The 72,089-nt window shown below is 45.2% G+C and overlaps 1 protein-coding gene across 1 annotated transcript; it reads right to left on the reverse strand.

The window, feature by feature from the left end:
* Positions 1-20,260: 20,260 nt before the first annotated feature.
* Positions 20,261-37,989, reverse strand: GYPC (glycophorin C (Gerbich blood group)). The gene is made up of 3 exons (XM_072122030.1): positions 37,841-37,989; positions 24,354-24,392; positions 20,261-21,639 (listed from the first exon to the last, which is right to left on the reverse strand). The coding sequence occupies exons 1-3, from the start codon at positions 37,872-37,874 to the stop codon at positions 21,443-21,445; spliced, it is 270 nt and encodes an 89-aa protein (XP_071978131.1). The 5' UTR covers positions 37,875-37,989; the 3' UTR covers positions 20,261-21,442.
* Positions 37,990-72,089: the final 34,100 nt, after the last annotated feature.

Raw genomic sequence — 72,089 nt, forward strand, 5'->3', positions numbered from 1 at the left:
TACACTGCCGCAACCCGACCTGTATACACTGCCCCGACCTGTATACACTGCCACTCCCCGACCTGTATACACTGCCACTTCCCGACCTATATACACTGCCGCTCCCCGACCTGTATACACTGCCGCTCCCCGACCTGTATACACTGCCGCTCCCCGACCTGTATACACTGCCGCTCCCTGACCTGTATACACTGCCGCTCCCTGACCTGTATACACTGCCGCACCCCGACCTGTATACACTGCCGCTCCCTGACCTGTATACACTGCCGCTCCCTGACCTGTATACACTGCCAGGTCCTCGGGAAGGTCTGCAGGCAGCCAGGTAAGTAGCTTCAGGCCGGGCTGATTGTGTAGGAGCTTGTGCTGGAGCTGGTGTCAGGGCCACCTACCTCTGACACCGCTGCTTCCTGGGCTGAATTCAGAAGAACCTCCTCTCTCTGGAACTCTGGGGCTTTATAACCTCCCCTTGTGAGCGGGCAGCAACCTTGTCCAACCAGCTCAATCCTACCATCTCAGTTATTACAAAGCATTTAATTGGATAATACATTTAACTCATGACCAGCCAGGCAAAATCTTACAGTTGCAATTACCAAGTTTCTCACACTAGAGACGTCTAATTGAATTTGGACCATATTTTTTTTCTGAAAGGTGTTAGACAACCCCTTTTCATGAAGATTATAGTAGTTATATTCCTGTACATAGGGGGCAGTATTATAGTAGTTATATTCCTGTACATAGGGGGCAGTATTATAGTAGTTATATTCCTGTACATAGGGGGCAGTATTATAGTAGTTATAGTCTTGTATATAGGGGGCAGTATTATAGTAGTTATATTCCTGTACATAGGGGGCAGTATTATAGTAGTTATATTCCTGTACATAGGGGGCAGTATTATAGTAGTTATATTCCTGTACATAGGGGGCAGTATTATAGTAGTTATAGTCTTGTATATAGGGGGCAGTATTATAGTAGTTATATTCCTGTACATAGGGGGCAGTATTATAGTAGTTATATTCCTGTACATAGGGGGCAGTATTATAGTAGTTATATTCCTGTACATAGGGGGCAGTATTATAGTAGTTATATTCCTGTACATAGGGGGCAGTATTATAGTAGTTATATTCCTGTACATAGGGGGCAGTATTATAGTAGTTATAGTCTTGTATATAGTGGGCAGTATTATAGTAGTTATATTCCTGTACATAGGGGGCAGTATTATAGTAGTTATAGTCTTGTATATAGGGGGCAGTATTATAGTAGTTATAGTCTTGTATATAGGTGGCAGTATTATAGTAGTTATATTCCTGTACATAGGGGGCAGTATTATAGTAGTTATATTCTTGTACATAGAGGGCAGTATTATAGTAGTTATATTCCTGTACATAGGGGCAGTATTATAGTAGTTATATTCTTGTACATAGGGAGCAGTATTATAGTAGTTATATTCTTGTACATAGGGGGCAGTATTATAGTAGTTATATTCTTGTACATAGAGGGCAGTATTATAGTAGTTATATTCCTGTACATAGGGGCAGTATTATAGTACTTATATTCTTTTACATAGGGGGCTGTATTGTAGTAGTTATATTCTTGTACATAGGGGCAGTATTATAGTAGATATATTCTTGTACATAGGGAGCAGTATTATAGTAGTTATATTCTTGTACATAGGGGGGAGTATTATAGTAATTATATTCTTGTACATAGGGGGCAGTATTATTGTAGTTATATTCTTGTACATAGAGGGCAGTGTTATAGTAGTTATATTCCTGTACATAGGGACAGTATTATAGTAGATATATTCTTGTACACAGGGGGCAGTATTATAGTAGTTATATTCCTGTACATAGGGGGCAGTATTATAGTAGTTATATTCTTGTACATAGGGGGCAGTATTATAGTAGTTATATTCTTGTACATAGGGGGCAGTATTATAGTAGTTATATTCTTGTACATAGAGGGCAGTATTATAGTAGTTATATTCTTGTACATAGGGGGCAGTATTATAGTAGTTATATTCTTGTACATAGAGGGCAGTATTATAGTAGTTATATTCTTGTACATAGGGGGCAGTATTATAGTAGTTATATTCTTGTACATAGGGTGCAGTATTATAGTAGTTATATTCCTGTACATAGGGGCAGTATTATAGTAGTTATATTCCTGTACATAGGGGCAGTATTATAGTAGTTATATTCCTGTACGTAGGGGGCAGTATTATAGTAGTTATATTCCTGTACATAGGGGGCAGTATTATAGTAGTTATATTCCTGTACATAGGAGGCAGTATTATAGTAGTTATATTCTTGTACATAGGGGGCAGTATTATAGTAGTTATATTCTTGTACATAGGGGGCAGTATTATAGTAGTTATATTCCTGTATATAGGAGGCAGTATTATAGTAGTTATATTCTTGTACATAGGGGGCAGTATTATAATAGTTATATTCTTGTACATAGGGGGCAGTATTATAGTAGTTATATTCTTGTACATAAGGGGCAGTATTATAGTAGTTATATTCTTGTACATAAGGGGCAGTATTATAGTAGTTATATTCTTGTACATAGGGGGCAGTATTATAGTAGTTATATTCTTGTACATAAGGGGCAGTATTATAGTAGTTATATTCTTGTACATAAGGGGCAGTATTATAGCAGTTATATTCTTGTACATAGGGGCAGTATTATAGTAGTTGTATTCTTGTACATAGGGGGCAGTTTTATAGTAGTTATATTCTTGTACATAGGGGGCAGTATTATAGTAGTTATATTCTTGTACATAGGGGGCAGTATTATAGTAGTTATATTCTTGTACATAAGGGGCAGTATTGTCCTGGAAACAACTATATTTAGAGACTTGGATTCATTGCTGATGTGATTTCTGTTGTCACGTCCCTTTCTCACTTTCCATATTAATGAATATTATGTTTCTTTTTAAACCTTTTGACTTTTTGTCTTTGTATACATGTTGTAATGGGTTTCTCTTAGATTTTCTTCACCATTTCCAGCTGATATTTTTGTGCTCATGTCATCAGCAATGAACAGTGTTTCTATAGTAACAAGAACATGGACCACAAATAAATGGGGAGAAAATTTGGGTGTATTTCAGAACAATACCTGCAATTCTACACGGATCCTTTACTTGTGCTTTTCAGTAACATTTTCTCAATGAGAAGTTTGATAAATAGACATAAATTCTCTTTTACCCCTTATGGGTAAGATGTCGAAATCCAATCTTTCCTATATGTATAGAGTCTTTCTGACGGTTTCCTCCTATAACTATCCAGACCTGACCTGCTAAGTACCAGCACAACCACTGACCTGCACTTACTCCTGGATTTACCCGTCCCCCTCCCCCCTCCAAGAGATTTACTGCTGATCGTGCAAAATATAACTCACTTTCCATCTCATCCAGAGTGCAGGAGACCTTCTCTAAATTCACTAATTCTGGCTCATAGAGCCTCAAGCTGTGCCCCCAATGTGGGGTCACTAGAGTTCATGGACTCCTCCCGAAAGACTCCCTGCATCCTGGCTGGTTTACTTGCAGTAAAGATCTCAAATAAATTTAGAATTGAAAGTATTTTGTTGCCTCCGTCATACAATCGCTTTATATTTGAACCAGTTACATTCAGATGACATTGTAATCGATGGTTGTTTCTTGCAAAACCGGTCAAAAAGACGGTTTGATCATGACTTTTGTAGTGGATCCATCTTTCTCCATACCAGAACTTTGCATCAAGCAACTCGTAAGCCGTCCAGTTATACACAGAGACGTAATGAGAGCTTTTGCTGCTGACAAGTTCCCTTTAGGAAACAAAAGTTAAAGACGAGTCATCTGGAAGAAGCCATCTTGGAGGAAACAAACATGACCCCCCCCTCTCCCCCCCTTGGACTGATCCATCATTGCCTAAAACTTTAGAACATTTTGGAAAATAGTCAACCAAACCGGAGGCCTATTCCCCCGTGTAGGGGTGTTACCCTAAGGAAAAGTTTCTTATATGTACTCAGGAAAACAAAATAACACATTCTCTAATTCACTATTATTAATAAAAATGAGGCATTTCACAGATGTCTTACCTGTCTCTATCAGTCCTGGTGCACACAATTTCAGTTGCCTCTGGTTTCCGATCCTGTATCATCTCTTCCCTGATGCTGTGGCACTGAGCTCTTCTCTGCTCCTGTCAGCAGCCCCTCCCCCATGAATTCCAGGAGGAGGTCACACTGATACACGGACACTTCCTGTCAGCAAACAACAGCAGCAGCGAGAGAAGAACTACATGCTACAGGAAGATAGGTTCCTTATCCAGGAAGGGGGAGGGAGGCACAGCAGATCTGATAGTGAGACAGAGATGTAGCAGAACTGACTGTGTCATTGTGTGTTATATGAATCTCATCATCTCACGTCTGGTCTGTCTCATCTCTCTTTGTATGTGTCAGATACTAGTTCTATGTTCAGAAGGAAAATAAAAGTGTATATAAACCCTGTACCCTGATAACCTAAGCACATTGTCAGCACATAGCATCTCACAGCACAGAGGAATCATGAAGTGTCTGCTCAGAGAGTTCCCGCTCATACTCTGGATAAAACAACAATCACACTGAGTAACATTGTAAAGTAAAATGTTAAAAATGATCTTTATTGTGTAAACATCACTAGGGGGTTTGTGATTTGAGAACTTTCTTTTGTGGGCAAAATCACTTAAAGACAGAATGAGGTTACATTGTAGCAGCCGATAGTTGGAGAAGGGGCAGGGTGATGGAGGGGGCAGGAGTGGGCGCTGGTAATAAGTGGCCGCAGTGACTCCCTGCTCGGCATTATCTCCATTATTTAGATTTAGGAGACATTTGTGCGCATGATCTGCTGGAGAGCCGGACGCAAGCTGCTTACGAATGATGAATGATTGTGATGCAGCCGGAGAAACCGAGAAGTCTGATGATGTATGAATTGTACTTCGCCTGTAATGGATGAAATGGAGGGTTTTGTAGTGTGTAATTTAGGAATTAGAGCCGAGGCTTTCAACAACGCACCCTTTCACCTCCAGCAAATCCTGAACTTACATAAGGATTGATAGACAATTCCTGGAGCCCATGAGCTCAGGCATCGGTGTAACTGGAGTCCTCTTGGGCCCGGAACAATATTAATAATGGGGCCCCTGCAAAGGGAAACCTTCAGTGTAGTGTAAATAATGGTGGATGGAAGGGCTTCCTTTTATCAGATGGATTGCATTTCCATTATTCTCCTCCATAGAGGAAGAAACGAACAAAACCAAAATAACCTGCTCTATCACTGCGATATTACAAATTGCTATGGAGATACCTCACCAAAGGACTCTGTCCCCCATCCGAAGAGGAGACCCTTTGCTGTTGCTGCATATTTTCCCAAATCAAGGGCTGTGCCCAGAGAATGGACTTTCCCTGCAGGAGCCCTCTGAGAGACTTTGTAGCCAGATACTCAAAGCAAAAGGTTGCTATTTACTACGTTGTACTTAATGCCTTTCATTTTCAGAAACTGACACTTTGTTTGTACTTTATGGACATTAGTAATTTGCTACCCAAGGTAGCCATGCTCCTATAACGTTATGTAATGTTTAAGCTATTTACCCACAAGGCTGTTCCTGCCAATGTGAGTTATCTGATTGCACAACTATGGTATTTATTCCATAAGTAAGTTTGCATGTAACCTTTGTTTTCCAGGCTTTGCAGGTATGTAACCAAGACTGTGTCAGACCATCTTTATCTGTGTAAAATCCTGACCGCAGGCTTATACCTCAAATCGGAGCTCCATAATTGTGTGGCCTCTGTAAACTGCGAGTCCTTAGGAGACCGGGATATATATTAGTCACACCTAGATGTCGTACACAAGGGAAAGACCATTAGACGGCAGGGATATCATGTGTACTGCATACCATTCATGTGTATCATATTTTCACCTAGGTGAAGAGTTTTCGAACAAATTTTCAGGCCTTGGTGCAAGGAGTGGATTACAGGACATTACACCAGACCTTTCCCTAACAAACAGTTGGTTTAAGGGCATTAGCTACCAACTGTACAGTTCTCATTTTGTGTACCCAGTCTGTTACCAACCCCAGTTCCTGTCTCCTGGACCATGGGCGGGGCATTTTCACCATTTGCACCCCTACATGCTGTCGTGTGCATGATCCATCTGGAGGCCATATGCTGCTGGCCAGATTTGGTTGTATTTTCCCATCCAGTCCATAGCCAAGCCGTGGGCGGCACTTTTATTTACCTAGGGGGTATGCAACACCCCTCCCAATGTATAGGCAGGGAGGTAGTTGCGAAAAGGGCCCTCTATCTGTCTCTCCCCAGAAGGTGAGCCTGCGTAACTTGCCTAAGGGGTAGTGCTGTAAGTCTGAGGTAATTAGCAGCTGTAGATCCTGCCTGAAAAGGCAAGGGTTAATTGGAGGTGATCTTGTCACCCAATGCTACATTGTGCACTGAAGTGTGATTGGAGAGTTAGCCACCACTTGACCAGGATAATAAAACCCCTGGACAGGGAGGGGCTAGGAGGTCTTTGAGCACAAGCTCTTACCAGTGGGGTCTTTATCACCAGCTCTCCCTAGAGAGCAGATCCTCTTGCCAGCATACAGAGCAAGAGAGAGAGACAGTGTCAGTCCACCAATAATCCCAGGACCAGAGTCAGGACACTCAGAGCTACAGCTACCAAAGTTTGGACACAGCTCCATCCTATCCTGCATCTACTACCAGGCTGGTGCCATATTTCTGAGGACCCTCTCCATGACCACTCCAGTAGCCTGCATCTGTTATGAGATCGTTTGGCCTGTTGCCTGCAGTTCTTCAATAAAGAACCGTGAGTTATTTTGCACAACTTGCCTTCGTCAGATCCCTGGATACGGCTGTTACCACCACGGGCTCCCCATCCGTTACCCAGTGACCTATCTTACAGACATTCAGGGGTTGCCCCAGGGAGATCAAGTACATCAGCCTCTACCTCCATATTTCTTGCACACACCACCTGCTGGAGACCTGCCAGGCTGTAGAACAGCCCTCCGGTCCCCATTCTAAGCACCGTGACATCAGCGCCCCCTAGGCCACACTAGCCAGAAACTCCGGTATTCTGGCCCCGGCTGCCTCTAGGCCCCAAGAAAAGGCCCCAGTGGGGGATGTTGCACCTACAAGCTCAGAGCAGAGTAGAGTGCGGGGTAGTGGTTCAGCTTAAAGGAAACCTACCAGTTAGAATGGCAGGGGTAAACAGTAAGTACCGAGCACCAGCTCAGGGTGAGCTGGTGCCGGTACTTACTTTTGTTAGTGTTATTAACCGCTGTATCGCGGTTTTAACACTTTTTAAACTTTAGAGCAGAAGAGGCTTCAGCGCTGCTGCGCCACCGTGCACGTAACGTCTCCGGCATTCTCCATGTAGGTGCACGCGGCGCCGAAGCTTCTTCTGCTCTAAAGTTTAGAAAGTGTTAAAACTGCGATACAGCGGTTAATAACACTAACAAAAGAGCTGGTGCTCGGTACTTACTGCTTACCCCTGCCATTCTAACTGGTAGATTTCCTTAAATGTAGAGAGCAGAGCACAGCAGTGTGAGAAAACACCCCCAGTGCCCTTGGAGACGTTCCAGTCCTGGTATATAAATCCATATTTCACAGTCCATTTATGATGTATACACACAGAAAAGTTAGCAACATGTCCAATATTCAGGAGAACCAAACCGAAAAGGGCAGAGGTCCTATTCATTTAACACCCACATATTACAGTCACATAAAACAGAACAACTATGCAGCTGAAGGACGTCAGTATAATGCAAAACAATGTATACTGAGTAAGTACACGACCAATGAATTTTGGCACAAACTACATCCAGGGAGAAGGATGAAACTCCAAGTTCTGATTGATCCAGAGAGAAAATCTCATGTGGCAGATGGACCTAATGCTGTAAAGAAGAGATAATGATGAAGAGACTGAAGAGATGCCGGGGGATGTCTCCCAGAAGAAGCTGATTACAACATTATGTCCCTCCATTATCACATGAAGGACGGACTCAAAACTACAGTTACAACTTCAATGTAGAATATAACTACTATAATACTGCCCCCTATGTACAAGAATATAACTACTATAATAATGCTCCCTATGTACAAGACTATAACTACTATAATACTGCCACCAAGTACAAGAATATAACTACTATAATACTGCCCCCTATGTACAAGAATATAACTACTATAATACTGCCCCCTATGTACAAGAATATAACTACTATAATACTGCCCCCTATGTACAGGAATATAACTACTATAATACTGCCCCCTATGTACAAGAATATAACTACTATAATACTGCCCCGATGTACAGGAATATAACTACTATAATACTGCCCCCTATGTACAAGAATATAACTACTATAATACTGCCCCGATGTACAGGAATATAACTACTATAATACTGCCCCCTATGTACAGGAATATAACTACTATAATACTACCCCTATGTACAAGAATATAACTACTATAATACTGCCCCTATGTACAAGAATATAACTACTATAATACTGCCCCTATGTACAGGAATATAACTACTATAATACTGTCCCTATGTACAAGAATATAACTACTATAATACTGCCTCCTATGTACAAGAATATAACTACTATAATACTGCCCCTATGTACAGGAATATAACTACTATAATACTGTCCCTATGTACAAGAATATAACTACTATAATACTGCTCCCTATGTACAAGAATATAACTACTATAATACTGCCTCCTATGTACAAGAATATAACTACTATAATACTGCCCCCTATGTACAAGAATATAACTACTATAATACTGCCCCATATGTACAAGACTATAACTACTATAATACTGCTCCCTATGTACAAGACTATAACTACTATAATACTGCCCCCTATGTACAAGAATATAACTACTATAATACTGCCCCCTATGTACAAGAATATAACTACTATAATACTGCCCCTATGTACAAGACTATAACTACTATAATACTGCTACTATGTACAAGAATATAACTACTATAATACTGCCCCTATGTACAAGACTATAACTACTATAATACTGCTACTATGTACAAGAACATAACTACTATAATACTGCTCCCTATGTACAAGAATATAACTACTATAATACTGCTCCCTATGTACAAGAATATAACTACTATAATACTGCCCCTATGTACAAGACTATAACTACTATAATACTGCTACTATGTACAAGAATATAACTACTATAATACTGCCCCCTATGTACAAGAATATAACTACTATAATACTGCACCCTATGTACAAGAATATAACTACTATAATACTACCCCCTATGTACAAGAATATAACAACTATAATACTGCCCCCTATGTACAAAAATATAACTACTATAATACTACCCCCTATGTACAAGAATATAACTACTATAATACTGCCCCCTTTGTACAAGAATATAACTACTATAATACTGCCCCCTGTGTACAAGAATATAACTACTATAATACTGCCCCCTGTGTACAAGAATATAACTACTATAATACTGCCCCTTGTGTACAGGAATATAACTTCTATAATACTGCCCCCTGTGTACAGGAATATAACTACTATAATACTACCCCTATGTACAAGAATATAACTACTATAATAATGCTCCCTATGTACAAGACTATAACTACTATAATACTGCCCCCTATGTACAGGAATATAACTACTATAATACTGCCCCCTATGTACAGGAATATAACTACTATAATACTGCCCCCTATGTACAAGAATATAACTACTATAATACTGCCCCTATGTACAAGAATATAACTACTATAATATTGCCCCCTATGTACAAGAATATAACTACTATAATACTGCCCCTATGTACAAGACTATAACTACTATAATACTGCCCCCTATGTACAAGAAAATAACTACTATAATACTGTCCCCTATGTACAAGAAAATAACTACTATAATACTGCCCCCTATGTACAAGACAATAACTACTATAATACTGCCCCCTATGTACAAGAATATAACTACTATAATACTGCCCCCTATGTACAAGAATATATCTACTATAATACTGCCCCTATTTACAAGAATATAACTACTATAATACTGCCCCCTATGTACAAGAATATAACTACTATAATACTGCCCCTATGTACAGGAATATAACTACTATAATACTGCCCACTATGTACAAGAATATAACTACTATAGTACTGCCCCCTATGTACAAGAAAATAACTACTATAATACTGCCCCCTATGTACAAGAATATAACTACTATAATACTGCCCCCTATGTACAAGAATATAACTACTATAATACTGCCCCCTATGTAGAAGAATATAACTACTATAATACTGCCCCCCTATGTATAAGAATATAACTACTATAATACTGCCCCCTATGTACAAGAATATAACTACTATAATACTGCCCCCTATGTACAAGAATATAACTACTATAATAGTACCCCCTATGTACAAGAATATAACTACTATAATGCTGCTCCCTATGTACAAGAATATAACTACTATAATACTGCCCCCTATGTACAAGAATATAACTACTATAATACTGCGCCCTATGTACAAGACTATAACTACTATAATACTGCCCCCTATGTACAAGAATATAACTACTATAATACTGCTCCCTATGTACAAGAACATAACTACTATAATACTTCCCCCTATGTACAAAAATATAACTACTATAATACTGCCCCCTATGTACAAGAATATAACTACTATAATACTGCCCCCTATGTACAAGACTATAACTACTATAATACTGCCCCCCCATGTACAAGAATATAACTACTATAATACTGCCCCCTATGTACAAGAATATAACTACTATAATAGTACCCCCTATGTACAAGAATATAACTACTATAATGCTGCTCCCTATGTACAAGAATATAACTACTATAATACTGCCCCTATGTACAAGAATATAACTACTATAATACTGCGCCCTATGTACAAGAATATAACTACTATAATACTGCCCCCTATGTACAGGAGTATAACTACTATAATACTGCCCCCTATGTACAGGAGTATAACTACTATAATACTGCCCCCTATGTACAGGAATATAACTACTATAATACTGCCCCCTATGTACAGGAATATAACTACTATAGTATTGCCCCCTATGTACAAGAATATAACTACTATAATACTGCCCGCTATGTACAAGAATATAACTACTATAATACTGCCCCCTATGTACAATAATATAACTACTATAATACTACTCCCTATGTACAGGAGTATAACTACTATAATACTGCCCCCTATGTACATGAATATATCTACTATAATACTGTCTTCTATGTACAGGAATATAACTACTATTGTATTGCCCCCTATGTACAAGAATATAACTACTATAATACTGCCCCCTATGTACAAGAATATAACTACTATAATACTGCCCCCTATGTACAGGGATATAACTACTATAATACTGCCTCCTATGTACAAGAATATAACTACTATAATACTGCCCCCTATGTACAATAATATAACTACTATAATACTACTCCCTATGTACAGGAGTATAACTACTATAATACTACCCCCTATGTACAGGAATATTTCTACTATAATACTACCCCCTATGTACAAGAATATAACTACTATAATACTGCCCCCTATGTACAGGAATATAACTACTATAATACTGCCCCCTATGTACAAGAATATAACTACTATAATACTACTCCCTATGTACAGGAGTATAACTACTATAATACTGCCCTCTATGTACAAGAATATAACTACTATAATACTGCCCCCTATGTACATGAATATATCTACTATAATACTGTCCTCTATGTACAAGTATATAACTACTATAATACTGCCCCCTATGTACAAGAATATAACTACTATAATACTGCCCCCTATGTACAAGAATATAACTACTATAATACTGCCCCTATGCACAGGAATATAACTACTATAATACTGCCCCTATGCACAGGAATATAACTACTATAATACTGCCCCCTATGTACATGAATATAACTACTATAATACTGCCCCCTATGTACATGAATATATCTACTATAATACTGCCCCCTATGTACATGAATATATCTACTATAATACTGTCCTTTATGTACAAGTATATAACTACTATAATACTGCCCCCTATGTACAAGAATATAACTACTATAATACTGCCCCCTATGTACATGAATATATCTACTATAATACTGCCCCCTATGTACATGAATATATCTACTATAATACTGTCCTCTATGTACAAGTATATAACTACTATAATACTGCCCCCTATGTACAAGAATATAACTACTATAATACTGCCCCCTATGTACAAGAATATAACTACTATAATACTGCCCCCTATGTACAGGGATATAACTACTATAATATAATACTGCCTCCTATGTACTAGAATATAACTACTATAATACTGCCCCCTATGTACAAGAATATAACTACTATAATACTGCCCCCTATGTACAATAATATAACTACTATAATACTACTCCCTATGTAAAGGAGTATAACTACTATAATACTGCCCCCTATGTACATGAATATATCTACTATAATACTGTCTTCTATGTACAGGAATATAACTACTATAGTATTGCCCCCTATGTACAAGAATATAACTACTATAATACTGCCCCCTATGTACAAGAATATAACTACTATAATACTGCCCCCTATGTACAGGGATATAACTACTATAATACTGCCTCCTATGTACAAGAATATAACTACTATAATACTGCCCCCTATGTACAATAATATAACTACTATAATACTACTCCCTATGTACAGGAGTATAACTACTATAATACTACCCCCTATGTACAGGAATATTTCTACTATAATACTGCCCCCTATGTACAAGGATATAACTACTATAATACTGCCCCCTATGTACAAGAATACAACTACTATAATACTGCCCCCTATGTACAAGAATATAACTACTATAATACTGCCCCCTATGTACAGGAATATAACTACTATAATACTGCCCCCTATGTACAAGAATATAACTACTATAATACTACTCCCTATGTACAGGAGTATAACTACTATAATACTGCCCTCTATGTACAAGAATATAACTACTATAATACTGCCCCCTATGTACATGAATATATCTACTATAATACTGTCCTCTATGTACAAGTATATAACTACTATAATACTGCCCCCTATGTACAAGAATATAACTACTATAATACTGCCCCTATGCACAGGAATATAACTACTATAATACTGCCCCCTATGTACATGAATATATCTACTATAATACTGCCCCCTATGTACATGAATATATCTACTATAATACTGTCCTCTATGTACAAGTATATAACTACTATGTCCACTATTATCTTGTATATAAATAGCAGCAGTAGTCGGAGCAGGTATATATATTACTGTAGGGACGGGGTCTTCTTGTTCTAGCAGAATTTGGCAATAAGTTTCACCTTCTCGTGTCTGGCAGTCTTCCCAGAGTTCCCTCTTACCTACAGTAGACACAGCGGAAGAATCTTAATATTACCTTATTATGCATCACTATATATTGTGGAGGAGGCGGAGACTGCTGCTGTATCGGGAGATGCACCAGATGCCTGGTTATTACAGCACCGATGTAGAAATATGACACCTATATCTCCCTAACACCCTCCAGGCCCCCGGGTGCCGTATCTCTGCCCCTTAGAGCTTTGCCCCATCACGACTTGAAGTTTTTTTTATTATTATTTATTTGTATTAATTTCTTGGAGAAATCATTTAAATTATCTTGTGATTGGCGTTTCTTGTGCATCTTGTCTGGATAGAAAAGTGTTCCCTCCGCCTGAGTCTGGGTGATAGTGGTTGAGGGGCCACTTATCCGTCTGAGTATATGGGTGATACATAAGGTGCCCCTCACCTTCTGCCTGAGTATGGGTGATACATAAGGTGCCCCTCACCCTCTGCCTGAGTATGGATGATATGTAAGTGGTCACTCACCTTCTGCCTGAGTATGGATGATACATAAGGTGCCCCTCACCCTCTGCCTGAGTATGGATGATATGTAAGTGGTCACTCACCATCTGCCTGAGTTTGGGTGATACGTAATTAGAGTAAAACACATAGGGGCACACTTACTAGGGGTCCGTCAGCCGCATTTCCATCGGGTTTCACGATTTTTTCCGATTTGCCCTAAACTGCACTGGGGTTTTTGGCACAGACGATTGGATTGTGGCGCATCGGCGCCGGCTTGCATGCGACACAAGTTGGGGGGCGTGGCCGTCGGACAACCCGACGGATTCGGACAAACCGCGGAATTTAAAAACCAAATTGTGTCGCAAGATTAGCGCTCACATGCACCTGGAAGAAGAAGGAGAACTCTGCGGGTCCTCAGCGGGGGAAGCGACGGATGCAGGAAATCAGGCACACGCTGTAAGTGAATCAAAGCAGCTCCGAATCCTCGTCGGACATTCCGGATCGGCGCCGTCAACGGGACAGGTAAGTAAATGTGCCCCATTGGGTACAATGTATAAATACAGACACTTTTTGTGCCAGTCTTAATAATCAACGTAACCGGCGTGTGACACCCAGGAATTATTAGAGGGTCCATCTACTGGCCTGGAATTGAAATCTGCACCTAATTCAACCTGGAGTAGTTTTCAGCCATAACATGTGCCAGTATTTTGCTAAAGGTCACAGTAAATACGCCCAGGCCCCTCCGCCTGCCCCACCTTGTGACCAGATTTGTGATTTTCTCGTGCCAGAAAACTAGGTACAAGACAACATATATAAGGGCCAAGGATCCAGTTTTCTAGGTTCATTCCTGATGGTGCAGTGTTAGTTGGATCCCTACATCCAGTGTCACTATCCAGTGTTGCCGTAAGCAAAGGGTTAACCCTGCTCTGCTGATTACAGAATCATAAAAGCCAAAACTGGGACATAATTTGGGTGGAAAATCGTCCTGACCTTTACTAGAAGTGCAAACATTACGTCAAAGTTATAAACCTTAATAACCACGAAATCAACTTGTAACAAGAGGACAAACTTAACCCCTATAGTCAGGGCTGGATTAAGGTAGGTAGAGGCCCCCGGATGCAAAATCTGGTGGGGGCCACCTTTAAATGTAGCCCAGACAGGGGTGCACATTAGTATTCTGAATTATTATTATTCTAAACTTTCTCCTCCTTACATGTTAGCCGAGCTGGCACTGAAGTTCTGACTACTAGTCCCAGTCACTACTCCGGTCACACACACACCTCTGCCTCTCTGTGAGTTCTCTCTCCTCCTCTCACAGATCACTCCCAGAGTCTGTCAGCTGTGAGCTGACTGTCGGACATTACCGGTGGAGCCACCTTATGAGTAAAGTGGTGGTGGCCCTGGGGTGTGCACCCCAGCATCCCTTCACATAATTTGGCCCTGCCTACATTATTGAGCATAGAAAAGAGCAATCATGTTATCATCTGCTCACATGACAAGATGTAACAGGACTGATGGACCAGACATCAGGTATTTTCATTGTAAGTGTTGATTTTCTACATGACTGTTTATGGAGGACAGAGCTGCATGTAGTGACTGTACACAAGGATACATATATCTGTACTAGAGATGAGCGAGCACTAAAATGCTCGGGTACTCGTTATTCGAGACGAACTTTTCCCGATGCTCGAGTGCTCGTCTCGAATAACGAGCCCCATTGAAGTCAATGGGAGACTCGAGCATTTTTCAAGGGGACCAAGGCTCTGCACAGGGAAGCTTGGCCAAACACCTGGGAACCTCAGAAAAGGATGGAAACACCACGGAAATGGACAGGAAACAGCAGGGGCAGCATGCATGGATGCCTCTGAGGCTGCTTAATCGCACCATTATGCCAAAAGTATGGGCAACAGCATGGCCATGACAGAGTGACCGAATAAGGCAAGATAGCATCTAAAACATCCAATAATTGACCCTGACACTATAGGGGACGATGCAGAGGCAGCGGCAGCAGCGGCAGGCTAGAGAGTGGCATGGCGACATACCCTAAATGGACTCAGGCTTCAAACCAATGGGTGGCAGAGAGGAACCAAAGGAGGTGAGCAAGAAGCGCTCAAATAATAAAAGAAGGAGCAGTGGTGTGCCCGGCCGGAGGTGAACGGGCTTGGTGCCATTGAGTGGGGTGTTTAGCATTCAGATGCCTGCGCATACTGGTGGTAGTTAAGCTAGTAGTGGTGGAACCCCTGCTGAGCCTGGTTTGGCAAAGGTTGCACACCACAGTCCGTCGGTCATCCGGTGTTTCTTTAAAAAACCTCCAGACTTCTGAAAATCTAGCCCTCGCCGCGGGAGCCCTCGCCACGGGAGCTTGACTACGGGCAACATTTGGCGCTGATGCACCAGCTCTGGCCCTGCCTCTCCGTCTGGCCCCACCACTGCCTCTTCCAACCTGTTCTGCTATAGGACTCTCCTCCGTCTCAGAAGCACTGTGTTCACCCGGCCTATCAACCCAGCTTGGGTCTGTCACCTCATCATCCTCCGATCCCTCAGTCTGCTCCCCCCTCGGACTTCCTGCCCTGACAACAACTTCACCACTGTCTGACAACCGTGTCTCCTCATCGTCCGACACCTCTTTACACACTTCTTCCACTATGTGAATAATGTCATCATCACCCACAGACTGCGACTGGTGGAAAACCTGGGCATCGGAAAATAGCTCAGCAGCAGCAGGACAAGTGGTTTGTGACTGTGGGAAGGGTCCAGAAAACAGTTCCTCAGAGTATGCCGGTTCAAATGCCAAATTTTGGTTGGAGGGGGCAGACTGGGGGGAAGGAGGCTGAGGTGGAGGAGCTGGAGGAGTGCCGATTTCGGTGACATGGGTGGACTGCGTGGAAGACTGACTGGTGGACAAATGGCTAGAAGCATTGTCCGCAATCCACGACATCACCTGTTCGCACTGTTCTGGCCTCAACAGTGCTCTACCACGAGTCCCAGTAACTTGAGACATGATGAACCTAGGGAGTGTAGCTCTGCGGCGTTCCCCTGCTCCCCCATCAGCAGGTGGTGTCTCACCCCGCCCAGGACCACGGCCTCTGACCCCTGCAGTAGTTGGACGCCCACGTCCCCGCCCTCGTCCTCTACCCCTAGCCCTCGGGTTAAACATTTTCCAAATTAAAGTGTAAACTTGAAAAAAAAAAAATTTTGTGTTTTTTTTTTTTTAGTTTTTTATTTTTTTTAACAAAACGATGCTATCCTATTGCTATGGTTATTTTCTAACCTACACTGACAGCACACAACTGGATTTTGTGCTTTGCAAGATGACATTGAGCTATAAAATGAAATAAAGGTAAAAAAAAAAAAAAAATCAGCAGACTCTGCCTAATTCTACTCAAACCCCTAATAAATTGTCCCACTTCGGTGTTTGAGGTGGATATGTGTGTCACTAAGAGCTAAACACAACGGTCGCAGGTCTCCCAGCAAATTCCTCACAGTATGGTACTAGCTGCACTACTAGTGCCAGCAAGCCCAGCCACAAGCAAACATAAAAAAGGAAAATATAACGCTATTGTAGGACTAAGTAAGCCGTTGGGGTTCTCCTATGGCTATTTTGTAGCCTAGAATGAGAGCACACTGCTTTGCAAGATGAGTTTGAGCTATAAAATGAAATACAGCTAAAAAAAAAAATAAATCAGCAGACTCTGCCTAATTCTACTCAAACCCCTAATAAATTTTCCCACTTTGGTGTTTGAGGTGGATATGTGTGTCACTAAGAGCTAAACACAACGGTAGCAAGTCCCCCTGCTAATTCCTCACAAAATGGTACTAGATGCAAATTAAAATAAAAAAAAGTAGAACGTTATTGTAGCCCTAAGAAGGGCTGTTGGGTTCTTGTAGAATCACTCCTGCCTAACAGTAAGCTAATAGAACACCCTAACGCTTTCCCTGACCAGCAGCAGCTCTCTCCCTAGCGGCATCCAGACACAGAATGATCCGAGCAGCGCGGGCAGCGGCTAGTCTATCCCAGGGTCACCTGATCTGGCCAGCCAACCACTGCTATCGACGTGTAAGGGTACCACGTCATGCTGGGTGGAGTGCAGAGTCTCTTGGCTTGTGATTGGCTCTGTTTCTGGCCGCCAAAAAGCAAAACGGCGGGAGCTGCCATTTTCTCGAGCGGGCGAAGTATTCGTCCGAGCAACGAGCAGTTTCGAGTACGCTAATGCTCGAACGAGCATCAAGCTCGGACGAGCATGTTCGCTCATCTCTAATCTGTACACATTGGATACAACACACTCAAATTTTAAGAATTAAATTTATAACATTTTAATACATTCTTTCTGAAAATCAAGACTGGAAATAAGGAATTCTCTGCTCCTGTAACCTCCGTGACTACAGATTGTGGCAAATGTTTGTATTCCTAAGAAGTTTAACCTCATTGCATCCCCGAGGATTTCCCTCACCGTGCAGATGCTCCGTATTTTTTCTTATTCCACTATTAATATTTCTTTTCAGCTGAGACTTTTCTTGGCTTTCCTGATGGTCAAATGTAACGATTTTTTTATACAAGTGCCGTTCAGTCTTTAGTGAATTTGCTAATTTTTAAAACAAAATTCGCAAAATGTCTCCAAAAGTTTTATTTTCTGCACCTGGTCGGAGGCAGACGAAGATCTGTACAAAAAATTGCAACTTTGATAACTCAGGGAACACTGCAGATACTGAGACAATGGCAAACTTTGAAGGGAGACTGTTTTAGGGGCCCAAAAAAGTTGCAAATGAGCCCAAGCACCATGAAAAGTTTCAAAAATGAAAGAAAACGGAAAACCAAAAGTTTGATACCTGTGCCGCACTGTCTTCTTTTAATACAATACAATGCTGAGGGAAAAGGCACAGAAGGGGTTAATGAGTGTGTGGAAATTGCTCTTATTGTTATCCAAAAATATAGTTATATTTCTCCGAGCCATCACAACAATTTCCCAATGTCTTATGTAATGTTCTGCACATTCATAACCATCTCATATTTTATATAAAATTCCAGGCAAAATCTGCAAAATCTCAAATAGATCTGATCACAGTGTAAGACAAACCAATGGGAATGGAGGGAATGCAGAACAGACCAATAGATTCACATGTCTGCCCCTAATATCAGTAGTTATACAGGTGCTAAGAAATATACCGGAAAGGGTTCACCTCTGAGTCACTTATAAGATACAAAATCATTTAGAATACATCTACATACTGCAGACTGTAAGCTCTTGTGTCCCCCTCATCCTCGTAGACTGTAAGCTCTTGTGTCACCCCCTCATCCTCATAGACTGTAAGCTCTTGTGTCCCCCTCATCCTCCTAGACTGTCAGCTCTTGTGTCCCCCTCATCCTCATAGACTGTAAGCTCTTGTGTCACACCCTCATCCTCATAGACTGTAAGCTCTTGTGTCACCCCCTCATCCTCATAGACTGTAAGCTCTTGTGTCACCTCCTCATCCTCATAGACTGTAAGCTCTTGTGTCCCCCCTCATCCTCATAGACTGTAAGCTCTTGTGCCCCCCTCATCCTCATAGACTGTAAGCTCTTGTATCATCCCCTCATCCTCATAGACTGTAAACTCCTGTGTCACCCCTTATCCTCATAGACTGTAAGCTCTTGTGTCCCCCTCATCCTCCTAGACTGTCAGCTCTTGTGTCCCCCTCATCCTCATAGACTGTAAGCTCTTGTGTCACCCCTCATCCTCATAGACTGTAAGCTCTTGTGTCCCCCTCATCCTCCTAGACTGTAAGCTCTTGTATCACCCCTCATCCTCATAGACTGTAAGCTCTTGTGTCCCCCCTCATCCTCATAGACTGTAAGCTCTTGTGTCACCCCCTCATCCTCATGGACTGTAAGCTCTTGTGTCACCCCCTCATCCTCATAGACTGTAAGCTCTTGTGTCACCCCCTCATCCTCATAGACTGTAAGCTCTTGTGTCACCCCTCATCCTCATAGACTGTAAGCTCTTGTGTCACCTCCTCATCCTCATAGACTGTAAGCTCTTGTGTCACCCCTCTCATCCTCATAGACTGTAAGCTCTTGTGTCACCCCTCTCATCCTCATAGACTGTAAGCTCTTGTGTCCTCCCTCATCCTCATAGACTGTAAGCTCCTGTATCATCCCCTCATCCTCATAGACTGTAAGCTCTTGTGTCACCCCTCATCCTCATAGACTGTAAGCTCTTGTGTCACCCCCTCATCCTCATAGACTGTAAGCTCTTGTGTCACCTCCTCAGCCTCATAGACTGTAAGCTCTTGTGTCACCCCTTCATCCTCATAGACTGTAAGCTCTTGTGTCACCCCTCATCCTCATAGACTGTAAGCTCTTGTGTCACCCCTCATCCTCATAGACTGTAAGCTCTTGTGTCACCCCTCTCATCCTCATAGACTGTAAGCTCTTGTGTCCCCCCTCATCCTCATAGCCTGTAAGCTCTTGTTTCTCATCCTCATAGACTGTAAGCTCTTGTGTCACCCCTCATCCTCATAGACTGTAAGCTCTTGTGTCCCCCTCATCCTCATAGACTGTAAGCTTTTGTGTCACCCCCTCATCCTCATAGACTGTAAGCTCTTGTGTCACCCCTCATCCTCATAGACTGTAAGCTCTTGTGTCACCCCTCATCCTCATAGACTGTAAGCTCTTGTGTCCCCCCTCATCCTCATAGACTGTAAGCTCTTGTGTCACTCCCTCATCCTCATAGACTGTAAGCTCTTGTGTCACCCCCTCATCCTCATAGACTGTAAGCTCTTGTGTCACCCACTCATCCTCATAGACTGTAAGCTCTTGTGTCACCCCCTCATCCTCATATACTGTAAGCTCTTGTGATCAGGTCCCTCCCTCCATATGACTGTTGTTACTCTGTAATGTAATATTATATATTTGTATCTCTCCCCTATGAGATGTAAAGCTACGGATTATGATGGAGATATATAAATAACGATTCTTCTTATAATTATCATTAATGTAGTTGAATTCCGTGTCATCAGCTTTGGATTCTAAATTCTGAAGTCACAAAAAGTTTCTCTGAGTTTATCAAACACTTTAAAAACATTAGTGAAAAGTAATAAAAATAAAAGGCAAACGCCACTTCCTGTCTCCCGCGTCCCGGTTATTACATTGTAACCTCTGGGGGGATGTCATCAGGACGTTGTGTTATTTCCGGGGGTAAGGTTTATGTTTTTGTGTTTTTTCCATGCACATTTGCTGCAGCTTTGGATGTGACCGTGTGGTCCCGGGAGGTAACGCTCCATTAACTCCTCGGCTCCTGTGCCCGGCGGCTCCATGGTGAACACCTCAGTCTTGTAGATGGATGTTCCCAGTGTATAGAACAGATTTTCCAGTATGTAATCCAGAATGTTAGTGTCACCCCATACATTTACACCTTATGGCGGCCCCCGCACAGCGCCCTCTGCAGTGGGTGGAGCGTCACGATGGCGCCAGCGGCCACTCAGATAAAATATTCCTTCTCAGACTCATCTATCGCCTCCTGCAGAGACGGGTCATTTTTCAGAGCGGTGTCAGAGTTTTCTGCAAATTCCGAGCCTTTGTCCTCATTAGTGCGATACGTCCCCTTGTATCGGTACAAGTAGCGGAGAAGGACTATGACAAGGACAATAACCACCAACACCACCGCCGCCACGACTCCTGGGGGCGAAACATAAGGGATGAGTTCTAGATCCTTTCAAAAGCTCCAAGAAAAGTATCAAATAAAACATATAATGTAATAAAGTGACAGTTACAAAATATCATAAAACACAATGGCCATATTTACTAAGAACAGTGCAGGGGGTGTAATATGTGCTGGGGGTGTACTATGTGCTGGGGGTGTACCATGTGCTGTGTGCACTATGTGAAGGGGGTGTACAATGTGCAGGGGGTGTACAATGTGCAGTGTGTGTACTATGTGCAGGGGGTGTACTATGTGCAGTGTGTACTATGTGCAGTGTGTACTATGTGGAGGGTGTACTATGTGCAGTGTGTGTACAATGTGCAGGGGGTGTACAATGTGCAGGGGGTGTACAATGTGCAGGGGGTGTACTGTGTGCAGGGGGTGTACTATGTGCAGGGCGTGTACTATGTGCAGGGGGTGTACTATGTGCAGGGGGTGTACTATGTGCAGGGTGTACTATGTGCAGTGTGTACTATGTGCAGGGTGTACTATGTGCAGTGTGTACTATGTGCAGGGTGTACTATGTGCAGTGTGTGCTATGTGCAGTGTGTACTTTGTGCAGGGGGTGTGTACTATGTGCAGGGTGTACTATGTGCAGGGTGTACTATGTGCAGGGTGTAGTATGTGCAGGGTGTAGTATGTGCAGGGTGTACTATGTGCAGTGTGTGCTATGTGCAGTGTGTACTGTGTGCAGGGGGTGTACTATGTGCAGGGGGTGTACTATGTGCAGGGGGTGTACTATGTGCAGGAGGTGTAGTATGTGCAGGAGGTGTAGTATGTGCAGGAGGTGTATTATGTGCAGGAGGTGTAGTATGTGCAGGGTGTGTACTATGTGCCGGGGGTGTACTATGTGCAGGGGATGTACTATGTGCAGGGGGTGTACTATGTGCAGGGGGTGTGTACTATGTGTAGGGCATGTACTATGTGCAGGGTGTGTACTATGTGCAGGGTGTGTACTATGTATAGGGTGTTTACTATGTACAGGGGGTGTACTATGTGCAGGAGGTGTAGTATGTGCAGGGGGTGTAGTATGTACAGGAGGTGTACTATGTGCAGGAGTTGTAGTATTTGCAGGGGGTGTGTAGTATGTGCAGGGGGTGTGTACTATGTGCAGGGGGTGTACTATGTGCAGGGGGTGTGTACTATGTGCAGGGTGTGTACTATGTGCGGGGTGTGTACTATGTGCAGGGTGTGTACTATGTGCAGGAGGTGTAGTATGTGCAGGGGGTGTACTATGTGCAGGGGGTGTAGTATGTGTAGTATGTGTAGGAGGTGTAGTATGTGCAGGAGGTGTAGTATGTGCAGGGGATGCACTATGTGCAGGAGGTGTAGTATGTGCAGGAGGTGTAGTATGTGCAGGAGGTGTATTATGTGCAGGAGGTGTAGTATGTGCAGGGGATGCACTATGTGCAGGAGGTGTAGTATGTGCAGGAGGTGTATTATGTGCAGGAGGTGTAGTATGTGCAGGGTGTGTACTATGTGCCGGGGGTGTACTATGTGCAGGGGGTGTACTATGTGCAGGGGGTGTACTATGTGCAGGGGGTGTGTACTATGTGTAGGGCGTGTACTATGTGCAGGGTGTGTACTATGTGCAGGGTGTGTACTATGTATAGGGTGTTTACTATGTACAGGGGGTGTACTATGTGCAGGAGGTGTAGTATGTGCAGGGGGTGTAGTATGTACAGGAGGTGTACTATGTGCAGGAGTTGTAGTATTTGCAGGGGGTGTGTAGTATGTGCAGGGGGTGTGTACTATGTGCAGGGGGTGTACTATGTGCAGGGGGTGTGTACTATGTGCAGGGTGTGTACTATGTGCAGGGTGTGTACTATGTGCGGGGTGTGTACTATGTGCAGGGTGTGTACTATGTGCAGGAGGTGTAGTATGTGCAGGAGGTGTAGTATGTGCAGGAGGTGTACTATGTGCAGTTGGTGTACTTTGTGCAGGGTGTGTAGTATGTGCAGGGTGTGTACTATGTGCAGGGGTTGTACTATGTGCAGGGGTTGTACTATGTGCATGGGCTGTGTACTATGTGCAGGGGGTGTAGTATGTGCAGGGGGTGTAGTATGTGCAGGGGGTGTACTATGTGCAGGAGGTGTACTATGTGCAGGGGCTGTGTACTATGTGCAGGGGGTGTAGTATGTGCAGGGGGTGTAGTATGTGCAGGGGGTGTAGTATGTGCAGGAGGTGTGCTATGTGCAGGGGGTGTACTATGTGCAGGGGCTGTGTACTATGTGCAGGGGGTGTAGTATGTGCAGGGGGTGTAGTATGTGCAGGGGGTGTACTATGTGCAGGGGGTGTAGTATGTGCAGGGGGTGTAGTATGTGCAGGGGGTGTACTATGTGCAGGGGCTGTGTACAATGTGCAGGGGGTGTAGTATGTGCAGGGGGTATGTACTATGTGCAGGGGGTGTAGTATGTGCAGGGGGTGTACTATGTGCAGGGGGTGTACTATGTGCAGGGGCTGTGTACAATGTGTAGGGGCTGTGTACTATGTGCAGGGGGTGTACTATGTGCAGGGGCTGTGTACAATGTGCAGGGGGTGTAGTATGTGCAGGGGGTGTAGTATGTGCAGGGGGTGTAGTATGTGCAGGGGGTGTACTATGTGCAGGGGGTGTACTATGTGCAGGAGGTGTGCTATGTGCAGGGGGTGTACTCATACTGCAACTATTAGATTACAGGCAGTGCCTTACCTCCAATGATGGCGGCATCTCTTGTGCTGATTGTTGGAGCTGTGAACACATCAGAAAGGAGAAAAGTTATTTACTGAGAAATCTGCAGAGAGTCAGATGGAATGCCCTGTGCCCTCGGAGAAGTCACAATGCTTGAATATAAATCCATAATTCACAGTCCTGCTGCTACAAACAACATACAGGGATGACTGATTACACATCTCTCCAAAGACAATACCTAACGCTGGCTGCAGGGAGCACAGAGCACAGCAGTGTGAGGACACGCTTGTGTAAGCTTGTATAAGTTCCAATTCTTGAATATAAATCCATATATCACAGTCCTGCTGCTACTAATAAGGTCTGATTACACATCTCTCCAGGGACAGTACATAACACTAGCTGCAGTCTGTATGGTCAATGCTGACAGGTTCCCTTTAAGCACTTAAAGGGATACTTTGTGATCTGAAATGTAAAATGAATGTAAATGTTTTCCTGCTTGTTATTTTTAAGCAATGTAAATGGCTAAATGCGGCAGCTGAGGGTCTCCATGATTAATAAGTAAAGAATCTGCTCTCCGGGTGTCACAACATCCTGGAAGATAGAAGCGCGGCCGGAGCTGCCAAATAAAAAGCCTTGTGCCAAAATCATGACAAAATGGAATTTTTTTCAAGGCACCAAAAATATCTGCAAGATAAATAACTTGTCTCTTGGCTCAGTCTGCGGGCGACATGTGACTGGCAGCAGGTGGCAGCGCGGGCAGCGAGGACCTCTGTGCTACAGATGGGAGCCGCGCAATATGGTCTCTCTGGAGGAAAGTCCTAATAATGATCCCCCCGGAGCGACGTGTTATTACTCCCCCCCCCCAAGGAATGGACCTGTCTGACATAAACACTGATCACATGGCCCTTAAAGGGGTCTCCTGTCATCACATGTTAGACCCTATCCACAGTGCTGATCAATGGGGTCTTAGTCATGGCACCCCCACGGATAACAAGAAAGGGGGTCTATGTGCTATCAGCCCATAGAGATGATTGGAGCAGCTGGCACATGCAGGACTGGCTGCTCCGGTCATCTTGGCTGCAATTAGGTTAAAGAAAGAAAATAAATACTTACCCGGTCCAGTCCCGATCCCGCGGCGTGTTGTCCGATGAGGAAACGGTTCTGCCGGGATTCGCTAAGGCCGAGTTCAGCTTCTTCTTCCCGGTGCATGTGAGTGCTTGATCTTGCAACACAAAGGGGCAAATTTACTTACCCGGCCCATTCGCGATCCAGCGGCGCGTTCTCTGCTCTGGATTCGGGTCCGGCCGGGATTTAAGAAGGTAGTTCCTCCGCCGTCCACCAGGTGGCGCTGCTGCGCTGAAAGTCATCTCATCGCGCCGGAATGCACCACCTCGGACCAGGTGAAGGTAAGCGCTCCCCAAGCGTCACTTTTTCGGTTTTTAAATGCGGCGTTTTTTCAGAATACGTCGGGTTTTCGTTCGGCCACGCCCCCCGATTTCCGTCGCGCGCGTGCGCCACAATCCCGGGGCAATTCAGGTACAATCGTCGCAAATCGGAAATATTCGGGTAACACGTCGGGAAAACGCGAATCGGGCCCTTAGTAAATGACCCTCATATAGTTTTTTAAATTCTGCGGTTTTTCCGAATCCGTTGGGTTGTCCGACGGCCATGCCCCCCCCCCCAATTACTGTCACGTGAAAGACAGCGCCGATGCACCACAATGCGATCGCGTGCACCAAAAAAAACGGGGCAATTTGCTGCAAAACGGAAATATTCGGGAAACCAGATGAATGTGCTGCGTTCAGACCCTTAGTAAATGAGCCCCAATAATATTCCATGTTCAGCGCCTCTAGTGGCTTAGAGATACAGCAGTTTCATGTTTTATATATATATTTTTTTATGCTGTGATTTTTAAACATTTTCATTTTATTTTCTTAGTATACAAAAATGCCAGTGAGATTCCCAATAGGCCGACACTTCCTCTCCTATAGGAATCACCCTGTTATCACGTTAACAACATACTCAAACTCCAGGGACAATACATGACACCAGCTGCACGGAGCACAGAGCACAGCAGTGTGAGCAAACACCCACCTTGGAATTGGAGAAGCTACAATATAATTCCATGTCTCACAGTCCTGTTGCCACTAACAAAATACACAAAGGTCTGTACATCTACACATCTCTCCAGGGACATGGAAACTGTCTGCAGTCTACATGGTTACCCCTGCTGGAAGGTTCCTCTTACAATTATTAGAAAAATACAGTGAATACTAATCCCACACAGTCAGAGGCACAGAGAGATCGGACTGTCAGTCCCTCGTCTCTGTGGCTTCTATTCTTCTATTTCCCATCTTTCCAGCCTCCCTCCGGCCTCCTCCACATCTTTGTCTTCTTATCTTTCACTGCTACTTCCCTTCTTGTTTCCTTCCCCTTCATCTTGTGCTTCTGCTCAGATTCTTCCCCCAAAATGTTTTACTGACCTGAACATATCCACTGGATTTACTTATGAAACCTGGATGAGCACAGTCACAATATCCTGCAGACTCCTGCAGCTGCAAATATCACAGAATCTCATTAAAAAAGTTTCCTATTTTTGTGAACAAGATTCATGGACAGCAGATAACTGCTCCCCCTCTCCACTGACTTCCTGTATGTGCCTTCTTTATTCATCCTTCCTTCCCTCTTCTTGCTTCCTCATCTACTTCCTTCCCTCTTCTTGCTTCCTCATCTATTTTCTTCCCTCTTTTTGCTTCCTAATCTACTTTCTTCCCTCCTCTTTCTTCCTCACCTCAGTCTTCCCTTTCTTTGTTCAAGCTTCCTCTTTGTAACGTTCATCCTTTCTACTTCCACCTCTGCATCTTTCTCTCTTTTCATGAAGCCCTTTTGCTTCTTCCTTAGTTTCATTCTTGCTTTACCATCTCTCCTGTCTCCTCTTCTTTCCTGTCTTCCTCTTCTCTCCTCTCATTTCTTCCTCTTCATTTTTTCCTCCCAAACCCTCCTGTCTTCCCCATTCTTTTCTATCCTGCCTCCTCTGCACTCTTACCTCCACATCTTTCTACTCTTCTTCCCTACTCTGAATTCCTTCCTCCCTTTCCCTCCTGACACCATTATCTTCCTCCCTCCTACCTCTCTTCTTACTCTTCTCCCCTTCCTCCAGCTCCAATTCCACCTCTTTTTATTCTCTCCTTCCTCCTCATCCCTTTTGCTCCCTCTCCTCTTCTTCTCTCCTGACTCTTCCTCCCTGATCATCCTCCTACCTCTCTTCCTCTTCTTGTCTCATGCTTCTGTTCCTCCACATTTCTTTCTTCCTCCTCCTCTATTCTTTCTCCTCATCTCTCCTATCTCTCTTCCTCCTCCTCTCTCCTTTCTCCCCATCCTTCCTGCTCCCTTTCCCCCTCTTCTCTCCGGACACGCTCTCCTTTTCCTTGCTCCCCATTCCTTGTACATCTCTTCCTCTTTCTCTTCTTTTCTTCAGTGTCTCTTCCACTTCATCCCTCACTTCCTCCTCCTCTCTCCTTGCTCCCTACCGTTACTATCCCTCTTTTTCCTCTTCTCCCCTGCTTCTCTTCCACCCCATCCCTCACTTCCTCCTCCTCTCTCCTTTTTCCCTGCCCTTCCTACCCCTCTTTCTCCTCTTCTCTCCTGCCTCTCTCTCCTCTTCTTTCCTCCCCATCCCTCCTAACTCTCTTCCTCCTCTTCTTTCCTTCCTCTCCATCCCTCCTTCCTCCCCTCTGTTCCTGCACACAACTGATAAACAGCTCAGCTCCTCCTCAGGAGTTATCGAAAGCTGCTGGAAATAAAGTCAAGCAAGAAAGATAAGAGCCACGTCTGAGTCCTTAATACCTCGTCTGCGTGGTACACTCATGGCAGGGGGCCATGTCATTAGGAAGGAAAGCTCATTAGGTGAGGAAGGAAGCTGAAACTTTAAACTTAACCCCCGCAGATCAATTTGAGGAGGGTGAGGAAACAACTGGTACCAGAACCAGCCATATTAGCAGGTAACTGGGACTAAACCAGCAGCGGTGCCAAGTGATCACAAAACATAGCACCCAGAACGCTGCTTATAAGTGCAATATCCTCAGATGGTGAACAGCAGCTCTGAAGCACAAACTTCTGCTCCAAGTATTGAAAGACTGCAGTCCATAAGAGAAGACACATCCCCGAGCTCATGACGGTTTTATTATTCTGGCAGAGCCGTCTCATCGCGCTTCCTGATGTCTTTTTCCCAGTCTCTTACTTTCTTATTTTTACAATCTCAGTTAATGAGAAGAAGGTTAGGAAGACAGACCCGGAAAATCAGCGGGGAAAACGCAGGCCGGGGGTGAGATGTTATATTGTCTTGTCTGTTCCTCGCCCTCCTCCTCTGGGCACCGTGCCCTCCAGGTCTCCGCCAGCTTTAATTGAATTTAGACTATTAATTTTATGAACTAATGGAAAAGAAGACCCCTGGGATGTTCCATGCGCTCAGCACAAAGTGCTCAAAAGAAAGGAAAATGAGGCCTCACCACGAACACAGCGGTTATCAGGAACGCGTGACGGCATCCGCCAGATGAACGGACAACGCCAGGAGATGTGACATCACTAGACAGATGTGCAGCTGCCATTGTATCTGCATCTAAACTTTATCCTAAGGAGGAGTCAATGTATCTTCATGTAAACAAGCCCTTATAGTAATATCACCTGAACACAAAGATTATAGCTGCTATAATACTGCCCCCAATGTACAGGAATATAACTACTATAATACTGCCCGCTATGTACAAGAATATAACTACTATAATACTGCCCCCTATGTACAAGGATATAACTACTATAATACTGCCCCCTATGTACAAGAATATAACTACTATAATACTGCCCCCTATGTACAAGAATATAACTACTATAATACTGCCCCTATGTACAAGAATATAACTACTATAATACTGCCCCTATGTACAAGAATATAACTACTATAATACTGCCCCCTATGTACAGGAATATAACTACTATAATACTGCCCCCTATGTACAAGAATATAACTACTATAATACTGCCCCCTATGTACAAGAATATAACTACTATAATACTGTCCCCTATGTACAAGAATATAACTACTATAATACTGCGCCCTATGTACAAGAATATAACTACTATAATACTGCCCCCTATGTACAAGAATATAACTACTATAATACTGTCCCTATGTACAAGAATATAACTACTATAATACTGCCCCCTATGTACAGGAATATAACTACAATAATACTGCCCCTATGTACAGGAATATAACTATCATACTGCCCCCTATGTACAGGAATATAACCACTATAATACTGCCCCCTATGTACAAGAATATAACTACTATAATACTGCCCCCTATGTACAAGAATATAACTACTATAATACTGCCCCCTATGTACAAGAATATAACTTCTATAATACTGCCCCCTATGTACAAGAATATAACTACTATAATACTGCCCCCTATGTACAGGAATATAACTACAATAATACTGCCCCCTATGTACAGGAATATAACTATCATACTGCCCCCTATGTACAGGAATATAACTACTATAATACTGCCCCCTATGTACAAGAATATAACTACTATAATACTGTCCCTATGTACAGGAATATAACTACTATAATACTGCCCCCTATGTACAGGAATATAACTATCATACTGCCCCCTATGTACAGGAATATAACTACTATAATACTGCCCCCTATGTACAGGAATATAACTACTATAATACTGCCCCCTATGTGCAAGAATATAACTACTATAATGCTGTCCCCTATGCGCAAGAATATAACTACTATAATACTGCCCCCTATGTACAAGAATATAACTACTATAATACTGCCCCCTATGTACAAGAATATAACTACTATAATACTCCCCCCTATGTACATGAATATAACTACTATAATACTGCCCCCTATGTACAGGAATATAACTACTATAATACTGCCGCTATGTACAAGAATATAACTGCTATAATACTGCCCCCTTTGTAGAAGAATATAACTACTATAATACTGCCCCTATGTACAGGAATATAACTACTATAATACTGCCCCCTATGTACAGGAATATAATTACTATAATACTGCCCCCTATGTACAAGACTATAACTACTGTAATACTGCCCCCTATGTACAGGAATATAACTACTACAATGTTGCCCCCTATGTACAAGAATATAACTACTATAATGCTGTCCCCTATGCGCAAGAATATAACTACTATAATACTGCCCCCTATGTACAAGAATATAACTACTATAATACTGCCCCCTATGTACAAGAATATAACTACTATAATACTCCCCCCTATGTACATGAATATAACTACTATAATACTGCCCCCTATGTACAGGAATATAACTACTATAATACTGCCGCTATGTACAAGAATATAACTGCTATAATACTGCCCCCTTTGTAGAAGAATATAACTACTATAATACTGCCCCTATGTACAGGAATATAACTACTATAATACTGCTCCCTATGTACAGGAATATAATTACTATAATACTGCCCCCTATGTACAAGACTATAACTACTGTAATACTACTCCCTATGTACAGGAATATAACTACTACAATGTTGCCCCCTATGTACAAGAATATAACTACTATAATACTGCCTCCTATGTACAAGAATATAACTACTATAATACTGCTCCCTATGTACAAGAATATAACTACTATAATACTGCCCCCTATCTACAGGAATATAACTACTATAATACTGCCCCCTATGTACAGGAATATAACTACTATAATACTGCCCCCTATGTACAAGAATATAACTACTATAATACTGCCCCCTATGTACAGGAATATAACTACTATAATACTGCCCCTATGTACAGGAATATAACTACTATAATACTACCCCCTATGTACAAGAATATAACTACTATAATACTGCCCCTATGTACAAGAATATAACTACTATAATACTGCCCCTATGTACAAGAATATAACTACTATCATACTGCCCCCTATGTACAGGAATATAACTACTATAATACTGCCCCCTATGTACAAGAATATAACACTTTGTATTTCCGCTCTATGATATTGGGGTGTACCTAGTGACCAGTGTAGCTCGGCTCTTCTGTTCCGGTGTTTGCAGTGTGCGGGCTCGGTAAAGCCTCCGGTGTATTGAGCACACAGTAAACAGCGTTAATTATGCATCAGGTGACAGGACGGCAGCAGCAGCTGGTGTGTAGCGTCCCGTGTCAGCAGACACGCCAGTAACACGGAACCTGTTATCTCCGGGAGTTAAAGGGAAGTTATCACCTTATTTTCCATTCTATTAATTAAAAGTCACAGGATAAGAGGTTCCTGCCCTGGGTGACTATATGGCGGTACACACCTGTCATACACGTCACTGGCGGTTCTGATAACCTTAGGCTTTGTAATGAGGTGTGAAGAGCAGATGGAGGGAATGGATCTCTGCGCTGCTGGTTGTGTGTGTGGATGCAGCAGAGCTGAACTTGTCATTTCTGGGCTGCGATCTATGAATTGATTTGATGAAGTGTAACTGTCAAGAACTTGACACACTCAGCTCTGCTGCATCTGATGATCCTCATCTAATGATCCTAAACCAACACCCAATATAATTCCCAGCTAATTCCTTCCCTGTTATATTCCCTGCATATTATTCAGCTTTTTCAGGCTCCTGAAGGGAAGTTCATCAATATATGACAAGACTTCTCAGGGCACGGGGAAAGCAGGGTGATGACCGTGTGGCCCCCGTTACAATCTCATGTAGATTTATCCCATTCTATCTAGAAGGTTCATTCTCCGATGCTTAAGACGAGTTACTACTCAGGATTCTAGGAAAGTTTGGTATGTAAAAGGATATACTCCTTATTATAGGCCGGGATACTTAACATCAAAAACGCTATTAATTTGGCAGCACACTTGGCGGTCAGAGAGCGTAACGAATGTACAGATATACAATAAAGTAGAATGATTGAAGAGTTACATAGTTTGATTAGCTTGCAACTCAGGACACCAGGAAAGCTGGGTGACATCCAAAATGGTTTTAATACATCTTGTAAGTGTATCATCACCCAGCTTACTCAGGTTCCTGAATGCAACATCTAGATAATAAAGCATGTGCACACTCCAGTCCCCTCATCACTTTGCCAGTACAACATATTACTGCTCAGGTTTGTAGGAAAGTTGGATGACATCTTCTGAACCCAATACAAAATATGCCCTTCTGTGCTCTGAAAATACCGGATTAGGATAAATCACTGCACAGATCTTTAGGAAAGCTGGATGACATCTCAATTATCTCTAATAGAGTCGACTCATACATTATAATCCAGCTTTCTCAGATCCCAGAATGAGAAATCTAACCTTTGCGTCTTTGATCTCTTTAACTTTATGAGTGCAATGACCAAGTACTAAGGATGCTAGGAAAGCTGGGTCATTTTTAATGTGGTCCTGAAATAACTAGTACATGTATTATCACATCATTTTCAGGAGTCTAGGAAAGCTGAGTGGCATTTATTACATGTGTTACATTTCAGTTTCTTAGATTCCTGATCCTAGTAATGAACAAATAAGCCCCTCAGTCATAGTGCAGCACATAGCCGGAGTCCTAGCAGGGATTCTACTTGTTGTCACCCAGCTTTCCCAGATACAGATAAATAGGATTAGTAAGAACGTGCCTGAGGATCTCATGATCTAGGGGGAAATGCTGGAGTATCCTGATCCCTGGAGTCTCTCCCGGACAGGATGTAGGAAGATCCTGTTTGTATTAGCGGGAGGATTGATGGAGCGGCGGCTGCAGGACAGATGGAACCTAATGGAGTGTGATGCTACAATGTGTGATACGTGTACCCGGGGCCCCAGGACTATGTACATGGGGGGGACCGAAGCTGAACATACGGCAGCCAGGGGGCGCAACATCAATCACAGAGCACCGCGACTGCACCCAGATCATTACTGCTTCATCAGAGAAGCCAGAAACCCAAAACCTACAGCCGCTCCAAGTGTAGAGAGAGGCCTCGTCACACAGACAAGGAGGAAATGCAGGAAATAGGGTGCTGCAAGGGCTGAAAGGACCATGTAGACTGTAGCCAGTGTTATGTATTGTCCCTGGAGAGATGTGTAATCAGACCTCACACTGCTGTGCTCTGTGCTCTCTGCAGTCAGTGTTATGTATTGTCTCTAGAGAGATGTGTAATCAGACCTCACACTACTGTGCTCTGTGCTCTCTGCAGCCAGTGTTATGTATTGTCCCTGGAGAGATGTGTAATCAGACCTCACACTGCTGTGCTCTGTGCTCTCTGCAGCCAGTGTTATGTATTGTCCCTGGAGAGATGTGTAATCAGACCTCACACTGCTGTGCTCTGTGCTCCCTGCAGCCAGTGTTATGTATTGTCCCTGGAGAGATGTGTAATCAGACCTCACACTGCTGTGCTCTGTGCTCTCTGCAGCCAGTGTTATGTATTGTCCCTGGAGAGATGTGTAATTAGACCTCACACTGCTGTGCTCTGTGCTCTCTGCAGCCATTCTTATGTATTGTCCCTGGAGAGATGTGTAATCAGACCTCACACTGCTGTGCTCTGTGCTCTCTGCAGCCAGTGTTATATATTATCCCTGGAGATATGTGTAATCAGCCCTCACACTGCTGTGCTCTGTGCTCTCTGCAGCCAGTGTTATATATTGTCCCTGGAGTTTTGTGTAATTAGACCTCACACTGCTGCGCCCTGTGCTCTCTGCAGCCAGTGTTATGTATTGTCCCTGGAGATATGTGTAATCAGATTTCACACTGCTGTGCTCTGTGCTCTCTGCAGCCAGTGTTATGTATTGTCCCTGGAGATATGTGTAATCAGACCTCACACTGCTGTGCTCTGTGCTCTCTGCAGCCAGTGTTATGTATTGTCCCTGGAGAGATGTGTAATCAGACCTCACACTGCTGTACTCTGTGCTCTTTGCAGCCATTCTTATGTATTGTCCCTGGAGAGATGTGTAATCAGACCTTTGTGTATGCTGTTAGTAGCAGCAGGACACAGGACTGATTACACAAACAGACAATACAGAAAGCTGGCTGCAGAGAGCACAGAGCACCGCAGTGTGAGGATACACCCCCAGTGAACTTGGAGAAGCTATAATCCCAGAATATAAATCCATATATCACAGTCCTGCAGCTACTAGTTGGTACATTCTCCCCCAATGTATCAGTCTGGAGACTTGTGCATTTGATAGACTGGACATAATTGTAATTCTGCTTCTGGATGATGAATACATTTAGTTACATACAGCAGAGGGTCACTAGAGGGGGTGCAGTGGCACCCGGGGTGCAGGGGCCTTTAGTGCACCCTTAAAGTGTCTTTTCTACATAAGGAGACCGGAGCAATGCACACATGATATAGGGCCTGGTACAGACCTTACATTGGGGCCCCACGGTTTTGTTCCCTTTCCTCGTAGAGCACAGGGCAGGGGCTACAGAACCCCCTCACTAATGATACATTCAGATCAACCACATATGCAAGCAAGCTGGTGGGGAGCCAATACTTTTGCAATGCTGACTGTTTCTTTATCTGGTCTCTGGTATCAGCTGACAAGGAGCCATCAGCATCTTATCTCAGCCGCACAGAAGCATTGAGCAAGCCGGGCCCCGGGTCCAGGACACAACCTACTAACATACAGATGTACAAGAGATGTCTGGGGGAACACTGCATCCAACAAGTGGGGGAAACTGTCAGCAGGTGTGATTATAGAGGCTGCAGCCAGTATTATGTATTGTCCCTGGAGAGATGTGTAATCAGACCTCACACTGCTGTGCTCTGTGCTCTCTGCAGCCAGTGCTATGTATTGTCCCTGGAGAGATGTGTAATCAGACCTGACACTGCTGTGCTCTGTGCTCTCTGCAGCCAGTGTTATGTATTGTCCCTGGAGAGATGTGTAATCAGACCTTACACTGCTGTGCTCTGTGCTCTCTGCAGCCAGTGTTATGTATTGTCCCTGGAGAGATGTGTAATCAGACCTCACACTGCTGTGCTCTGTGCTCTCTGCAGCCAGTGATATGTATTTTCCCTGGAGAGATGTGTAATCAGACCTCACACTGCTGTGCTCTGTGCTCTCTGCAGCCAGTGTTATGTATTGTCCCTGGAAAGATGTGTAATCAGACCTCACACTGCTGTGCTCTGTGCTCTCTGCAGCCAGTGTTATGTATTGTCCCTGGAGAGATGTGTAATCAGACCTTACACTGCTGTACTCTGTGCTCTCTGCAGCCAGTGTTATGTATTGTCCCTGGAGAGATGTGTAATCAGACCTCACACTGCTGTGCTCTGTGCTCTCTGCAGCCAGTGTTATTTATTGTCCCTGGAGAGATGTGTAATCAGACCTCACACTGCTGTGCTCTGTGCTCTCTGCAGCCAGTGTTATTTATTGTCCCTGGAGAGATGTGTAATCAGACCTTTCTGTATGTTGTTATTCCAGGATTGTAGCATCTCCAAGTGCACAGGGAGCATGTCCTCACACTGCTGTGCTCTGTGCTTGAACTGCTAAAACGCCTGTATGCCCTGTTCTGGGTGACTGCTGTAATCTTTTCCTTAGAGCAGAAGGAGGGAGCTTCAGAGAAGCTCAGTGAACAGAGCACAGTAGGGTGAGGAAAAGCTTCAATCCTGGAATATAAATCCATATATCAGCTAACTAACATTGTACACAAAGAGCTGATTACACATCCCTCCAGGGACAATACCCAACACGTGCTGCAGTGTTGGTTGCTCCATGTATCACAGGGATGTCACTCAGCTTTCCTAGGGTCCAGAATGTTAACTCAGCCTAGTTATGTGATGATACGTCTCCTGTATATAGGTGGATGTACTAATGAGTCATGTGAGAGAAGACGGCGATATGAGGAATCACTCAGCTTTCCTGGAAACAGATAACACACTTGGAGCCTCCTCTTGTCCAGGTATTTGCCGCCCGGTGATGAAAGGACGCGGTCTAGTTGGGATTTCAGCCTGGAAATCTCTAGATGCCGCCTTGCCGAACATTTCGGTGGGTCAAATCCGAGAATTGAAGTGAAGGGTGACGGCCCTAATGTACATCTAGAGTTTCGCTCACAGCCTGGTAATTCTACACACAGATACATCCCCCTGCACTAAGACCCAGCAGCCCCCGTAGTCTCCCCTCCTCCTCTCTCTTTCTCACTCTTTCAATCCTCTGTGAAATTTGGGAATATTTTTAGGACTGACACATGAAAAGACACTTCCTGTGGCGCTTTGCTCCCCCTGCCTCATATCCATGTACAAAACCTGCACTGCCTCTATCCATAGGATCAATGGCGGAAATCTTATATCTGTGAAATGATGGTTCATATAACTGATACTTTAAGGCTGCAACATTGTGTTCATCTAATACTGTGTTTACCTTATCGAAAGGATGTTATTACTTGTTACTGTAAACAACAGAATGCAACATTGTTGCGCCTCAAGACCTGTGTGTTTGTCTGTGTGCATATGTGTGTGTGTGTATGCGTGGGTGTGTGCATATGTGTGTCTGTGTGCATATGTGTGGGTGTGCATGTGCATGTGTGTGTCCGTGTGTCTGTGTGCATGTGTTTGTGTCTGTGTGCATGATCATGTGTGTGTCTGTGTGCATGTGCATGTGTTTGTGTCTGTGTGCATGATCATGTGTGTGTCCGTGTGCATGTGCATGTGTTTGTGTCTGTGTGCATGATCATGTGTGTGTCCGTGTGCATGTGCATGTGTTTGTGTCTGTGTGCATGATCATGTGTGTGTCCGTGTGCATGTGCATGTGTTTGTGTCTGTGTGCATGTGCGTTTGTGTATAAGTGTGTCTGTGTGCATATGTGTGTGTGTGCATATGTGTGTGGGTGTGCATGTGCATGTGTGTGTCTGTGTACATGTGTGCGCGTGCATGTGTGTGTGTGTATGTACAATATATCATTGTCAGGTTTTTACAGCTCTGCTTCTCTCTGTGAATTTCAGCCCTAGATTGTAAGCTCCATGGTCACGATACACACGGTAGATATGAAGGCTAATGGTGGATAATGACATATAGAGGGGTCTCTACTATACAATATACTGGAGCATAATACACCGGCTCCCTGCTCCACTCTAGATATGAGTTTTACCTATATCATTTAAGGATATCTCTGATCCCTGGGGGCAAAGGTTACTATAAGGATAAACCCACCCACCACAAGAACCAAGTGTGTGAGACAGGGTGGTTGAGCGGCCAAAGTATTGGATATATTGTAACCACCCCCCTTCCACATGGCCACTGAGAGGATGTATCACACCCTCCACCGCAGCGCTGGGAATGAGATGGTTAATGTATCAGGCTCTGTGGTATTTTTACATGACGACTCCTGACATCCTAGATTGTAAGCTTCATGACCATGTTATAATGCAGCACGTGGACCCGCAGGCTGAGCCACTGCTATAGTATCTCTAACTGTGTCTGTGGCGGTGAAGAGGTTAACCATGTGCAGTCCTGTGCCCATACTCACAGCTAGAAGCGCTGCTGTCACCAGGTGTAGCCATGGTCCTGTCCCTCCTGTGCTGCTGCGGCTTGTAGTGCTGCTGCGGAGAGGCTCCAGGCGCAGGACTCCTGTTGCACAGTCGGTTTCCTGACCTCTGTGGAGGAAAAACATGTGTCAGTGGGTTGTGGATCATACAGGAGGGGAGGGGCGCACAAGTTTACAGATAACAGGAACTGTTTTTAGGCAGAGGCGGCTGCTATCAGGGCTGCACTTCTGTACAGAGAGATGCAGAAAAAAAACAAATGCCCACAGCAGCAGAAAATCAGGGAGATACATAGAAAATAAGAAAAATCCTCCAAAAAATATGTAATAAGACAAGGTAAACTTAGAGAGAACCTGTCAGCAGGTGTGGCCATAAAGACTGCAGTTGTGTGTTGTCACTGGAGAGATGTGTAATCAGACCTTTGTGTATGTTATTAGTAGCAGCAGGACTGTGATATATGGATTTATATTCCATAGAGTTCAAAAGAGTTGTGTCCTCCCACTACTGTGCTCTCTGCAGCCAGTGTTATGTATTGTCCCTGGAGAGATGTGTAATCAGACCTCACACTGCTGTGCTCTGTGCTCTCTGCAGCCAGTGTTATGTATTGTCCCTGGAGAGATGTGTAATCAGACCTCACACTGCTGTGCTCTGTGCTCTCTGCAGCCAGTGTTATGTATTGTCCCTGGAGAGATGTGTAATCAGACCTCACACTGCTGTGCTCTGTGCTCTCTGCGGCCAGTGTTATGTATTGTCCTGGAGAGATGTGTAATCAGACCTCACACTGCTGTGCTCTGTGCTCTCTGCAGCCAGTGTTATGTATTGTCCCTGGAGAGATGTGTAATCAGACCCCACACTGCTGTGCTCTGTGCTCTCTGCAGTCAGTGTTATGTATTGTCCCTGGAGAGATGTGTAATCATACCACAGCGTATGTAATTAGTGGCATCAGGACTGCGAAATATGGATTTATATTTGGGGATTGTAGCTCCTCCAAAAGTCCATACAAGGCTTTGCTCTTAACACTCTGCATTGAAATGACCCCCCTCTGCTATCGGTAAAAGTTGTTATCGGTATCTGGTTAAATACTACAGCAACCACTCACTTCAGAGGAGCTAGGAAGCAGTTTTATATAGAGAGCACTGAGCACAGCAGTGTGAGGACATGCTCCCAGTACAATCCTGGAATATAAATCCATAAATCACAGTCCTGCTGCTATTAGCAATATACACAAAAGTCTTATTATACATCACTCTGGGGACAATACATAACACTGACTGCAGGGAGCACAGAGCACAGCAGTGTGAGGTATGATTACACATCTCTGCAGGGACAATACATAACACTGGCTTCAGATAGCACAGAGCACAGCAGTGTGAGGTCTGATTACACATCTCTCCAGAAACAATGCATAACATTGGATGCAGAGAGCACAGAGAACAGCAGTGTGAGGTCTGATTACACATCTCTCCAGGGACAATACATAACACTTGCTGCAGAGAGCACAGAGCACAGCAGTGTGAGGTCTGATTACACATCTCTCCAGGGACAATACATAGCACTGACTGCAGAGAGCACAGAGCACAGCAGTGTGAGGTCTGATTACACATCTCTCCAGGGACAGTACATAACACTGACTGCAGAGAGCACAGAGCACAGCAGTGTGAGGTCTGATTACACATCTCTCCAGGGACAATACATAACACTTGCTGCAGAGAGCACAGAGCACAGCAGTGTGAGGTCTGATTACACATCTCTCCAGGGACAATACATAACACTGGCTGCAGAGAGCACAGAGCACAGCAGTGTGAGGTCTGATTACTCATCTCTCCAGGGACAACACATAACACTGACTGCAGAGAGCACAGAGCACAGCAGTGTGACATTTGATTACACATCTCTACAGGGACAATACATAACACTGACTGCAGAGAGCACAGAACACAGCAGTGTGACATTTGATTACACATCTCTTCAGGGACAATACATAAAGCTGACTGCAGAGAGCACAGAGCACAGCAGTGTGACATCTGATTATACATCTCTCCAGACACAATACATAACATGGACTGGAGAGAGACACAGAGCACAGCAATGTGGACATACCCCTAGTGCATTGAACAAACTACAATCCTGGAATATAAATCCATTCATCACAATCCTGCTGCTACTAACAGCATACACAGATCTGTATTAAGATACAATTTTGGATTGCTGCAGGTCCAAACATTAGGATCCTGACAGACCCTGAAGATGAAGGGGTGAAGTGCTGGGATATTCCAGGTTTTAAAGGTTAAACAATGCCCCAGCCACACAGCTGTGCAGAGCCCTGCAGGGCACCCCCATGTACATGAACATGTACAATGTCATGGCTGCTGCTTAGTGATTGGACATCATAGTGAATATAGACACCATGATACTTAAAGATCAGAGTGATTTGTCACCCAGCTTTCCTGCACCCTGCACATCATCATCAGGCTGGTCAGAAACATTGCAGTGTAGCAGGAGGTAGATTTGCCTTTCAGGAGTCTGGGAAAGCTGTACTGTCAGGAGGAGCACATGTACAGATAATTGATTGGCTGAGGGATCAGAGTGACGTCCCCCATTATTCGGTGTCCCCTCTGCACACAGCAGTGTCAGGGTCTCCACCAGTTTCTTCTGTTCCCTATTTGCTGTTTGGGAGTTTCTGGAGGGTGCGATAAGGCGCAGGAGGGTGGGGGAGGCTGCGCTTGTGGCCGGAGTGAGCTCCACATTTTTGGAGAGTCTCAGCCTGGTCACAGTTGCTCTTAAAATTTCTCAGCCCTCTCCAGATACTAATAATATTACCGAGAGCCTCCAACAGCTGCACAGGGTTAACCGCCTCACTGCCAGCAAGGGGCCTCACCCAACATGACCCACACATGTCACCAAGTCACATGGGGGACATTAATCACCCTGGGCTTCAGTTTCGCCTTTTTTGCAACTTGTTTGTTCCTTTTCCTGTCTGGTAATTTATGTTACTTGTTATTTTGCCTTATTAAATGCTGTTTGAACTGCGCCTAAATTTGCACCTAATGGGGCAAATTTACTTACCTGGTCCTGTCGCGATTCGGACAGTCCAATGAGGATGAAGTCGGGTGCGATTCATGAACATGAGTTCCCGCCGGAGTTCACCTTTTTCTTCCTGGTGCTTGTAAGTGCATGTCTTGTGACACAATTCTAAATGTTAAATCCTGCGCGTTGTCCGAATCCATCAGGTTGTTCGACGCAACACACGACACAATCCCCGGCGCAATACGGTGCAAAATGGAAATCACGGGGTAACCCAACAAAAATGCGCTCCACGGACCCTAAGTAAAGTAGTCCCAATGTGTTGCAAATGATTCCAGTCCACAATTCATTTACCTCCTGACCTGTGAGCGCATCGCTGTTGGAAACTTCGCCGATGAAGGTATCTCCCTACATGCACCTCTGCGCATGCGCATCACCAGGCGAGGAGGAAGGGAAACTTTCTTCCCTATCTTGGTGCGCTTGCGCTGTGGAGTTTGGGAGACGCAGGTTGCCATATTGGTACAGGCAGAGGGAACAACGGGGCATGCGCCGAGGAAACTGGTTGGCGGACAGGTCACTTCCGATTAGAGGTGACCACATATGTAAACCCTAGGTGCCAGCAAAGCTTCTCCACGCCTGATGATTCCTGTTCTTCTCAGTGTTGGCACCCGCACCCGGATCCAAGTCTCAGCTTTCTTGGATGCCGCCCTGGTCTCCCGGCATCACATCCCCGTGGTTCATCTAGAAAAGCCTTTGGTCATCTCCTCTGTCAGTGACCAAATTCTCCCCGACCCAGTCCAGTACTGCACCAAGCCTCTGTCCATGCAAGTCAGTGTGCTGCACAGGGAGAGTTTGTCTTTTTATATACTTCCGCCCTCCATCTCCTCCATCCTGTTGGGCCTACCATGGCTGCAGCTCCATGCACCCGTTCTTGACTGGAAGTCGGGGGAGATCCTTCAGTGGGGAGGTTTCCGGTCAGCATTTATACGGACCACAAGAAACTTCTCTACCTCCAAACTGCTCAGCGACTCAATCCATGTCAAGCCTGCTGGTCACTCTTCTTCGCCTGGTTCGATTTCCTCATTCATTTCCGCCCTGCCGAGAAGAACATCAAGGCTGATGCCCTTTCTCGTGCCTTGGATGTCCTTGGGGAGGAACCGGCTCCTCAGCATGTCGTCAACTACCCCCTGGCAAGACATACGTACAACCTGCTCTACGTAGGAAGATTCTGTCTTGGGGACATTGCTCACGTGTGGCTGGGCACCCAGGGGTGCAGTGTTCTATCACCTTTATTTCCCGGTTTTACTGGTGGCCAGATCTGGCCAAGGACGTTCGGGACTTTATGGGTTCCTGTGCCCAGAATAAGCCATCACGTCTCAAGCCTGCTGGTCTTCTTCTGCCGTTGCTGATACCCAGCTGTCCTTGGACTCATATCGCCATGGACTTCATTACGGACCTACCGCCTTCATCTGGCAATACCGTCATCTGGGTGGTGACTGACCTATTTTCGAAGATGACCCATTTTGTCCCTCTTCCAGGTTTACCATCTGCTCCACGTCTTGCCAGCCAGTTCTTCCATCACATCTTCAGACTCCATGGACTTCCCCAGCACGTCGTCTCTGACCGTGGGGTTCAGTTTGTCTCGAAATTCTGGCGTTCTCTCTGCAACCAACTTCAGGTGAAATTGGACTTCTCTTCCGCTTATCACCCCCAGTCTAATGGACAAGTGGAAAGAGTTAATCAGACCTTGGGCTGCTATCTACGCCATTTTGTTTCTACCCGTCAGGAAGATTGGTCCACTCTGTTACCGTGGGCAGAGTTCTCTTATAACTCCTTGGACTCTACATCCACGGGTTCCACTCCATTTTTTGTTAATTATGGATTGAATCCCCGCCCTCCTCTACCTCTGCCCATGCCATCGGAAGTTCCTGCTGTTGAGGAATTGGTGCGGGACTTTAAGACCATTTGGGAACAGAGAAAGAGAAAGTCTGGTTGTCCTCCAAGTATGATCGACTTAAGATTCCTGGCTACAAGCTTGGTCCTCGTTTCCTGGGTCCCTTCAAGGTGCTGAATCGCATCAATTCAGTCTCCTACAAGCTGCGTCTCCCTCCCTCCATGCGCATCCAGAACTCCTTCCATGTCTCCTTGCTTAAGCCTGTTATCTTGAACCGCTTCTCCAGACAACTCTCCCCTCCTGCTCCTGTGGCCGACTCCTCTGACATCTATGAGGTTAAGGAAATCCTGGATATGAAGACAGTGAGGGGTAAGCGGTTGTTCTTGGTTGACTGGAAGGGGTTCGGGCCTGAGGCGAGATCTTGGGAGCCTGAGGACAATATCTTGGACCAGGACCTCTTGCAGAGATTCCTTCAGCCCAGGAAGAGGTGGATGCCGAAGGGGGAGTACTGTCACGGGTGGTCCCACGATCCATATCGCGGGACCACCCGTGTCTCTCGCCCCTCGCCTGCGCGCCGCAAGCGCAACTTACGGGTCCCGTCTCCTGCCCTGGCTTCTTCAGTTCCGGCTGCCACTGCTCGACCGTACGCGGGCATCCCTGGCTCCTAGGGCGTGCGCACACCAACTTCTGCAGATTTAAAGGGCTAGTGCGCCAATAATTGGCGCTGGCCATTTCAGGTAATCTATTTATTCCTGCCTCTTTCTGTGATCCCTGCCCGGATCTTTGTGCCCTGTGTCTTAGAGAAAGCTTTGTTTATGCCGTGTGGTGTTTATGTGAATTCCCGTTGTGACCCTGGTTCTGCTTTTGACTTCGCTCCTTTGCCACCTGCTTTGACCTGTTGCTACGTCTCTGACTCCGATCCTGTGCTGCCCGTCCTGACCTCCTGCCTGTCCCCCACTACGAAATTGCCTGCCGTTTCTGTACCTCGAGGGCCACTAAGCGCAGGATTTAACATTTAAATGTGTCACAAGCCAAGCACTTACATGCACCAGGAAGAAGAAGGTGAACTCCGGCGGACCTGAGCGGGGAAGCGACACATGCAGGAAAGTGGGCGCACAATCTTCTTGAATCGGGCAGAGTGCATTCTGGATCGGTGATCGAGCAGGACCGGGTATATCTTGCTGTAGCACCTTGTATTATCTATTTTTGCTTCCCAATAACAGTTAAACATTTTTTTCTACAATCCCCTAAAGTTTTTGATGGCTTAAATTTTATAAACCAAGTCTATTTTTTGCTAAGTCCTGTATAAAGTTTATAAATACATTTGTCTAATAAAATTTTTGCTACAATTTACATACAAAGTTTTCTGGAAAGCAACTTTAGTAAAAGTCACCAAAAGAAAGGTTTTAGGCGCAATGGCTTCCCGTCCTGAAGTGCCCCTATGATTCCGGAGGGGGGAGGGGAGGGGGTCAGCCTCCTATAAGTGTTGCACTCTGTATCCTCCATGGTCCTCAGGCCGGTCGCCGCCTCCACAGAGTTAATTCCATTATATAAATGTAAATGATTTAGTGAATTCCGGCTTTCTCCCTCTCTTCATTTTGTTGCAAATTTAATTTCCCAATCAAATTAATTTCTTGTAGAAAAAAAGAACTTAGTGATCGTAAAACAAATTAAGGTTTAAAGCTGAAGATGGCGGAGCAGAGCGGAGAGCGAGGAGTGCAGAGATACATGTACAACAGCCCTGCCAATGTGTAGGCAAGGGAGTGCTTGCGAATAAGACCCTCTATCTGTAGGATCTGATCAACTCACTTTTAGGGTAATACAGTCATTGTAAGGTAATTAGCAGTGGTAGATTCTGCCAAGACAGGCAAGGGTTAACAGGGTATGTGTTTTGATTTACTGTCATCCAATTGTATTCCAATCTGTAAACTGGAGTGTGATTGGAGAGTGAGGCACCACTGACTAGGGAATAACAAAAAAACTGGATGTGAAGGGGCAAGTCCTCTTAGGATACAGGCCTCTTGCCAGTCTGGTCTCTTACAAGAGAGACCTTAGAGCACAAGCTCTTACTACAGGCCTTCTAGGCCTCAGCTCTCAATATAGAGCACAGACTGTCAGTGACCAGAGAGATTGTGTGACACACCTCCAGTGCCACACACAGAACACCCAGGACAAAGCTGCAGCTTCTATACCTGGACACAGCTATCCCCCAGCCTGCACCAAACAACCGGGCTGGTGAATCTACTCCTGAGGATCACTCTCCATGACCACTCCAGGAATCCGGAATCTGTAAAAAGAACGTTTGGCCGTTGTCTGCAGTTGTTCCAATAAAGAACCATGAGTTACTTTTGCACAATGTTGCCTCCGTCTGATCCCTGCATTAGGCTGTTACCACCACAGGCTCCCCATCCATTACCCAGGGACTCATACTACGGACACTAAGTGATTGCCCCGGGAGATTCAGTAAATCAGGAGAGGAGGAGGTACAAGTAACACAGGAGAGGAGGAGATACGTGTAACACAGGAGAGGAGGAGATACGTGTAACACAGGAGGTGAGGAGATACGTGTAACACAGGAGGTGAGGAGATACGTGTAACACAGGAGAGAAGGAGGTACATGTAACACAGGAGAGGAGGAGACACGTGTAACACAGGAGGTGAGGAGATACGTGTAACACAGGAGATGAGGAGATACGTGTAACACAGGAGAGGAGGAGATACGTGTAACACAGGAGAGGAGGAGATACGTGTAACACAGGAGAGGAGGAGATACGTGTAACACAGGAGAGGAGGAGATACGTGTAACACAGGAGATGAGGAGATACGTGTAACACAGGAGATGAGGAGATACGTGTAACACAGGAGAGGAGGAGATACGTGTAACACAGGAGATACGTGTAACACAGGAGAGGAGGAGATACGTGTAACACAGGAGGTGAGGAGATACGTGTAACACAGGAGAGGAGGAGATACGTGTAACACAGGAGGTGAGGAGATACGTGTAACACAGGAGGTGAGGAGATACGTGTAACACAGGAGAGGAGGAGATACGTGTAACACAGGAGGTGAGGAGATACGTGTAACACAGGAGGTGAGGAGATACGTGTAACACAGGAGAGGAGGAGATACGTGTAACACAGGAGAGGAGGAGATACGTGTAACACAGGAGGTGAGGAGATACGTGTAACACAGGAGGTGAGGAGATACGTGTAACACAGGAGAGGAGGAGATACGTGTAACACAGGAGGTGAGGAGATACGTGTAACACAGGAGATGAGGAGATACGTGTAACACAGGAGAGGAGGAGATACGTGTAACACAGGAGATGAGGAGATACGTGTAACACAGGAGAGGAGGAGATACGTGTAACACAGGAGATGAGGAGATACGTGTAACACAGGAGGTGAGGAGATACGTGTAACACAGGAGAGGAGGAGATACGTGTAACACAGGAGGTGAAGAGACACGTGTAACACAGGAGATGAGGAGATACGTGTAACACTGGAGATGAGGAGATACGTGTAACACAGGAGGTGAGGAGACACGTGTAACACAGCAGAGGAAGAGATACGTGTAACACAGGAGGTGAGGAGATACGTGTAACACAGGAGAGGAGGAGATACGTGTAGCACAGGAGATGAGGAGATACGTGTAACACAGCAGAGGAAGAGATACGTGTAACACAGGAGGTGAGGAGATACGTGTAACACAGGAGGTGAGGAGACACGTGTAACACAGGAGAGGAGGAGATACGTGCAACACAGCAGAGGAAGAGATACGTGTAACACAGGAGAGGAGTAGATACGTGTAACACAGGAGAGGAGGAGATACGTGTAACACAGGAGAGGAGGAGATACGTGTAACACAGCAGAGGAAGAGATACGTGTAACACAGGAGAGGAGGAGATACGAGTAACACAGGAGAGGAGGAGATACGTGTAACACAGGAGAGGAGGAGATACGTGTAACACAGGAGAGGAGGAGATACGTGTAACACAGGAGAGGAGGAGATACGTGTAACACAGGAGAGGAGGAGATACGTGTAACACAGGAGATGAGGATATACGTGTAACACAGGAGATGAGGAGATACGTGTAACACAGGAGAGGAGGAGATACGTGTAACACAGGAGAGGAGGAGATACGTGTAACACAGGAGATTAGGATATACGTGTAACACAGGAGATGAGGAGATACGTGTAACACAGGAGATGAGGAGATACGTGTAGCACAGGAGAGGAGGAGATACGTGTAACACAGGAGATGAGGAGATACGTGTAGCACAGGAGAGGAGGAGATACGTGTAACACAGGAGATGAGGAGATACGTGTAACACAGGAGAGGAGGAGATACGTGTAACACAGGAGATGAGGAGATACGTGTAACACAGGAGATGAGGAGACACGTGTAGAACAGGAGATGAGGAGACACGTGTAACACAGCAGAGGAGGAGATACGTGTAACACAGGAGATGAGGAGACACGTGTAACACAGCAGAGGAGGAGATACGTGTAACACAGGAGATGAGGAGACACGTGTAACACAGGAGGTGAGGAGATACGTGTAACACAGCAGAGGAGGAGATACGTGTAACACAGGAGATGAGGAGATACGTGTAACACAGGAGATGAGGAGATACGTGTAACACAGGAGAGGAGGAGATACGTGTAACACAGGAGATGAGGAGATACGTGTAACACAGGAGATGAGGAGACACGTGTAACACAGGAGGTGAGGAGACACGTTTAACACAGAAGATGAGGAGATACGTGTTACACAGGAGATGAGGAGATACGTGTAACACAGGAGAGGAGGAGATACGTGTAACACAGGAGATGAGGTGACACGTGTAACACAGGAGGTGAGGAGATACGTGCAACACAGGAGATGAGGAGACACGTGTAACACAGGAGATGAGGAGACACGTTTAACACAGAAGATGAGGAGATACGTGTTACACAGGAGATGAGGAGATACGTGTAACACAGGAGAGGAGGAGATACGTGTAACACAGCAGAGGAGGAGATACGTGTAACACAGGAGATGAGGAGATACGTGTAACACAGGAAAGGAGGAGATACGTGTAAGACAGGAGAGGAGGAGATACGTGTAACACAGGAGAGGAGGAGATACGTGTAACACAGGAGAGGAGGAGATACGTGTAACACAGGAGAGGAGGAGATACGTGTAACACAGGAGAGGAGGAGATACGTGTAACACAGGAGAGGAGGAGATACGTGTAACACAGCAGAGGAGGAGATACGTATAACACAGGAGGTGAGGAGATACGTGTAACACAGGAGAGGAGGAGATACGTGTAACACAGCAGAGGAGGAGATACGTGTAACACAGGAGAGGAGGAGATACGTGTAACACAGGAGAGGAGGAGATACGTGTAACACAGGAGGTGAGGAGATACGTGTAACACAGGAGAGGAGGAGATACGTGTAACACAGGAGAGGAGGAGATACGTGTAACACAGGAGAGGAGGAGATACGTGTAACACAGGAGAGGAGGAGATACGTGTAACACAGGAGAGGAGGAGATACGTGTAACACAGGAAAGGAGGAGATACGTGTAACACAGGAGAGGAGGAGATACGTGTAACACAGCAGAGGAGGAGATACGTGTAACACAGGAGAGGAGGAGATACGTGTAACACAGGAGAGGAGGAGATACGTGTAACACAGGAGAGGAGGAGATACGTGTAACACAGCAGAGGAGGAGATACGTATAACACAGGAGGTGAGGAGATACGTGTAACACAGGAGAGGAGGAGATACGTGTAACACAGCAGAGGAGGAGATACGTGTAACACAGGAGAGGAGGAGATACGTGTAACACAGGAGAGGAGGAGATACGTGTAACACAGGAGGTGAGGAGATACGTGTAACACAGGAGAGGAGGAGATACGTGTAACACAGGAGAGGAGGAGATACGTGTAACACAGGAGAGGAGGAGATACGTGTAACACAGGAGAGGAGGAGATACGTGTAACACAGGAGATGAGGAGATACGTGTAACACAGGAGAGGAGGAGATACGTGTAACACAGGAGGTGAGGAGATACGTGTAACACAGGAGAGGAGGAGATACGTGTAACACAGGAGAGGAGGAGATACGTGTAACACAGCAGAGGAGGAGATACGTGTAACACAGGAGAGGAGGAGATACGTGTAACACAGGAGAGGAGGAGATACGTGTAACACAGGAGGTGAGGAGATACGTGTAACACAGGAGAGGAGGAGATACGTGTAACACAGGAGAGGAGGAGATACGTGTAACACAGGAGATGAGGAGATACGTGTAACAAAGGAGAGGAGGAGATACGTGTAACACAGGAGAGGAGGAGATACGTGTAACACAGGAGAGGAGGAGATACGTGTAACACAGGAGATGAGGAGATACGTGTAACACAGGAGAGGAGGAGATACGTGTAACACAGGAGATGAGGAGACACGTGTAACACAGGAGATGAGGAGATTCGTGTAACACAGGGGATGAGGAGATACGTGTAACACAGGAGAGGAGGAGATACGTGTAACACAGCAGAGGAGGAGATACGTGTAACACAGCAGAGGAAGAGATACGTGTAACACAGGAGATGAGGAGATACGTGTAACACAGGAGAGGAGGAGATACGTGTAACACAGGAGAGGAGGAGATACGTGTAACACAGCAGAGGAGGAGATACGTGTAACACAGGAGATGAAGAGATACGTGTAACACAGCAGAGGAAGAGATACGTGTAACACAGGAGAGAAGGAGATACGTGTAACACAGGAGAGGAGGAGATACGTGTAACACAGGAGAGGAGGAGATAAGTGTAACACAGGAGATGAGGAGATACGTGTAACACAGGAGATGAGGAGATACGTGTAGCACAGGAGATGAGGAGATACGTGTAACACAGGAGGTGAGGAGATACGTGTAACACAGGAGAGGAGGAGATACGTGTAGCACAGGAGATGAAGAGATACGTGTAACACAGGAGATGAGGAGATACATGTAACACAGGAGAGGAAGAGATACGTGTAACACAGGAGATGAGGAGATACGTGTAACACAGCAGAGGAAGAGATACGTGTAACACAGGAGATGAGGAGATACGTGTAGCACAGGAGATGAGGAGATACGTGTAACACAGGAGGTGAGGAGATACGTGTAACACAGGAGATGAGGAGATACGTGTAACACAGGAGATGAGGAGATACGTGTAACACAGGAGATGAGGAGATACGTGTAGCACAGGAGAGGAGGAGATGCGTGTAGCACAGGAGGTGAGGAGATACGTGTAACACAGCAGAGGAAGAGATACGTGTAACACAGGAGAGGAGGAGATACGTGTAACACAGGAGGTGAGGAGATACGTGTAACACAGGAGATGAGGAGATACGTGTAACACAGGAGATGAGGAGATACGTGTAACACAGGAGGTGAGGAGATACGTGTAACACAGGAGATGAGGAGACACGTGTAACACAGGAGAGGAGGAGATACGTGTAACAAAGGAGAGGAGGAGATACGTGTAACACAGGAGAGGAGGAGATACGTGTAACACAGGAGAGGAGGAGATACGTGTAACACAGGAGATGAGGAGATACGTGTAACACAGGAGATGAGGAGATACGTGTAACACAGGAGATGAGGAGACACGTGTAGAACAGGAGATGAGGAGACACGTGTAACACAGCAGAGGAGGAGATACGTGTAACACAGGAGATGAGGAGACACGTGTAACACAGGAGGTGAGGAGATACGTGTAACACAGCAGAGGAGGAGATACGTGTAACACAGGAGATGAGGAGATACGTGTAACACAGGAGATGAGGAGATACGTGTAACACAGCAGAGGAGGAGATACGTGTAACACAGGAGATGAGGAGATACGTGTAACACAGGAGATGAGGAGATACGTGTAACACAGGAGAGGAGGAGATACGTGTAACACAGGAGATGAGGAGATACGTGTAACACAGGAGAGGAGGAGATACGTGTAACACAGGAGAGGAGGAGATACGTGTAACACAGGAGATGAGGAGATACGTGTAACACAGGAGATGAGGAGATACGTGTAACACAGGAGATGAGGAGACACGTGTAACACAGGAGGTGAGGAGACACGTTTAACACAGAAGATGAGGAGATACGTGTTACACAGGAGATGAGGAGATACGTGTAACACAGGAGAGGAGGAGATACGTGTAACACAGGAGAGGAGGAGATACGTGTAACACAGGAGATGAGGTGACACGTGTAACACAGGAGGTGAGGAGATACGTGCAACACAGGAGATGAGGAGACACGTGTAACACAGGAGATGAGGAGATACGTGTAACACAGGAGAGGAGGAGATACGTGTAACACAGGAGAGGAGGAGATACGTGTAACACAGGAGATGAGGAGATACGTGTAACACAGGAGAGGAGGAGATACGTGTAACACAGGAGAGGAGGAGATACGTGTAACACAGGAGATGAGGAGATACTTGTAACACAGGAGAGGAGGAGATACGTTTAACACAGAAGATGAGGAGATACGTGTTACACAGGAGATGAGGAGATACGTGTAACACAGGAGCGGAGGAGATACGTGTAACACAGGAGATGAGGAGATACGTGTAACACAGGAAAGGAGGAGATACGTGTAAGACAGGAGAGGAGGAGATACGTGTAACACAGGAGAGGAGGAGATACGTGTAACACAGGAGAGGAGGAGATACTTGTAACACAGGAGGTGAGGAGATACGTGTAACACAGGAGATGAGGAGATACGTGTAACACAGGAGGTGAGGAGATACGTGTAACACAGGAGGTGAGGAGATACGTGTAGCACAGGAGGTGAGGAGATACGTGTAACACAGGAGGTGAGGAGATACGTGTAACACAGGAGAGGAGGAGACACGTGTAACACAGGAGATGAGGAGATACGTGTAACACAGGAGATGAGGAGATACGTGTAACACAGGAGGTGAGGAGACACGTGTAACACAGGAGGTGAGGAGATACGTGTAACACAGGAGATGAGATACGTGTAACACAGGAGATGAGGAGATACGTGTAACACAGGAGGTGAGGAGATACGTGTAACACAGGAGAGGAGGAGATACGTGTAACACAGGAGATGAGGAGATACGTGTAACACAGGAGATGAGGAGATACGTGTAACACAGGAGGTGAGGAGATACGTGTAACACAGGAGATGAGGAGATACGTGTAACACAGGAGAGGAGGAGATACGTGTAACACAGGAGAGGAGGAGATACGTGTAACACAGGAGGTGAGGAGATACGTGTAACACAGGAGAGGAGGAGTTACGTGTAACACAGGAGATGAGGAGATACGTGTAACACAGGAGATGAGGAGATACGTGTAACACAGGAGAGGAGGAGATACGTGTAACACAGGAGGAGAGGAGATACGTGTAACACAGGAGAGGAGGAGATACGTGTAACACAGGAGGTGAGGAGATACGTGTAACACAGGAGAGGAGGAGACACGTGTAACACAGGAGATGAGGAGACATGTGTAAAACAGGAGAGGAGGAGATACGTGTAACACAGGAGGTGAGGAGATACGTGTAACACAGGAGAGGAGGAGATACGTGTAACACAGGAGAGGAGGAGATACGTGTAACACAGGAGAGGAGGAGATACGTGTAACACAGGAGGTGAGGAGATACGTGTAACACAGGAGATGAGGAGATACGTGTAACACAGGAGGTGAGGAGATACGTGTAACACAGGAGGTGAGGAGATACGTGTAACACAGCAGAGGAAGAGATACGTGTAACACAGGAGATGAGGAGATACGTGTAACACAGGAGAGGAGGAGATACGTGTAACACAGGAGAGGAGGAGATACGTGTAACACAGGAGAGGAGGAGATACGTGTAACACAGGAGGTGAGGAGATACGTGTAACACAGGAGATGAGGAGATACGTGTAACACAGGAGGTGAGGAGATACGTGTAACACAGGAGGTGAGGAGATACGTGTAACACAGGAGGTGAGGAGACACGTGTAACACAGGAGATGAGGAGATACGTGTAACACAGGAGATGAGGAGATACGTGTAACACAGGAGATGAGGAGATACGTGTAACACAGGAGATGAGGAGATACGTGTAACACAGGAGAGGAGGAGATACGTGTAACACAGGAGATGAGGAGATACGTGTAACACAGGAGATGAGGAGATACGTGTAACACAGCAGAGGAAGAGATACGTGTAACACAGGAGAGGAGGAGATACGTGTAACACAGGAGAGGAGGAGATACGTGTAACACAGAAGATGAGGAGATACGTGTAACACAGGAGAGGAGGAGATACGTGTAACACAGGAGAGGAGGAGATACGTGTAACACAGAAGATGAGGAGATACGTGTAACACAGGAGATGAGGAGATACGTGTAACACAGGAGAGGAGGAGATACGTGTAACACAGGAGAGGAGGAGATACGTGTAACACAGGAGAGGAGGAGATACTTGTAACACAGGAGAGGAGGAGATATGTGTAACACAGCAGAGGAGGAGATACGTGTAACACAGGAGAGGAGGAGATTCATGTAACACAGGAGATGAGGAGACACGTGTAACACAGGAGAGGAGGAGATACGTGTAACACAGGAGGTGAGGAGATACGTGTAACACAGGAGAGGAGGAGATACGTGTAACACAGGAGAGGAGGAGATACGTGTAACACAGGAGAGGAGGAGATACGTGTAACACAGGAGAGGAGGAGATACGTGTAACACAGGAGAGGAGGAGATACGAGTAACACAGGAGAGGAGGAGATACGTGTAACACAGGAGAGGAGGAGATACGTGTAACACAAGAGATGAGGAGATACGTGTAACACAGGAGATGAGGAGATACGTGTAACACAGGAGAGGAGGAGATACGTGTAACACAGGAGAGGAGGAGATACGTGTAACACAGGAGAGGAGGAGATACGTGTAACACAGGAGGTGAGGAGATACGTGTAACACAGGAGATGAGGAGATACGTGTAATACAGGAGAGGAGGAGATACGTGTAACACAGGAGATGAGGAGATACGTGTAACACAGCAGAGGAGGAGATACGTGTAACACAGGAGAGGAGGAGATTCATGTAACACAGGAGATGAGGAGACACGTGTAACACAGGAGAGGAGGAGATACGTGTAACACAGGAGGTGAGGAGATACGTGTAACACAGGAGAGGAGGAGATACGAGTAACACAGGAGAGGAGGAGATACGTGTAACACAGGAGAGGAGGAGATACGTGTAACACGAGATGAGGAGATACGTGTAACACAGGAGATGAGGAGATACGTGTAACACAGGAGAGGAGGAGATACGTGTAACACAGGAGAGGAGGAGATACGTGTAACACAGGAGAGGAGGAGATACGTGTAACACAGGAGGTGAGGAGATACGTGTAACACAGGAGATGAGGAGATACGTGTAACACAGGAGAGGAGGAGATACGTGTAACACAGGAGATGAGGAGATACGTGTAACACAGGAGATGAGGAGATACGTGTAACACAGCAGAGGAAGAGATACGTGTAACACAGGAGAGGAGGAGATACGTGTAACACAGGAGGTGAGGAGATACGTGTAACACAGGAGAGGAGGAGATACGTGTAACACAGGAGATGAGGAGATACGTGTAACACAGGAGATGAGGAGATACGTGTAACACAGGAGAGGAGGAGATACGTGTAACACAGGAGATGAGGAGATACGTGTAACACAGGAGATGAGGAGATACGTGTTACACAGGAGAGGAGGAGATACGTGCAACACAGGAGATGAGGAGATACGTGTAACACAGGAGATGAGGAGATACGTGTAACACAGGAGATGAGGAGATACGTGTAACACAAGAGATGAGGAGATACTTGTAACACAGGAGAGGAGGAGATACGTGTAACACAGGAGAGGAGGAGATACGTGTAACACAGGAGAGGAGGAGATACGTGTAACACAGGAGAGGAGGAGATACGTGTAACACAGGAGATGAGGAGATACGTGTAACACAGGAGATGAGGAGATACGTGTAACACAGCAGAGGAGGAGATACGTGTAACACAGGAGAGGAGGAGATACGTGTAACACAGGAGGAGAGGAGATACGTGTAACACAGGAGAGGAGGAGATACGTGTAACACAGGAGAGGAGGAGATACGTGTAACACAGGAGAGGAGGAGATACGTGTAACACAGGAGAGGAGGAGATACGTGTAACACAGGAGATGAGGAGATACGTGTAACACAGGAGGTGAGGAGATACGTGTAACACAGGAGGTGAGGAGATACGTGTAACACAGCAGAGGAGGAGATACGTGTAACACAGGAGAGGAGGAGATACGTGTAACACAGGAGATGAGGAGATACGTGTTACACAGGAGAGGAGGAGATACGTGTAACACAGGAGATGAGGAGATACGTGTAACACAGGAGATGAGGAGATACGTGTAACACAGGAGATGAGGAGATACGTGTTACACAGGAGATGAGGAGATACGTGTAACACAGGAGATGAGGAGATACGTGTAACACAGGAGATGAGGAGATACGTGTAACACAGGAGATGAGGAGATACGTGTTACACAGGAGAGGAGGAGATACGTGTAACACAGGAGAGGAGGAGATACGTGTAACACAGGAGATGAGGAGATACATGTAACACAGGAGAGGAGGAGATACGTGTAACACAGGAGAGGAGGAGATACGTGTAACACAGGAGAGGAGGAGATACGTGTAACACAGGAGATGAGGAGATACGTGTAACACAGGAGATGAGGAGATACATGTAACACAGGAGGTGAGGAGATACGTGTAACACAGGAGGTGAGGAGATACGTGTAACACAGGAGATGAGGAGATACGTGTAACACAGGAGATGAGGAGATACGTGTAACACAGGAGATGAGGAGATACGTGTAACACAGGAGATGAGGAGATACGTGTAACACAGGAGAGGAGGAGATACGTGTAACACAGGAGGTGAGGAGATACGTGTAACACAGGAGAGGAGGAGATACGTGTAACACAGGAGAGGAGGAGATACGTGTAACACAGGAGGTGAGGAGATACGTGTAACACAGGAGAGGAGGAGATACGTGTAACACAGGAGAGGAGGAGATACGTGTAACACAGGAGAGGAGGAGATACGTGTAACACAGGAGATGAGGAGATACGTGTAACACAGGAGAGGAGGAGATACGTGTAACACAGGAGAGGAGGAGATACGTGTAACACAGGAGAGGAGGAGATACGTGTAACACAGGAGATGAGGAGATACGTGTAACACAGGAGAGGAGGAGATACGTGTAGCACAGGAGAGGAGGAGATACGTGTAACACAGGAGATGAGGAGATACGTGTAACACAGGAGATGAGGAGATACGTGTAACACAGGAGATGAGGAGATACGTGTAACACAGGAGATGAGGAGATACGTGTAACACAGGAGGTGAGGAGATACGTGTAACACAGGAGGTGAGGAGATACGTGTAACACAGGAGAGGAGGAGATACGTGTAACACAGGAGAGGAGGAGATACGTGTAACACAGGAGGTGAGGAGATACGTGTAACACAGGAGAGGAGGAGATACGTGTAACACAGGAGAGGAGGAGATACGTGTAACACAGGAGAGGAGGAGATACGTGTAACACAGGAGATGAGGAGATACGTGTAACACAGGAGAGGAGGAGATACGTGTAACACAGGAGAGGAGGAGATACGTGTAACACAGGAGAGGAGGAGATACGTGTAACACAGGAGATGAGGAGATACGTGTAACACAGGAGATGAGGAGATACGTGTAACACAGGAGAGGAGGAGATACGTGTAACACAGGAGAGGAGGAGATACGTGTAACACAGGAGAGGAGGAGATACGTGTAACACAGGAGATGAGGAGATACGTGTAACACAGGAGATGAGGAGATACGTGTAACACAGGAGATGAGGAGATACGTGTAACACAGGAGAGGAGGAGATACGTGTAACACAGGAGAGGAGGAGATACGTGTAACACAGGAGATGAGGAGATACGTGTAACACAGGAGAGGAGGAGATACGTGTAACACAGGAGATGAGGAGATACGTGTAACACAGGAGAGGAGGAGATACGTGTAACACAGGAGAGGAGGAGATACGTGTAACACAGGAGAGGAGGAGATACGTGTAACACAGGAGAGGAGGAGATACGTGTAACACAGGAGAGGAGGAGACACGTGTAACACAGGAGGTGAGGAGATACGTGTAACACAGGAGAGGAGGAGATACGTGTAACACAGGAGGTGAGGAGATACGTGTAACACAGGAGATGAGGAGATACGTGTAACACAGGAGATGAGGAGATACGTGTAACACAGGAGATGAGGAGATACGAGAAACACAGGAGAGGAGGAGATACGTGTAACACAGGAGATGAGGAGATACGTGTAACACAGGAGAGGAGGAGATACGTGTAACACAGGAGAGGAGGAGATACGTGTAACACAGGAGAGGAGGAGATACGTGTAACACAGGAGATGAGGAGATACGTGTAACACAGGAGATGAGGAGATACGTGTAACACAGAAGATGAGGAGATACGTGTTACACAGGAGAGGAGGAGATACGTGTAACACAGGAGAGGAGGAGATACGTGTAACACAGGAGATGAGGAGATACGTGTAACACAGGAGAGGAGGAGATACGTGTAACACAGGAGAGGAGGAGATACGTGTAACACAGGAGAGGAGGAGATATGTGTAACACAGGAGATGAGGAGATACGTGTAACACAGGAGATGAGGAGATACGTGTAACACAGGAGGTGAGGAGATACGTGTAACACAGGAGGTGAGGAGATACGTGTAACACAGGAGATGAGGAGATACGTGTAACACAGGAGATGAGGAGATACGTGTAACACAGGAGAGGAGGAGATACGTGTAACACAGGAGGTGAGAAGATACGTGTAACACAGGAGGTGAGGAGATACGTGTAACACAGGAGAGGAGGAGATACGTGTAACACAGGAGAGGAGGAGATACGTGTAACACAGGAGAGGAGGAGATACGTGTAACACAGGAGAGGAGGAGATACGTGTAACACAGGAGATGAGGAGATACGTGTAACACAGGAGAGGAGGAGATACGTGTAACACAGGAGAGGAGGAGATACGTGTAACACAGGAGAGGAGGAGATACGTGTAACACAGGAGATGAGGAGATACGTGTAACACAGGAGATGAGGAGATACGTGTAACACAGGAGAGGAGGAGATACGTGTAACACAGGAGATGAGGAGATACGTGTAACACAGGAGAGGAGGAGATACGTGTAACACAGGAGAGGAGGAGATACGTGTAACACAGGAGAGGAGGAGACACGTGTAACACAGGAGGTGAGGAGATACGTGTAACACAGGAGAGGAGGAGATACGTGTAACACAGGAGAGGAGGAGATAAGTGTAACACAGAAGATGAGGAGATACGTGTAGCACAGGAGATGAGGAGATACGTGTAACACAGGAGGTGAGGAGATACGTGTAACACAGGAGATGAGGAGACACGTGTAACACAGGAGAGGAGGAGACACGTGTAACACAGGAGATGAGGAGACACGTGTAACACAGGAGAGGAGGAGATACGTGTAACACAGGAGAGGAGGAGATACGTGTAACACAGGAGGTGAGGAGATACGTGTAACACAGGAGAGGAGGAGATACGTGTAACACAGGAGATGAGGAGATACGTGTAACACAGGAGAGGAGTAGATACATGTAACACAGGAGATGAGGAGATACGTGTAACACAGGAGAGGAGGAGATACGTGTAACACAGGAGATGAGGAGATACGTGTAACACAGGAGAGGAGGAGATACGTGTAACACAGGAGGTGAGGAGATACGTGTAGCACAGGAGGTGAGGAGATACGTGTAACACAGGAGGTGAGGAGATACGTGTAACACAGGAGATGAGGAGACACGTGTAACACAGCAGAGGAGGAGATACGTGTAACACAGGAGGTGAGGAGACACGTGTAACACAGGAGAGGAGGAGATACGTGTAACACAGGAGAGGAGGAGATACGTGTAACACAGGAGAGGAGGAGATACGTGTAACACAGGAGAGGAGGAGATACGTGTAACACAGGAGAGGAGGAGATACGTGTAACACAGGAGATGAGGAGACACGTGTAACACAGCAGAGGAGGAGATACGTGTAACACAGGAGGTGAGGAGATACGTGTAACACAGGAGAGGAGGAGATACGTGTAACACAGGAGAGGAGGAGATACGTGTAACACAGGAGAGGAGGAGATACGTGTAACACAGCAGAGGAGGAGATACGTGTAACACAGGAGATGAGGAGATACGTGTAACACAGGAGAGGAGGAGATACGTGTAACACAGGAGATGAGGAGACACGTGTAACACAGGAGAGGAGGAGATACGTGTAACACAGGAGGTGAGGAGACACGTGTAACACAGGAGATGAGGAGACACGTGTAACACAGGAGAGGAGGAGATACGTGTAACACAGGAGATGAGGAGATACGTGTAACACAGGAGATGAGGAGATACGTGTAACACAGGAGGTGAGGAGATACGTGTAACACATGAGATGAGGAGATACGTGTAACACAGCAGAGGAAAAGATACATGTAACACCAAAATCCGCCCTCTTTAAAAACTAGTAGATCCAGAATAAGGCAGAAACCTCCTCTAAGTAGCAGAGACTCACTTCTGCCCTCTATTGGTCATTAGAGTTATCACTTTTACAGCAGTTATCCCAATAACCATCACATCTACATTTTTATAAATGGAGGAAGAAATACTAAGGATTCTGTCTTTTAACTCCACAATTTGTTTCATAACTGACCCCACACGCTTATATCTTATAACTATCCCTCATTTATCTACCCATTCTAAATCTATCTATTTCTTATCTATCTATCTATCTATCTATATATCTATCTATCTATCTCATATCTATCTATCTATCTATCTCATATCTATCTATCTATTTGTCTATCTATCTATATATCTCCTATCTATCTCCTATCTATCTAATATCTATCTATCTATCTATCTATCTCCTATCTATCTCATATCTATCTATCTATCTATCTATCTATCTATCTATCTATCTATCTCATATCTATCTATCTCCTATCTATCTATCTCCTATCTATCTATCTATCTATCTATCTATCTATCTATCTATCTTCTATCTATCTATCTATCTATCTATCTATCTCCTATCTATCTATATTTCTATCTATCTTTCTATCTATCTCATATCTATCTCATATCTATCTATCTATCTATCTATCTATCTATCTATCTCATATCTATCTATCTATCTCCTATCTATCTATCTATCTATCTCCTATCTATCTATCTATCTATCTATCTCCTATCTATCTATATTTCTATCTATCTCATATCTATCTCATATCTATCTATCTATCTATCTATCTATCTATCTATCTATCTCATATCTATCTATCTATCTATCTCATATCTATCTACGTAGGGAAAGTCCAAAACAGCACATCAAAGAAATAGCAGTGGTGGGTGCAGGCACTCAGAACCAGGCTTTAGGTCCTCCAGAGGTAGGTAATTGAAAATAGGCAGCACTCCAAGGTATTCAGTGAAAAAGCGGTGTTCTTTATTCCATGTTAGAGTACATTAAAGTACATAAGCAGTGACGTTTCGGCTCCAGAGAGCCTTTTTCAAGCCAAGTGAAGACAGTGGAGCTCATATATATACCAAACAGAGTGATCACATGATTAAGTAGCCCCGCCCCCTAATTTTCACATCACGTCTAAATTTACAAACATGATAGGCATTAAATATCCACAAAATCATCAATAAATATATACATAGTGAAAGTGCATGTGCTTTGGTACAGTACATACCATTGATTTTACAAATATCATCAAGATTGTGTATTATAAAGTGCTAAGTGCAGTGTTACAATCAAAAACAATGACAAAAGATTTCAGGATCTCACCATCCCATCCACGCGCTGCAGAGGGAAAATAACCAGCCTGTGAGCGCGCCGATAACCTCCGTGCGTGGTACGCACATATGGAACGCAAACCAAAGGAGGTGTAATGCGCATGAGCGGAAATGCTGCTATACCGTTGTCTAGGAGACCAACGTCACTAATGCTCTGCTGTCACTCATATTCCTAGGACCAGTCGGTGTAATGCAAAGCGGTACATTGTAAATTATATGCGTGTGTCACGCTGAATAGATCAGGGTCAATGGCACAAAAAGAGGGCATATATAGTTATATGGAGTCGGCACTTTTAGTGTCTGAGGGGCCAATAATGGCCAATGAAAGAGGAGGTGACGGGTCAGGTCCCTGTGTATTCAGGAGACAGAACCCACGGGCATCTAGTCCACCCTGCAGCATCCAATTAGCTTGTCAGGGGACACGGATACGGTGCCACTACTCCCCATGTTAACCCTACACAGGAAAGCCACTCCCTTGGCACATAATATGACCACTGGGTACATTAACTGGTACCATGGGTACCTTGATTTATTAAGGGAAATTGTACAAGGGTAGACAACAAGGTGAAGCAACAAATCCAAAAAAGGCAAAAAACGAAAAAGTAGCAAAATTTAAAGTAGATGGCAGCATATGGTGGTGTCGGATGGTGAGAAGACTCCCGGTATTGGCTTCAATACATTCATATATTCATGTCATCTGGAAAAATAAAAGAAAGACATTTTAGTAATATTACTCGAGTGTCGTAAAAATATTTAGACATTCATTAGAGGTGTTATCACTTTGTGTCAACACATCCTATAGGATATCATAAAGGTCTCCAGGCTGGAGCATTGTCACATACATTTCAGATACCGGTCAACTTGAAATCAACATTGAGACCTTTTGGTCTAAGGGTGTCAAGGACATATATCCATTCTAACTCCTTCTTTTTCAAAATGCGTTCTCTGTCCCCTCCTCTACGCAATGGGGGTACATAATCGATCAATTGTAATCGTAAGTCCTTTTCTGTGTGGCCTGCCTCAATAAAGTGTTTCGGCACGGGTAAGTCTCTCCTACCGCTACGTATTGTGTAGCAGTGTTGGTTGAATCTAGTTTTAAATTCGAGAGTAGTCTCTCCAATATAGATGAACCCACAAGGGCAGCTCAGTTTATAGATCACATAGCAGCTATCGCAGTTAAGGTAGTGTTTTATTTTATACTCAACATCATTGTGAAGGAACATCGCACCTTTATCCATTTGTTTGCAGTTGATACAACTGCGACAAGGATAAGAACCCTTGTTTAGTTGACCCATAATCCCTGTTTGTCTGGTTTTTCGCATGGACCCCACGTCCGATTTGACTATCCGATCTTTTAACGAGTGTGACTTTCTATAGGAAAAAAGGGGAGGATTCTGGAATTCGGGGATATGGACTGGACCCCCCGATAGTTTAGACCAGTGATTTTCAACCTGTGTGCCGCGGCACACTAGTGTGCCGCGACACAAGGTTGAGTGTGCCGCGGGGGAAAGTTGCCCGAACTAGGCTGCCCCGGTGTCGAGCTGCCGCCGCGCCCCCGTATTTCTGCCCCATACTTACCTCCAAGTCCCGCGTCGGCGATCCGCCCATCTTCTGTAGCTCCTGTACCGCGCGGCCCATGTCACGTGACTGACGCGACCTGACGTCAGGTCGCGTAAGTCACGTGACCAGAGGCGCGCGGTGCAGGAGCTACAGAAGGTGAGCGGATCGCCATTAGGAGTGACGGTACGCGGAAGAAGACATCAAGGGTAAGTATAAAAGGTTATTATTTGTATAGGGAAGGTAGCAAGGGTTTTTTTTTTTTTATTAGTAAAGGTAGGCTGGGGCTTTTTATTTGTTAAGGGGGGCCTCTAGGGCCTTTTAATTAGTAAAGAGGGGCCTCTAGGGCCTTTTAATTAGTAAAGGGGGGCCTCTAGGGCCTTTTAATTAGTAAAGGGGGGCCTCTAGGGCCTTTTAATTAGTAAAGGGGGGCCTCTAGGGCCTTTTAATTAGTAAAGGGGGGCCTCTAGGGCCTTTTAATTAGTAAAGGGGGGCCTCTAGGGCCTTTTAATTAGTAAAGGGGGGCCTCTAGGGCCTTTTAATTAGTAAAGGGGGGGCTCTAGGGCCTTTTAATTAGTAAAGGGGGGGCTCTAGGGCCTTTTAATTAGTAAAGGGGGGCTCTAGGGCCTTTTAAATAGTAAATGGAGGCCTCTAGGGCCTATTAATTAGTAAAGAGAGGGCGCTACGGGCTCTTAATTTGTAAAGGGAGGCCGCTACGGGCTCTTACTTTGTAATGGGAGACCGCTAGGGCCTTTTTATTAGTAAAGGGAGGCTGCTAGGGGCTCTTGATTAGTAAAGGGAGGTCGCCAGGGGCTTTTTATTAGTAAAGGGAGGCAGCTAGGGGCTTTTTATTAGTAAAGGGAGGCCGCTAGGGGCTTTTTATTAGTAAAGGGAGGCATCTAGGGCCTTTTTATTAGTAAAGGGAGGCAGCTAGGGCCTTTTTATTAGTAAAGGGAGGCCGCCAGGGGCTTTTTATTAGTAAAGGGAGGCCGCCAGGGGCTTTTTATTAGTAAAGGGAGGCCGCCAGGGGCTTTTTATTAGTAAAGGGAGGCCGCCAGGGGCTTTTTATTAGTAAAGGGAGGCTGCCAGGGCCTTTTTATTAGTAAAGGGAGGCTGCTAGGGGCTTTTTATTAGTAAAGGGAGGCTGCCAGGGCCTTTTTATTAGTAAAGGGAGGCCGCCAGGGGCTTTTTATTAGTAAAGGGAGGCCGCCAGGGGCTTTTTATTAGTAAAGGGAGGCAGCCAGGGGCTTTTTATTAGTAAAGGGAGGCTGCTAGGGCCTTTTTATTAGTAAAGGGAGGCAGCCAGGGGCTTTTTATTAGTAAAGGGAGGCAGCTAGGGCCTTTTTATTAGTAAAGGGAGGCAGCCAGGGGCTTTTTATTAGTAAAGGGAGGCCGCTAGGGCCTTTTTATTAGTAAAGGGAGGCAGCTAGGGGCTTTTTATTAGTAAAGGGAGGCCGCCAGGGGCTTTTTATTAGTAAAGGGAGGCATCTAGGGGTTTTTTATTAGTAAAGGGAGGCAGCCAGGGGCTTTTTATTAGTAAAGGGAGGCAGCTAGGGCCTTTTTATTAGTAAAGGGAGGCATCTAGGGGCTTTTTATTAGTAAAGGGAGGCCGCCAGGGGCTTTTTATTAGTAAAGGGAGGCAGCTAGGGCCTTTTTATTAGTAAAGGGAGGCAGCCAGGGGCTTTTTATTAGTAAAGGGAGGCAGCTAGGGGCTTTTTATTAGTAAAGGGAGGCCTTTTATGACTGTTTTAGTGTCATTTTGTGCTATTTTGGTTGGTGGTGTGCCCCAGGATTTTCTAAGTATAAAAAGTGTGCCGCGGCTCAAAAAAGGTTGAAAATCACTGGTTTAGACCAATGTTTGCGAACAATATTAGAGATGGCAATACTTTGTTCACTATATGTGGATACGAAAGGGAGTCTTTTTAGGTTAGGCTCTTTGGTCACAGGGGATAACAGTTGAGACCTATCTATTAGATTGGTTTTGTCAAGGTTTTTCTTTATAATGTTATGGGGGTAACCACGTCGTGCAGATTTTTGCGCCATAGTATGCAAGTTATCGTTTGCTTTTTGTGGATTACTGGTAATTCGTTTCACCCTCAGGAGTTGGCTGTAAGGCAAGGTTCTCACCATTGTTCGTGGGTGATGACTTTTGTATCTTAATAAGGTGTTCCTGTCGGTGGGTTTTACATATAGGTCAGTGTGAAGTGACCCTTCCCTATGTACATCAAGCACGTCCAAAAATTGGATCTCACTTCTGGATTGTACCAGTGTAAATTTTATGGAGTCATCAATGGTATTCAAATATGAGTGGAACTCAAACAGTTCCTGTTTGGTACCCGTCCATAGGAGGAAGACGTCATCCATGTACCTCCACCCCCCGCAGGCAATGCCTGAAGTGGGTGGAGGCATAGATGGCGTCATCCTCCAGGACCCTCATAGCAATATTGGCGTATGTTGGTGCCATATTGGCACCCATTTCAACCCCCATTAGTTGCAAAAAGAATTCATCTCCAAATAAGAAATAATTATTTTTAAGAACTAATTCCAAAAGGTCAACTATGAACCTTTGTGTTCTAGGTGTGTGTCATTCAGTACGTAATTTACATCTAACTGCATTTATCCCCCTTTGGTGATCAATGGACGTGTATAGGGATACAACGTCGAAAGACGCCAGCCATATGTCGCATGGGATGTTTGTCCCTACTTCATTAAGTTTGTTTATGAAGTCGGTTGTGTCCTGGATATAAGATTGCCCTGAAACAGAGATATTACGTAAAATTTTATCCAAAAAAATTGTTATATTGGAAAATATAGAGCCACTACCCGATACAATCGGCCTACCCGGCGGGGATATGAGGCTTTTATGTATCTTGGGCAATATGTACAGTACAGTTGTAATCGGATGTTCGATAACTAAAAATCTGTACATGTCCCTGTCAATGACATCATCAGATATTGCTTCGTCCAATATACATTTAATTTTCCTAGCCAGGGAAAATTTAGGGTCAGATGATATCTTACAGTAGACCTTATCTATCTATCTATCTATCTATCTATCTATCTATCTATCTATCTCATATCTATCTATCTCATATCTATCTATCTATATATCTATCTATCTCACATCTATCTATCTATCTATCTATCTATCTATCTATCTCCTATCTATCTATCTATCTATCTCCTATCTATCTATCTATCTATCTCCTATCTATCTATCTATCTCCTATCTATCTATCTCCTATCTATCTATCTATCTATCTATCTATCTCATATCTATCTATCTCATATCTATCTATCTATCTATCTATCTCATATCTATCTATCTCATATCTATCTATCTATCTATCTATCTATCTATCTATCTATCTATCTATCCATCTATCTATCTATCTATCTATCTATCTATCTATCTATCTATCTCATATCTATCTATCTATCTATCTATCTATCTATCTATCTATCTATCTATCTCATATCTATCTACCTATCTATCTATCTATCTATCTATCTCCTATCTATCTCATATCTATCTATCTATCTATCTATCTATCTATCTATCTATCTATCTATCTATCTTCTATCTATCTATCTATCTATCTATCTATCTATCTATCTCCTATCTATCTCATATCTATCTATCTATCTATCTATCTATCTATCTATCTATCTATCTATCTCTTTTATCTATTTCATCTTCGTTTACCTTTTACATAAACACACAGAAGTATGTGCCCCCTCTATCACTCTGTGTCCATAGAATTTGTTTATCTGGACTTGTTATTTGGAGAATTTGTAGGAAGGGAGCGGAGAGCTGAACTCTCTATGACGTTAGTTATTCTGGAATTTCCTGACCTCTCCCGTGATTCCACTTCTGCTGCCTGGGAGGAAGAGTTTGGGAGTAATATCTCTGAGTACTGACCCGGCTCACCCTCCCTGTGGGCCCATATACCACCACATACTCAGCACCGTGTGAACTGCAGCGGATTTGTTCCACTGTGTCAGCCAAAATCTCAGGCACCAGGAGAATCATAAGATCCACGAGTTCCCTATTTTCTCCCCTTCTATCATGGATCCTCTGTGTGATTGTCTCCTGTTCTAGTGCTGACCCACAGCTCTCCCTGTAAAATACCACATTATCCGCTCATAGTGAAGGGTTTGCCCAAATAAAGTCAAATCTAACAATATCGTTTGTTTTCAGCTTCTATGCAGAACTTTTTGTTTCCAAATCTTCAGACTACAAACTCACCTTGTGTGGTCTTATCCGTTATTCAGAATTACATTTACAAAGTTCCTAGTGATCTGATTGGATTGAACCTGTCATTTTTGACCCTTAAAGGGGACCACTTCTTCAGGTCTTAAAGCATTGGGGTCTCAATTGCTCACATATTGGGGCTAATTTACTAAGGGTCGCGGATCGCACTTTCGTCAGACTTGCATCTTTTTCGGGGATTACTCGGATGTGACAGGTATATAATAGGGGTCTGCGCTGGGATTGTGTCGCACGCTTTCATGCGACAGAAATCCTGGGGTGGCGCCATCAGACGATCCGAAGGATCCGGACTGAGCGCAGGATATAACTTTCAAATTGTGTTGCAAGATCAAACACTTACATGCACCAGGAAGAAGAAGGTGAACTCCGGTGGACCTGAGTGGGGAAGCGACACATGCAGGATATCGGGCGCACGATCTTAGTGAATGGCGGCACAGGGCATTATACACGGACAATGCACTTTCTGTGAAGGACCGGGTAAGTAAATGTGCACCATCGTGGTAATCGCATGATGTAGCAGAGATTACAAGAATACAGTAAGATGCTAAGTGAGAGAAATGAATGGGCCAGAATCTGAGACTGACAGTGAAGATTGACACAGAGCGACGGAGACGAGGGATGTGACTTCCAGGTTGTACTGGCTACAAGGTGACGAATACCAGAAAGTGTAAAGAGATGGATCCTCCGCCCTGCACCCCTTCCCATGCCTGCACCCCTTCCCCTCCCCCCGCCTGGGGATCATTATGTTGTTTTGATATGTTTAACCTGAATGCATCATTAGTAATAATCGCTTCTGCAGCGCCGAACCGTAAGATAATCCACTGTAAATTATAAATCTCAACTAAATTACCGCCGATGTGACACTAATAGCAGGTAATAGAGGCGGCACAGCTCAGAGGTGAGGGGGATTATAGCGGTGTGCACCGAATATCTACCGGCAATAGAGATAATGGGGAGATGTTCTGCATATCGAGCAAAGCCCTTCAGCTCCAGCGAGCTCCCAAATACACTGAGTATCTGTGAGGAGCACAACCCGGCAGGTCATGAGCTGTGAACACAAAACAAGCAGCTGCCTAATGTGTATAAAGTGCAAGAGAATATTACAGGATCCAGGTCATGAGATCAGGGCCGCCATGAGGGGGGACATAGTGGAGCTCCCTTCAGGGGCCCAGCCAGGTAAAGGGCCCTGTACCCGCCGGAGTTCATGTATTACGCCCTCCATGACCACTTCTACAGAGGTTGAATTTGAGAGGAACCAGGGTCCTGGACCAGATCCCACCTGTTACTTAGGCATCGGAGCTCGAGAGCTTTCAGCATTCTGCGCCGCTGCTCTACATCCATCTCACAGACCAATAACATCAGGCCAATGCGACCACGAAGCTGCGCCTGCGCCGGTGCTGTCAGGCCGATGGCTGGAGCTGTCCCAGTGGACGCGTCATCAATCATCTCATGTGCCTCACCTCATGTATGTTCTATAGGGCACTGTAATTACTTTGGCAACTGTGGAGGGACAGTTATTAAAGTTGATACAGAAGGAAGTTATGACTATATTTGCTACTTTTGGGGTATGGTTACACCAGTGCCTACTATGGGAGCAGTGTGATAAATATGACCAGGGGAAGGGGGGCTTTATCGTTCTCAAATCCCTCACTTCCCCTCAGTCTCGGCATAATTAGCCCAATGAAGCTAGCTAGTGTTACCTAACACAGCAGATGTCCAAGCTTCAAAGGATTTCTGTAGCCGACTTTAGCTGATTTTCCCTATAGTTTTCAAACAGACAAAAAGCCATAAAACCCATAAGACCAATACATTGATTGGGGACAGTTATGGAGTTATGGTCCATCTCAGCTCAAGGGCAACTGCATTTTTGGGAACTTATTGTCAGGAGATCACAGTGGTCCAATTCCTGGGGCTCTAGCATCCTTGGGTCCAGAGATATAAATATCTCTGGGTAGGAATATAGCAAATGAGTCAGGTTTGGTATCAATGCGATCCAGGGATTCTCCCAGATCCAATGACACCAGAACCATGACTCTATGACTTTCCCTTGAGAAGCTATGATTTGTCCAGGGCTCTGGATGTAATACCAGGTGATACCACCTCCTGTTGGGTGGACAGAGGTGTGTCTGCACCTGATATATTCAGACACCTCTAAGGCTACTTAAGGACACCCGACTTACAGACAAACCATAGTTACAGACAGACCCCTCTGACGTCTGGTGAAGCTCTCTGGATGTTACTATGGTCCCAGATTGTAATAATCAGCTGTAAGGTGTCTGTAATGAAGCTTTATTGATAATCCTTGGTCCCATTACAGCAAAAAATGTTTAAACTCCAAATGTCACTGGGGCAAAAAATTTTTATGTAAGATCTACAATTATAAAATATACAGTTTCGACTTACATACAAATTCAACTTAAGAACAAACCTCCGGACCCTATCTTACGTATCGGTACGCAACCCGGGGAGTGCCTGTATATTTCATTCTGTGGTGACGGTGGGGGCACCATTACTATATTGGCTACTGTGGTGGCACTGTTACTTTAGGTTACTATGGAGGGCACTATTAATTTATAGTTTACTGTGGGGGCACCATTATTATATATCCGTTATAGTAAGTGGTCAATGTTACTATATATTCTGCTGTGGGAGCAGTATTAAGTTTGTGCTAAAAAGGTGCTAAAATTTTTGTGTTGCTGGAAGAAGCTGACATGGCGCACAGGTAGAATAGGAAAAGAAAAAATCCTTAGATCATCAGTGTCACTAGATTTGTTCACAATTCTACAGCATCTCCCTATGAGGGGACTCTTGGGAAAATTTAGCAGAAGTCCATTTATCAGCAACCAATCAGGGCTCCGCTTTCATTTTCCCATACCTGTATCTGGATGTAGTGAAGGTAGGTGGCTCTCATCCTCCTTTCTGTACAGGGATGTAGTGAAGGTAGGTGGTGCTCATCCTCCTGCCAGTACATGTATGTAGTGGAGGTAGGTGGCTCTCATCCTCCTGCCTGTACATGGATGTAGTGGAGGTAGGTGGCTCTCATCCTCTTTCCGGTACATGGATGTAGTGGTGGTAGGTGGCGCTCATCCTCCTGCCTGTACATGGATGTAGTGGAGGTAGGTGGCTCTCATCCTCCTGCCTGTACATGGATGTAGTGGGGGTAGGTGGCTCTCACCCTCCTGCCTGTACATGGATGTAGTGGAGGTAGATGGCTCTCACCCTCCAGCCTGTACATGGATGTAGTGGAGGTAGGTGGCTCTCACCCTCTAGCCTGTACATGGATGTAGTGGAGGTAGGTGGCTCTCACCCTCCTGCCTGTACATGGATGTAGTAGAGGTAGGTGGCACTCACCCTCCTGCCTGTACATGGATGTAGTGGAGGTAGGTGGCTCTCACCCTCTAGCCTGTACATGGATGTAGTAGAGGTAGGTGGCTCTCATCCTCCTGCCTGTACATGGATGTAGTGGAGGTAGGTGGCTCTCATCCTCCTGCCTGTACATGGATGTGGTGGAGGTAGGTGGCTCTCACCCTCCTGCCTGTACATGGGTGTAGTGGAGGTAGGTGGCTCTCACCCTCCAGCCTGTACATGGATGTAGTGGAGGTAGGTGGCTCTCATCCTCCTGCCTGTACATGGATGTAGTGGAGGTAGGTGGTGCTCATCCTCCTACCTGTACATGGATGTAGTGGAGGTAGGTGGCTCTCACCCTCTAGCCTGTACATGGATGTAGTAGAGGTAGGTGGCTCTCATCCTCCTGCCTGTACATGGATGTAGTGGAGGTAGGTGGCTCTCATCCTCCTGCCTGTACATGGATGTAGTGGTGGTATGTGGCTCTCATCCTCCTGCCTGTACATGGATGTAGTGGAGGTAGGTGGCTCTCATCCTCCTACCTGTACATGGATGTAATGGAGGTAGGTGGCTCTCACCCTCCTGCCTGTACATGGATGTAGTGGAGGTAGGTGGCGCTCATCCTCCAGCCTGTACATGGATGTAGTGGAGGTAGGTGGCTCTCATCCTCCTGCCTGTACATGGATGTAGTGGTGGTAGGTGGCTCTCATCCTCCAGCCTGTACATGGATGTAGTGGAGGTAGGTGGCTCTCATCCTCTTTCCTGTACATGGATGTGGTGGAGGTAGGTGGCTCTCAGCCTCCTGCCTGTACATGGATGTAGTGGAGGTAGGTGGCTCTCATCCTCCTGCCTGTACATGGATGTAGTGGAAGTAGGTGGCTCTCATCCTCCTGCCTGTACATGGATGTAGTGGTGGTAGGTGGCTCTCATCCTCCTGCCTGTACATGGATGTAGTGGAGGTAGGTGGCTCTCATCCTCCTGCCTGTACATGGATGTAGTGGAGGTAGGTGGCTCTCATCCTCCTGCCTGTACATGGATGTAGTGGAGGTAGGTGGCTCTCATCCTCCTGCCTGTACATGGATGTAGTGGAGGTAGGTGGCTCTCACCCTCCAGCCTGTACATGGATGTAGTGGAGGTAGGTGGCTCTCATCCTCCTGCCTGTACATGGATGTAGTGGAGGTAGGTGGCTCTCACCCTCCAGCCTGTACATGGATGTAGTGGAGGTAGGTGGCTCTCATCCTCCTGCCTGTACATGGATGTAAAGGAGGTAGGTGGCTCTCACCCTCCAGCCTGTACATGGATGTAGTGGAGGTAGGTGGCTCTCATCCTCCTGCCTGTACATGGATGTAGTGGAGGTAGGTGGCTCTCACCCTCCTGCCTGTACATGGATGTAGTGGAGATAGGTGGCGCTCATCCTCCTGCCTGTACATGGATGTAGTGGAGGTAGGTGGCTCTCATCCTCCTGCCTGTACATGGATGTAGTGGAGGTAGGTGGCTCTCATCCTCCTGCCTGTACATGGATGTAGTGGTGGTAGGTGGCTCTCATCCTCCTGCCTGTACATGGATGTAGTGGAGGTTGGTGGCTCTCATCCTCCTGCCTGTACATGGGTGTAGTGGAGGTAGGTGGCTCTCATCCTCCTGCCTGTACATGGATGTAGTGAAGGTAGGTGGCTCTCATTCTCCTGCCTGTACATGGATGTAGTGGAGGTAGGTGGCTCTCACCCTCCTGCCTGTACATGGATGTCGTGGAGGTAGGTTGCTCTCATCCTCCTGCCTGTACATGGATGTAGTGGAGGTAGGTGGCGCTCATCCTCCTGCCTGTACATGAATGTGGTGGAGGTAGGTGGCTCTCACCCTCCTGCCTGTACATGGATGTAATGGAGGTAGGTGGCTCTCATCCTCTTTCCTGTACATGGATGTGGTGGAGGTAGGTGGCTCTCATCCTCCTGCCTGTACATGGATGTAGTGGAGGTAGGTGGCTCTCATCCTCCAGCCTGTACATGGATGTAGTGGAGGTAGGTGGCTCTCATCCTCCTGCCTGTACCGATGTAGTGGTGGTAGGTGGCTCTCATCCTCCTGCCTGTACATGGATGTCGTGGAGGTAGGTGGCTCTCATCCTCCTCCCTGTACA

The sequence above is a fragment of the Engystomops pustulosus genome, chromosome 8 (genome assembly GCF_040894005.1).
Source record: "Engystomops pustulosus chromosome 8, aEngPut4.maternal, whole genome shotgun sequence".
NCBI classification, from domain to species: domain Eukaryota; kingdom Metazoa; phylum Chordata; class Amphibia; order Anura; family Leptodactylidae; genus Engystomops; species Engystomops pustulosus.

Excerpts from the sequence above, each read along its gene's own strand:
- GYPC (XM_072122030.1), bottom strand. The coding sequence starts at position 37,874 with ATGGCTACACCTGGTGACAGCAGCGCTTCTAGCT. Across the intron at positions 24,393-37,840 it reads TGACAGCAGCGCTTCTAGCT|CTCCAACAATCAGCACAAGA; the intron begins GTGAGTATGGGC and ends ATGTGTTCACAG. Across the intron at positions 21,640-24,353 it reads AGATGCCGCCATCATTGGAG|GAGTCGTGGCGGCGGTGGTG; the intron begins GTAAGGCACTGC and ends TTTCGCCCCCAG.